Raw genomic sequence first — 72,089 nt, forward strand, 5'->3', positions numbered from 1 at the left:
TTCAGGAATAAATTATAATTTTAACTGTGATTGTTTTGGATTGCAAATAAGTGTGTTTTACTGACTTTTAAATAGAGAGAAATTATTACTATTAAGGAGATTTTTTATTTCTACTGGCAAAGAATTCCAAACTTGAGGTCCTGAGCATAAAATACTATTTCTGAAAAGAACTGTCCTGAACTGTGGAGAGATAAGATTTATATTGTTCCTGCGCGTATTATGCACTGTATTAATAACTTGAAAAGGATGAGTTCCATGCATCAGTGCGAGGTTTTTATAAATAAATAATAGTAGAAAATAACAATGAATGTTTTTAAAATTAAGAAATCTATGTGTGGAAAATACGTTATGTGTGGAATCAAACTTGTTCATGTAAAACATACACCTAAATATCTTATTTTGAGAAACCTGAAGATTTTTAAGAAAGGAAGGCCACGTACACGCCCACACAGATACACAATAAATGAGATGCGGGTAACAAAGTGTATAATAAATACTGATAAGTGCTTCTTGTGTAAGGCTATTTCTTATTCGATACAGTATGCCACATATCCTAGATAGTTTATTTGCAACAGAATTAATTTGGTATTTCCAATTGATATTTTGATCTATGAAAACGCCCAAAAACTTAGTATAAGAAACTCGTTCAAGTACTTTTCCTTCAAGTGTTATAGGTGGCATGTTAGTAGTGACTGATCGGTTTTGAAAGATAATGTATTTTGTTTTAGTGATATTTAACCTTAACTTATTATGTTTAAGCCACATATTAATTGAATTGAGCTCATTATTAATGTTTATATGCAAACTATTTATATTTTTATCATCTAATAGTAAATTAGTGTCGTCAGCATAAATGGTATACTTAAATTTATTACTAGCATTGACAATATCATTAATATAGATGAGAAAAGTATAGGTCCTAGGATAGATCCTTGCGGTACACCCATTTTGATAGGCTTGAAAGAAGAATATTTAGAATTACAGTAAACAGCTTGAAATCGATTTGTTAAATAATTTTTGAATAATTCTAAAGGAACTCCCCGAATCCCAAAATTACTAAGTTTACTTAATAGAATTTTATGACATAGCGAATCAAAAGCCTTAGAAAGATCTAAAAAAAATCCAACTAAATAATGTTTCTTTTCCAGATATTTATACACATTATTGGTAAACTGAAATATGGCCGACTCAGTAGAGCGCCCTGGTCTAAAACCATGCTGACAATTCGAAAATAAATTATTTTTCTCAATGAAATTTACAAGACGAGTGCATATCACTTTTTCAAAGACTTTACTGAACACAGGAAGAACTGATATAGGTCTGTAGTTATTGACATCATCTCTATTATCTGACTTAAACAATGGAATAATTTTAGCTTTCTTAAGTTCGTCCGGAAAAACTCCTTTCTTTAATGTGAGGTTAACTATGTGTGTTAATGGCAAGGAAATTATGCTGGCAGTTTGTCTTACGACCAAGGGAGAAATTTCATCAAAACCAGATGATGTACCTTTTAATGTCTTAAGAAAGTTTTCAATTTCTATCTGTGTAGCTGGTGATAAGTATACCGAGTAATTAGGTGAGTTGTGTAAATATGTCATATATTCATCCCCTACTATATCATGATCTAGCCCCAGCCTTCAAAAATGGTCATTAAATGTTTCAGAAATGTCAGTACAATGTGGCTTTAATTCAATAACTGTATGTTTAGCACCTGTGCATCTACCAAGAATAGTATTAATGGATCTCAGTGTTGTTTTGGATTACCTTGGCTATTAAGTAACTGCTCTTGGTTATACTTCTTCTTGGCTAATTTTAAAAGTGACGTTAATTTATTTCTATATATTCTATAAGGCTCCTTAAACGTTAAAGGCCATTTATGAGCTAGTTTTTCAAGTCGATGTTTTTCTCTAATACTATTCTTAAGAGCTAGAGTAATGTGTGGACTACGTTCCTTTTAAAACTAAATTTAATTTTTCTTTCCGGAAAACACTTATCAAAACATGTTTTAAATTTACTGTAAAATAAGTTGTAGGCCTCGTTAGCACATATACAATTTAATGTGTCACTCCAATTAGTTTGTGAGAGACTATTACTAAATTTTTCAAGGGAGTCCTGATTAAATATTCTTTTAGTTACGTAAGTGGGAGAAGGATGACGATATTTATCACATTTAAATACAGAGATTACTGGGTAGTGGTCACTGATATCTGTCTTTAATATATAATTGGCAGTATTACTTTCAATCTGAGATGACCAAACATGATCAATTAACGTGGATGAAGTTGAAGTTACTCGAGTAGGCAAGGTAGTTAGAGGAAATAAAGAATAGCTGTACATTATATTAATTAAATCCTGCACATTGTCATTATTACATTGTAACAAATCTATGTTTAAGTCTCCAAACACAAAAACCTCCTTGTAATTTTTATCTTTAATTAGGGATAAGATTTCATTAAGTGAATTGTGAAAATTATTTATACTGCTTTGAGGTGGTCTGTAAATACAAAGAAATAAATAGGTATTAGCATTACATATTGCTTCGATTCCCAAACATTCCATAAAAGGTTCCAATTTAGAAAATTCATTGATCACAGAAGATTTGTACTTACTAGAGATATAAATGGCCACTCCCCCACCAAACCTGTTTCTGTTATTAGTGAACATTTCATATTCCGGTAGTCTGTACAGTGGAGAAATATCTACATCTAAGCGGGTTTCTGTTAATCCTATGACATCCTATGTGTGTGTGTGTGTGTGTGTGTGTGTGAGGGGGGAGGGGGAAGCAAAGTGATTCTCTCTCTCTCTCTCTCTCTCTCTCTCTCTCTCTCTCTCTCTCTCTCTCTCTCTCTCTCTCTCTCTCTCTCTCTCTCTCTCTCTCTCTCTCTCTCTCTCTCATCCCCACCCTCCCTCCTTCTTCTCCCTCCCCTACTCTCTTTCCCACCCAGCTCTCTCTTTCTCTCCCTCTTCCCCTCCTCTATCTCTCTCCCATCCACCCCTCTCTCTCTCTCCCTCTCATCCTCCCCTCCCTTCTCTCTCTCACCAGCCACAGACACACTCCCCGGCGTCTCACGAACACATAAGCTTAACCTTCCCGCCCGTAAAACACAGCCACGCGCAGCCTCGCCAGAACTACATATTAAAACATTGCAAAAATTACCTCCAAAACTCCCGGGCGAGCATTAATCAGCCAACCCCGATGACTTCCCGCAAGGTTTTGATAGAAATTCGCCCATAAACGTCCATGCCTCGCTCGCCTCGCGCCGCATTGCTCGCCAAATTAAGTGAACACGGAAAAAAGTGGTGATTTAAGAGAAGCACTTTTTACTCATTCAGCGATTTATAAGTTTATTTTTTATTACAGTTACCCCCACCCACCCCCTTTCCACCTGTATAATAAAGGTACTCGCAGGAAGATACATGGGCAGTAATCCATTGCGCATTTTTGTATTCTTTTCATTTGTTTTTGTTATTTTTAAGGAAAGACCTACGATTTTGTTTGTGCCCAGGTTGTGTTTTCCTGATCCTTCTTCTTTATCGTAAAATAAATGTAAGGGATGTACTTCGTTATATATGTCAATAAAAAAAATGTCGTTATGAAAGAATTAAATACTATAAAACACTGCATTCTGTAACATGATCTACTCGTCAAGAAAACAAAAGAAAAATAGGCAAAAACTATCACGTAAAAAGGAGGTAATAAAAACGAAAGCCAACACGAGATTACAAATATCATTTTTTGAAAGGAAACAAATGAAAATAAGGTCTTCAAAAAAATACGGCTCTTCAAAAAAAAATAATTCAATAATAAACTAAAGCAAAATATTACCAAGAAAACGAAAAAAAAAATGAAAAGAACAAAACTAGAAAAGAAAACTAAAAAGGATGCCGAGGAAAGGATAAAAAAAACACGAAATCTTTTAGTTAACCCGGCAGCTGCGGGGATCATGTTTCTTAATGGTCCCTCTAAGCGAAAAAAATGAGAAAAAAATCATCACTCACACAAACCATTACATAATATATATCAATGCATTTGTGCTCAGTTTATGCATAATCAAATTTTGAGGTTTATATCATGGCAAAAATTTGGCCCGTCGCTGGTACACGATAAAGCCACAAATTTGGCCCGTCGCTGGTACACGATAAAGCCACAAATTTGGCCCGTCGCTGGTACACGATAAAGCCACAAATTTGGCCCGTCGCTGGTACACGATAAAGCCACAAGTTTGGCCCGTCGCTGCTACCGGGTTAAGAACAACTTCTAAAAACTCGGCTCTCGAATCGTCCCCTATCGGTCTCCTCCTCCCCCTTGCAAAGGTCCCAACGCCAACCCGCCAAGCGACAGATAAGCGGACTAAGAAGGCGATCGCAGGCCACAGAAAAGGCCACTCCAACCCTTGATTTATCTGGATCCGACGCAGTTGATAAAGGGCCGCTAGAACCGTATCGCATGGTGAACGCCATTACCCTGACGAATGGCTCATACCCTGCCAGTCTGCCCTGCTTGCCACCCTACCCCTGCCAATCTGCCCCTGCTACCCTGCCACTGCCCCCTGCCACCCTACCCCTGCCAATCTGCCCTGCCACCCCTGCCCTGCCACCCTGCCCCTGCCACCCAACCCCAGCCAATCTGCCCTACACCCTGCCACCCCATCTGCCCCTGCCACCCCTGCCCCTGCCACCCTGCCCCTGCCACCATACCCCTGCCACCCCCCCCTGCCACCATACCCCTGCCCCCCTACCCCTGCCAATCTGCCCCTGCCAATCTGCCCCTGCCAATCTGCCCCGGCCAACCAGCCCCTGCCCCCCTACCCCGGCCACCCGTCCCATGCCCACCCCGGGTGCTTGTGGCACAAGGTACGGCACACCTCACGAGCCATGGCAAGGTACTCGAAAAAACTCTTGAGCTGCGGTCGCAATATAAGCCCTCCTGTGTTGTCTTGAGGACGCAAAAAATATTATCGTGTGCTGTCTTAAGGTGAAAAAAAAAAAAAAAAAAAAAGCTCTCCTCTGTAGTTTAAGGTCGAAATAAAGGCTTTCTTGTGTTGTCCTAAGGTCGCATAAAAGCTCTTGCGTTGTCTTAAGGTCGCAAAAAATAATCATTCTCTTGTCTTAAGATCATAAAAAAAAGCTCTCTTGCGTTGTCTTAATCAAGGTCGAAAATAAATACAAAAACAAGTAACACCAAGGAAAGGACAACACTAACACATAACTTGATGAAAGAAGAAAAATACAAAAAAAAAAAAAACACAAGTATAACCAAGGAAAGGTCAAGGTCTTAAGGTTGAAAAAAAAAGCCCTTGTCACAAAAATAGATCAGTCTTAAACACATTAAGTAATGGAAACAAATAAGCGGGGATCATCTAAAATATACAGGATATTCGTCTACAATCATGACAATAGGAATTCAATAATGACAAAGGCAGTTACAGAGGCAGCGGTCTGGAGGAAACAAAACCAATTAACTGATTAGCCACAAAGTCTGACTCGCTTTGAAGCTACGATCTAATAATAAATGCACGTATGATATCATTTACAATAATCACAAAGGTTGATGTCGTTAAGTAAAAGCTTCGATGAATAAAAGTAGGTAATGCTATTGATAATGAAATAAACAATGCTAAATAAACCAATAAGATAAATGATAGTGAAATAAACGATGCTAAATAAACAAAAAATAAAGTAAAATGAAAATGATACGATGAATGACGCAGAAATACACTAAATACTGAAATGATTGCCACTTTTAAGCAACAAATGTCAAAAGTGAAAAAAATCCTTCAACCCCGCGCAGGTTTCTCAGTAACAAAATGACACAAAAACGACATCAAAAGAAGCATTAAAGAAAACATTCCCGCCCAGCGACGCGCCGCTTCGAGGACACAAAACGGATAGCTCCTCAAAGCGTCTTCGTGACATCAACGTGAATATGTTTTTTTTTTCCTTTTCATCATCGGGCGCTTCATAACGAACCCCAGGAAGAGATTAAGACTACAGAGAAGGTAATGAACGGACGAGAATAATGTCAGTGACGGATTAAAAGGGAAACCAAAGCCGGGATCTGTTCTGTAATGATCTCGCAGTTACTCGGATTATCATATTTTTGCATAATTTAAGTGATTACCCCATCAGACTAATTATTAACTGCTACTGCACAACTTTAACCTCTCCCCCCCTTCATTCACTAACCCTCTCCTCCTCCTCCTCCTCCTCCTCTTCTTCTTCCTCCTCTTCCTCTCCCTCCCTTCATTCAAAAAGACTCGAATATTTATTGTGTCTCACATTATCACTATTATCAGCAACGCCTCATTGGGCCAGTTTCACAGTTCCCCATGATGGGTTAGTAAGCTCCCAAACCAATTCCAGAGCCATCGAAATTTCCTTGTATAGTGTCTAGTGTTTGTATTTAAGTTCACAAATTTGATGAAACTATACAGGAAAAGTCTTGTGTATTTAGCGTGGCATCGAAGACCTCACCATTTTCGATTGTATGGGATTCTATAGTTTGGTTCGGGCTGTTACGAAGACGCTGTGTTGGACTGTGAAATCGGCTCATTTTCAGCCACTACAAGTCCAGGGCGGCACAAGCCTCTACCAGCGTCCTGCAGCTCTTAGTCTAATGATAGTGTTCCATTCTCCTCCGGCAAATGACCTAATTTAGTTTCTTCTCCTGGTTCTCTGTCTGCCCTGAATCCTCCTGCCATTCCTGGGTTCCTACTTTGGTTCTTCGTCTGTTTTCACTTCTGTGCATAATACGACCTGTACAAGTCTACTTTTAGTCTTAATTGACATTTGAATATCTTTAATCACTCTGCCGCTTAATCCATGAAGCTCTTTTTCTGTCCCTCTACAGTTATAGATAATGCCTGGATTTACATTATTTCCCTTTTTCTCTTTTTTACTGATTTCAAATAGGATAAAAACATCAAACGCCTCCAGTAAAAACTCTAAACACCGTCAGTCACTAATAGAATCCGTCTTGTAATAGGAAACTAAATATTAAACGAGAAAGATTTATATTAACAAAGATCTTTCTCCCTCTATCTGTGTGTGTGTGTGTGTGTGTGTGTGTGTGTGTGTGTGTGTGTGTGTGTGTGTGTGTGTGTTTGGACTGGAATCTTCCAAACATTTACCTTCCTTCGCCTTTGCAAATTCTTTCTTCCAGCATATTTGTGTCTTCTTTACGGCCACATAAATAATTTCTTCTGGCTTCCGCTCTCTCTCTCTCTCTCTCTCTCTCTCTCTCTCTCTCTCTCTCTCTCTCTCTCTCTCTCTCTCTCTCTCTCTCTCTCTCTCTCTCTCTCTCTCTCTCTCTCTCTCTCTCTCTCTCTCATTGCATACATCTTTACGCAGCCATTTCCTACAACTTTGCAATGTCGGCTAAATTTCCACAAAGATAGATGACTGAGAGAATGCATTTGTTCGTAGAAGGAAGAGGAAGAAGAAAAGGGGGAAAAGGAGGAGGAGGAGGAGAAGGAAGAGGAGAAGGGGAAGAGGAGGAGGAGGAGGTAAGACGAATATAAAACACAGAAACTGAAAAGAATGGAAGGTCATGAGGCCAAGGACAACAGAAAAAGGAGGAGGAGGAGGAGGAGGAGGAGGAGGAGGAGGAGAGGGAAATGGAAGGGTGAGGGAAGGAGAGCAAAGGGAGAAGTGAGAAGGTTAACATTTTTCGGAAAGAGAAATATCAGGGACCCGAACCTGAGCGAGTCGCGTTTCATTCCCGTTGACGTTTCATCACTGTTTCATCCTCTTCGGCTTCCCTTCCTTCCCCTCCGCTTCCATTTCCCTCCCCCTTCCTTCCCCTTCTCCCTCTGTCACCCTGTTCCCTCCCCCTCTCCCTTCTTCCTTTACCACCCTCTCCTTCCTCAATCTCTTTTCTGGCCTCTCTTTTTTCATTTCCTTTGCCTTTCCTTCTCCCACTCACTCCCCTTCTCTCTCTCCTCCTTCTCATCTCATCTCCTTCTTTCTCCTCCTTTCACTTCTCTCCAGTTCCTTATTCATTTTGTCCCTTTTCGCAGTTTCTTTCCTCTATATTTCGTCATCTTAGACATTCCACTTTCTCTGTTTCCTTGATTTCCAACATTCTTCTCTTCCTCCTCTATTTCTTCTTCTCCCTCCTCTCCCTCCTCCTCTTCCTCCTGCCTCTGACCTCCTCTCCCTATTTCATAAGTCTAACCCCGCTTCCCTGTTTCATATTCTCTGGTCCGTCTTCCGTCTTTTATTATTTCTCTCTCTCTCTCTCTCTCTCTCTCTCTCTCTCTCTCTCTCTCTCTCTCTCTCTCTCTCATTTTGACTTGCTCTCTCTCTCTCTCTCCACTTGCCCTACCTTCCTCTCTCTCTCTCTCTCTCTCTCTCTCTCTCTCTCTCTCTCTCTCTCTCTCTCTCTCGGAAGGCTCCTCAACGAAGCAGTGCGTGTCATCCGAACAAAAAACGAGTCACGGCCACGTCCCTCCACCCCGCCCGTGTAAATAGACGCCGTGCATCACAACAAACCTGTAAATTTGGATCCCGCAAGTACCACCACCTCTACATCAGCCTCTAGATAACCTAAAAAATCCAATTTTCAATGCGTAGCCCTAAACCGTGATCCCTGAAGTACCACCACCTCTATTACCAAGCCTCTAGATAACTTAAAATCCAGTTTCATTCAATCAATAGCTCTAAAACAAATTTGATGAACTGAGATGTCTTGCTTTAACAGAAAATTTTGACATAATTGCTATAACCGAAATATTTATCGACACCACAAATATTGATTTAAGTTCCGAATACAACATAGATGGCTACAGACTCTTCAACAAAGATCGTGTAAACCGTAGAGGCGGTGGCGTCGCCCTTTATGTCAAAAGCTATTTGCAACCCACTGACAAAACAGTAACGTTGAACATTTGTGCGTGCGAGTAAACATTGCAAAAGTCAACTTAAATATATCTGTCACCTACAGACCTCCCGGGCAATCACTCGATGACGACCTTGAAATGTACAGCGTCTTAAGGCAGTCACTTAATAACAGCGACTCACTGATATTAGGAGACTTTAACCTCCCCCATATCGACTGGGCGACACTGTCAGGTACAGAAGGAGGAGGAGGAGGAGGAGGAGGAAACACGGAAGACCCGGCAATGGAAGGACTGATGGCGCATAACGAGGCTGCCTGCTTGAGTGATTTAATTAACTTAGTCGTCAGGGGCTTCAATACCTTGCAGAAAAGATTTAAACATCCACTTAACGTACGTGCGAGAATGTTTAATTAATTCCTCCTGTTGCCTTGAAGTGACGGCCAACGCGATCTTTAAACCCGTTGCTCGTTTTGCGCTGACTACTTTTGGCACTAACTAACTAAGTCTATATACACCAAGTCAAGTCATACGCAGGTTTGTAGGAGGAGACGGCAGAGACGTGGTTTATGCGTGACACTGCTTGGAGCCAAACGAGAGAATGTAGAAACAGGGACTTAAAGAAAACGAAGAAAGACGGACTTATTTAAATCAATCACTTCAACATGCCCTTCCTCACACCCCACGCCGCCGTTTGAAAAAGATCAATCGGGTTCTAATGGGTGTTTTTTTAGGTTCATGGTACAGAAGAAGGGTCAGACTACCACCAGGGTCATAAAACTACCCCTGGAAATGCCCCAAACTCCTACGAGCGGCCTTGTCAAATAAGTGTGCTTGGGAGGCGAAATGTTTATGAATATGACCCAGAGAGCCGTGAAACAAACCAGGGAGACGGGGAGACAATAAGAGCAGGCAAACAAGGGAAGGAGAGGGTGATGGGAGGGAGGAGGTTTGGGCGGGAGGATGAGAGTAACTGGGGTAATGAGTGGGTGGTTGGGGGGTTTGGTGCGGGGAGTTGGTTGTTGGTGGCGGGGAAGGGGCAGTGGGTGGGTTGTGATGGGTAGGGGAGGAGATACGAGTCCGGGGAAGGAGGGAAACAGGCAGGTGGAGAAGAGAGGGGAGGTGGGGGAGAATACTGGGGAGAAGGATTTGAACAGTTAATTTGATCCACTAATTCGTAACATTTTCACTTGCCGAGAGAGAGAGAGAGAGAGAGAGAGAGAGAGAGAGAGAGAGAGAGAGAGAGAGAATCGTTTTTTGTTTTTTTTACCGTATCAAGCTAGCGTATATTTCATTGGAAGGAAGGACCGAGAGAGAGAGAGAGAGAGAGAGAGAGAGAGAATCATTTTTTTTTTTTTTTTTTACCTTATCAAATTAGCGTAATATTTCAATGAAGGAAGAAGAATGATAACATGTTAGGCAACGTCAGCAACCACGCGTCAATGAAGGGGAAGGAAAATACAAGTAAATATAAATAATTCAAAGACATACAAAGCCTTGCCTTACCCCCTTCCGTCTCTGCCTCCTCCATTCCCTCTCTACCACCCCCTCCTCCCTTCCCTTCCCTCTCCACCCCACCCCGCCTCCCTCCTCCCTCACCTATCAGCCCTATCCCTTCCCCTCCCCTCCTTCCCTCCCTCCCTCACTCCTTCCTGGCCACTCTTCATTACTCGCTCCCTCCCACCATCCACGGTCCCTATGCTCACTAATTCCGTAGCAGTATTTAAGGGTGATAACACACACACACACACACACACACACACACACACACACCGCCCAGTCCACGCGCGCGCAGAACGACAGCAACATCACCGGGGAAACTGATGACGTCACGGGTTGCCGGCTAACCAATCACCGCAGCGGAACCTCCTTGCACCATATTACTCAACGTTTCACCTTTCATGCACTACCGCGGTGGTTAACTTGCAACATCAGTATTTAAAGGAACTATGGTCACAGGACACGAGGGGGGGCTAGGGAGGGCACGGGAGAGGGAGGGGGCTGTCTCCTTTGTTGTAAAAAAAATTAAAAAAATAAAGTAGGGCACATGCACTCCCCCGCCGGTTTCCACTATCTGTATTGTATAAAATGAGCCTTTTGCCGCGTTCCAACTCTCAAGAACACCACAGCATGACTCCCTGGCACTGGCACTCACCTTCATCGTAGCGACGGGGCCTCCTCCACCCTCTCAATGACCGCAACACGATACACGCAACGCCGTCGGGCACACACAATCACCTCGAAATGCACGCCTCGCCACCGCCGCCGGGCACACACAATCATCTCATAATACACGCCTCGCCACCGCCGCCGGGCACACACAATTGCCTCATAAAACACGCCTCGCCACCGCCGCCGGGCACACACAATCACCTCATAATACACGCCTCGCCACCGCCGCCGGGCACACACAATCACCTCATAAAACACGCCTCGCCACCGCCGCCGGGCACACACAATCACCTCATAATACACGCCTCGCCACCGCCGCCGGGCACACAATCACCTCATAATACACGCCTCGCCACCGCCACCGGGCACACAATCACCTCATAATACACGCCTCGCCACCGCCGCCGGGCACACACAATCACCTCATAAAACACGCCTCGCCACCGCCGCCGGGCACACACAATCACCTCATAAAACACGCCTCGCCACCGCCGCCGGGCACACACAATCACCTCATAAAACACACCTCGCCACCGCCGCCGGGCACACACAATCACCTCATAAAACACGCCTCGCCACCGCCGCCGGGCACACACAATCACCTCATAAAACACGCCTCGCCACCGCCGCCGGGCACACACGCGCACAAGGTCACATACACATCCCGCCGCTTGGCCGACGCGCGCCGCCCTGAGATGCACGAGGATCTCTCTACGTCACAGATTCTCCGCCGTTTTCCCACAGTGGTCAGCCGTCAGCGTTGTCGAGATGTAATTTTTGACACGCCACGCCCGGGAATTGCTTGCCACACAAGTATTGCTGGTGTATTTTTATTTTCCTACAATACTGCTTTCATATTCAGTTCAAGAATTTGCTAGAAACAATTCCTGACATTCTCTTTCTGACGCTAGGGAGCCCTCAGCAGCGTTGCCAGATTGCCTTACTCAGCCTCTTCTTTATACCGACTTCCGTTCCAAAAACTGTCCCCTACACCCAAATAACGAGACTCATTTATAGTTATCGTTACAATCGTTAATTCCTGATGTCTTTTGGGGATCGTCAAGTGTCAAAAATCAGTAAGCACGATGCTCTAAGTACAGCAATCTGGCAACGGTGACCCTCAGTGCTCACCGTCTGAATGTTTCGCAATGAACAGTTCGACCGCGTGAAGCAGCGAGTCGCTCCACCCCTCGCTCGTCACTCCCTCATGATGCCACGCCGTAGGCTGATACACAATGTAGGTACAAGTATATCAGAGGCATTATGATTTTATACTCACTTCGATGCTATCAGCTCGCGTACGTGAGTGGGTTACAGGTTAGAGAGGCTGCGAGATGCTGAGCACTCACCCCCCCCCCCCCCTTCCCCGGAGCACACACCCTTGTTTGCATGTTATGGGTGTTGCTGCGCGGTACAGAGATGAAACGTTGGAAAGTTTCTTTTAGTCGGCGCAACATCTGTGCACATGTCATATGCCGGAGAGAGACAGGAGGGGGAAGGAATTAGACCCAAGTAGACGGGACTAATACCTGGTACCCATTCACTGCTGGGTGGACTGGGGCGTAGGGTATCGGAAATGCCGCCTAAGTTTTTCCACTCCGCCGCACTTTCTCTCTCTCTCTCTCTCTCTCTCTCTCGACCCTGACGCTCTGCAGTTAATTTCCCTCCAGCCACTTCACCCTCGAGCAAACCGCGGATGAGAGGAAGCTGGGGCAGTCGTAGTAACAGTAGTAGTAGTAGTAATAGTAGTAGAAGTCATATTTGCTTAGGGTGGCAATAAGAGGAGAAATGGGAATGGGTAGATGGCTTGTGACTGTGTTTCTCTCTCGCTTGTATTTCTCTCTCCCTTGTATTCTCTCCCTTGTATTCTTTGTATTCTCCCTTCGTATTCCCTACCTTGTCTTCTCCCTTTGTATTATTTCTTGTACTCGCATTGTAACCCCTTTTTCTTCGTTTATTCTCCCTTCTCTTCTTTGTCTCCCTCCCTTGCATTCTCCTTTTATTTTCCCTTATATTCGCCCTTCTATTCTCCCTTCTATTCTCTATTCTCCCTTTTATTCTCCTTCTTATCCTCCCTTGTCCTCTCCCTTCGCCCGTTCGTCACCGGCAATTTAATATCAGACTTGGGTAACGAGGGATTTGTGTCTTCCTTTATATCCACATGTGTCTCCTTGGGCCCTGCACCTAACTCATCCTTCCCTCCCTCCCTCCCTCCCTCCCTTCTGCTGCACCTCCTTCGCGACCTCCTTTCCTCCTGTTCGTCCGTTCTCCGTTCGTTCTGTTCGTTCTCAAGTTAAATGTCTTCTTCGTTGTCTTCGTCCTTGTGTGTTGTAATGTTACCTCTGTTTGCCTCTTTGATTTCACCCATTCTTCTTCTTTCCTTGTCTATTTTCAATCTCTTCTCTCTACTATCCACTTCCTCTCCTCCCTTCCTACCACCTCCTTTTCCCTTTGATTTCCCCTTCGCTTCGTCCTTTTGTTCTTCCATTTTCTCCTCTCCTTTTCCCATTCCTTCTCTTTCTTCCTCTTTTTCTTCCAGTTCTTCATCCTTTTCTTCCCTTTTTCTTTTCCTCCAGTTCCTTTTTCTTTACTTCCTCTTTCTTATTTTATTCATTTTCCTGACCTTCCACTTCCACCCTTCCACCCACTTTTTTTTTTTTTTTTTACCTACGGGACCTCTTCTTCTTCCACTACCTCCTCTTTATCTATCTACTTCTTCTTACTCTTCTCTTTTTCTACTGAGTTCCTTCCCTTGCCATCTCTCTATCTACATCTACCTTCTTTTATCTATCCATCCTCTCCCTATATCCCTTTCTACCCATCTATTCCTCCCCCCCCTCCATTCCACCCCCACCACCACCACCATCATCATTAACAATCACCACTACCTCTCTCTCTCTCTCTCTTCTCTCTCTCCACTACTGTCAACACTTCTACCACGAATTCCTCCACTCTCTCCATTTCTCCAAGTCCTTCTATCATTGGAGGAGGAGGAGGAGGAGGAGGAGGAGGAGAAGGAGGAGGAGGACAGTTAGACAAAGGGAATCTGCTTCGTCTTCTCCTCATTGTTCCCTTTACATATCCAGAAGGGAGGAGGAGAAGGAGGAGGAAGATGAAGAGGAGGAGAAGGAGGAGGAAGAGGAAGAGGAGGATGGAGGTAAAGAAAAAGAAGAGGAGAAAGAGAAGGAAAGGGGTTAGGAATTGGAAGAAAAGGAGACAGAGGAAGTGAAGAAAAAAGGGGAAAAAAGGAGGAAAAGGGTCAGGAAAATTAATAAAATGACAAAGAGGAAGTAAAGAAGGAACTGGAGGAAAAGAAAAGGATGAAAAACTGGAAGAAAAAAAGGAAGAAAACTAATCACACTCATTTTTCCTTTGTGTGCTTGTTGTATTTTAAGATGTTTATTACCCTACCACTCTGGCCCTACATTTCTCTTGTTCATTTCTCTGGTCCTTCTTCTCCTCTTTCATCACTTTCATCTTCATTATCACTCTCCCGGCGTTTGAGGTGTCTGGGGGCTGATGAACAGGTATCTTATAGCGTCCTCACTCCTCCCTCTCTACCTGCCTCGCCTCCTGTAATAATAATGAGGCTAAGAGTGGACTTGGACATCTTTATTATCCTGGAAGTGTTTGGTCAGCGGGGAACCCTTTACCTCCTGAAAAAAATATTTTTTCAAATTTAGTTTTAACCTTCATAGTATTATTCTATTGAATGTAAAAATGATCAGAATGGCCCCTAAAGTGAAAATAATATACCGAATGCTGAGATATATATGGTGACCATATGGTTACCTAAGGAGAAAATGGATACAAAAAACTCCATATTCCGTAAACACTGCTTTATTGGCAACAAAAAACAAACCATTTTCTGACGTATACTTAAAGATAACATAAACGAAAATTGTCTCTTCTACGAAAATGACATTCCAAATTGTTGGAACTACTGAAACTAACATACATTCACATGTGTATCTTATTTACGCTTGTGGTAAGAAGCAAAACATGGAATACATAATCCGACATCACATTTGCAACACTCTGTACGCACTACAGATTTACAGTTCTCACCCATGCACTTCCTTCTTGCATGACCCTGAAGTGGTTGTACAAAGTGTCCCAAGTTGTCATATCTCATTTCTTCAACACCAGGTACAAAAAGCTTCCTTCTCCCGGGGGCTTTTGGCTCTACTTTATACATGAATAAGTAGGCCATGGCTACCTCTCGCCTAAACATCAACTGGTCAATGTTTGTTCCTCTGCTTCGAGCTATTTGCCAAGCATTGTGAATAGCAGCATCTACCATCCATGTGAAAAGACACCACCACCACTTTTTTCCTCGAATACCAATGCGATACGCATTGATATTCTGATCCATCCTATCCGTCCCACCCATGTTGCTGTTGTAAACCTGAACAGCTTTAGGAATATCTATTTGTACATGCTTATTGTCTTTCTTTGACCACCTTTTCGCTTTTCCTGTAGGATTTTCACCATGGAGTGTAGAACATACAGTTACGACTGCATTATCTTTCCATCTTGTTACTTTTATTTCCTTTGAATGTACTTTTCCTGACACCGATGAAACAGCTCCCCTTTCTTTCTTATCTATTTGAGCAACACTGGGTAGAGGGCAGGTTTTATCTAACCTATTACTTTTAATGGTTCCTGTTCCATCATAGCCTCTCTTGGCTAACTCTGCTAACAGTGGAACAGTAGTGAAAAAGTTGTCAAAAAAGAAATGGTATGGCAGAACTTTTGCACTATCACTGTACCCCCCAATGAGATGCATAACAGTAGAGGCAGCTTTTCCAAGGTCACTTTCCATGTTTTCATCCCCTTTGTAAGTCTTGCCTTGGTATGGATCAAAGGCATGCAGGTAGCCAGAGGTAGTGTTTTGGCACCATATTTTATAGCCAAAACGAATAGGTTTGTTGCGAATGGACTGTTTACACCCATGTTTCCCAAAATATTTCACCATTGCCTCATCATGTGATATACACTGTGAAGGGATGAAGTGTTCCATAAATTTCTCTTGGAGATGAGTGATCAGAGGGCGTAGTTTGGTGTATTTATAATTTTTGTCTTGATCGGTACTGGCGTTGAAATGAAGGCATTTCTTGATGGAATCAAATCTGTCCCGACGCATTGCATCACATATAGCTTTGTTGTGTAGATCAGGGTCATATGACCAATACATAGATTGGCTAGGCAATGAGTTGTAGCCAGAAACTATCAAAATGGCAGAAAAACCTTTAGTTCATTTATGGATACACATATATCAGGCCAATTTTTCATCAAACAGTATTTTGTCACTTGTTCTTTCATGTGTGCAAGGATTTCTTCGTCAAAGAAGAGCTCAAAAAGTTCTACAAAGTTAAAGTCTCTATACTTAGTGCAATTTACTTCAGGGAAAAAACCTGCTTGAGCCGCTGTTCCCTTATTCTTCCCCCACTTTATCTTTGCAGAAGTCTCTGACACTTTACGCTTCTTCCTTGTAGGTTTCTTTCTTGTTTCATTCTGTTCTACAAGAGATTCTTCATCTTCCTCTTCTTCTTCATCTTCTTCACGACGAGAAGCTCGGAATTCAGCAGGGGCTAATAATTGGTTTCCGGATAGGCTTTCTGGGTGAAAGACGGTGCCTTCATCCTCGGGACCAGAATCTTCATCAGTCAGGTTGCTTACATCTGGGGGCTCGATGTACAAGTCTTTGACATCATCCAACTCTTCTAAAAGATCTAAGGCTTCATTGACAGTCAGAATTTTTTTTCTGAAACATAAAAAAAAAAACATATATCAATAATGATGTAACTGAAATCACACAGACTCATGAACAACAATAATTGTGCACACGTACTCCTAAGGTAACCATATGGTATCCAAAAATGACAAGTTCAATATCTACAACAATAATGAAAAATTTCAAGTGGCACTTTGGTACTAAATCACTCATATATATCCTTATAATATGCCAGAAAAGAATTGCATTTGAAAAAGGCAATCACTATTTTCAAGGCTCACCTTTTTGCAGCAGACATTGTAACCCAAACCAAAATGAATATAGTTGTCTTCAAAAGCGTCCACACCCTATGACTGCAGATCTGAAACTGAGTTCACCGCATTATATGTAAGAGGGGTGTCTCACACTCACGTTGAAACCTGTTTGAGCCTGTTTCCTGTAAAGGTGCTGTTGCCAGCGTGGAGAAAAAATGGGCTTATTTTTAGTAACCATTTGGTCATCTTAGGAGATAAAGGGTTAACTGTGCGCCATTCCTCCGAGGAGTGCGTGGCCTAACACATTGCTGCTATTTCGCTATGGCACGCTGAGAATTTTTTCTTCTCTCTTTTATTTTCCTCTTCCACATTCCAATGAGTGTCGAAAGAGGCTACGACGCATCCTGGTAGTTAACACAGACACATGATAAATTCCGTATGTGATATCATCTCGTGGAAGTCATCTTACTCATCGCCCTTCTCTTTAACGCTACGAAACATGGGCAGGGAGGAGGCTGATTTATGAACGTGCTAATCAGGATGGAAGCTGTTTTGACCCACCTAAAAACCGCGCGGTGGACGATTGGATATTGGAGAGAGACAGAAACGTATGCTGGTTAACCACACCACACCACGGAACGAAGGTCGCCGACACATCTTATATAATCAGAAGGGAGTTGTACAGACCCATCCCCCCACTGAGCGAAGGTTAGGATACAGCAGGAGAAGCGAGAAGGGATTTTTTTCTTAACTAAGCGTCACGACACAACCATTAGCTTAGCAAATCGCAACATCTCTATAAAAACAAAACTCTGACAGGAACACGAGCCGCCATTAATCACACAAGGTCGAGATAGCGTTCCCTTCTTTTTAATATAGAGACGATACGTAACTTGAATTCGTCTTAGGAGGCACAAGGACGATGGTGTTGGTGTTGCTAGTAGTGGTGGTGGCTATGGTGGTGGTGGTGGTGGTGATGGTGGTGGTGGCTATGGTGGTGGTGGTGGTGGTGGTGGTAGGCCTGGATAATGGTGGTTGTTTTGATTGTTATGGTGATGGGGATGGCGGCTGTTGTGAATAATGTTGTTTTTGTTGTTGTTTGTTTACAGCAAGGGAGGCAGCTGAAGGGCTAAAGACAAACAATATATAAATAAAAAGGCCTCTATATGCTGCCCCGAAAAAAAAAAAAAGAGGCCAGGAGAGTCAAGTGATGGTGGTTGTAAAGTGTAATTGTGGTGATGGTGTGAAGCGAGGAAGTGTGAGAGAGTCTGGTCAACTTCAATAACCCCTCTGTTAACTGGTCTGCACTATCTGCCGACAGGGAAGGAACTAGACTATTAAATTTTGCGCAAGATACATTTCTTTATCAAACAGTTACCGCGCCGACGCGAGGAAATAACATTCTGGATTTAGTCTTCACGACCGACAGCCACCTCATAACCGCGTGTGAGGTAGGCGAGCCATTTGCAACCAGTGACCACAACATAATCAGATGCGTTTTAAATATTGAAACAAAAGCACGAGCAAACTCACTCTTAATACCTAATTATAGTAAAGCAAATTTTATGGACCTAAAAAGAGAATTGGCTTCAGTAAATTGGATTCATTTGCTCAACAACGTCAGCGTTCAAGAAATGTATAATCGTTTTACTGCACAAATCACAGCGAGTGTAAATAAATTCATTCCACTCAAGCCACGAAGGACTGATAATAAAAAACCGTTGTGGATGAATAATTACCTACAAAAAATCATCGTCGAAAAAAGAAAACTGTATAAGCAATATAAGCTGTCACATAATTCACAGGATCATACTAATTACATCAATGTCAAGAGAGAGTGCGAAAGGAAAATCAGAAAACAGAAACGCGAAAATGAGATGAAAATATCACTTGATCCCAAGAAAAATCCAAGGTTATTTTTCAGTTACATGAAACAAAAAAACTTAAAAATAATATCGGCCCACTACTTTTAAATGGCAATACGATTAGTGATGATAAAGGCATGGCGTCGGTCCTAAATTCAACCTTTAGTAGCGTGTTTACAAAAGAGAACATGACATCGATTCCAGCCCCGAAGAAAATTTTCAAGGCCCTGAAGAACATAAGCTTGCATTGACCGAAATTGATATCAGCGAAGTGCGTGCGTACCTGCAGAAAATAGATCCAAATAAATCTCCGGGCCCCGATAATTTATATCCTCGCGTGTTGAGAGAATGTAGTCAACAGCTAGAATTACCCATAACATTAATATTCAACAAGTCATTAGCACAGGCCAGTGTGCCTCTCGAGTTGAAAAAAGCCAATATTACCCCAATCTTTAAAAAAGGAGATAAAAAAAACAAGCCAGTAATTATCGTCCGATCAGCCTTACGTCTGTCCTAATTAAACTCTTCGAAAAAATGATCAGGGATAAAATGATCACTTTCCTTGAATCAAATGATTTGATAACTGATAGTCAGCACGGATTTCGTAGTAATCGGTCTTGCCTTACCAACCTATTAACTTTTTTCAACGATGTTTATACATGTTGGGGCGCCCGAAGCCCATATGACGTAATTTACCTAGATTTTCAGAAAGCGTTTGATAAAGTTCCTCACGTTAGACTTATTTCTAAACTGCGTTCCCACGGTATTAACGACCAACTATGTGCGTGGATTCATGACTGGCTCACCGACAGAGAACAGCGTGTAGTTCTTAATGGTGAAGCATCGGATTGGCAGCCCGTCACCAGTGGCGTGCCCCAAGGTTCGGTCCTGGGGCCAACACTATTCATTATTTACGTGAACGACTTAGAAACTGATATTCTATCAAAAGTAGCCAAATTCGCCGACGACACCAAATTAGGAGGTACGGTAATGAACAATGAAAGTTGCGAAAAGATTCAATCAGACTTAATAAGACTTGCCGACTGGAGCGAAAAATGGCAAATGAGTTTTAACGTAGATAAATGTAACGTAATGCCCATAGGTGAAAAAAATCCTAACTTTAAATATCAGATTCAAGGACATGAGCTCAGCGAGGTAAAACAAGGAAAAGATCTTGGTGTCATTATCAGTAACACTCTTAAAATGAGTGATCAATATTCTGCTGGGAGTAAAAAAGCCAATATGATGTTAGGATTAATATCAAGAAACTTTGATTATAAATCACCCGAACTTATGAAGAGATTATATTTAGCATTTGTAAGACCACACCTAGAATACACCGTTCAGTTCTGGTCACCGAACTTTATCAAAGATCAAGTTTTGCTAGAAAAGATACAGCGACGAGCAACCAAACAAATTCCAGCGCTCCGAAAATTGCCATATGACGAGCGTTTAAAGCGTTTAGATATGTTTTCCCTAAAAAAGCGAAGGATGAGAGGGGACTTAATTGAAGTGTTCAAAATCCTTAATGGATTCGACAACATTAAACCAGATAGTCTATTTCAGAGAGACACCAACACAATAACACGCAGCAACGGTATGAAGTTAAAGGGAAATCGATGTAACACATTGGTGCGCAAAAGTTTTTTCAATAATAGAGCCGTCGATCACTGGAATAGACTCCCACCATCAGTAGTTAGCGCACAGAGTATCAATAGCTTCAAGTCTTCATTGGATAAGTACTTCAAAGATATAAGATTGTACTGACCCTTCTTCGCATGTTTTCAGACAGATTGCAGCAAGACGTCAACCTAAATTCATATTATTCTCCCCCACAACCTAGATTGCAAGTAGCGTAAGTTAACAATAGAGTAAAGCAACAGTTAATGTCCGCATGACAGGTGGAGTGAGGTGTGGATGCAGTAAGGTGACAGGTTACTGGTGCCGTGCCTAGTACCGCCGGTAAAACGAGGATCAAGCCTCCACCTGTGCCCCTGAAACTACACCTCACCCATCGTGAGTATTAGGGGGGATCCTGAGGCTGCCCTGTGCAGGCCACTCGTCCTCTTCCATTCTCCTTGTGTTTCTGTGTTCTTATGTTCTTATGAAATGAGGTCATTTTCCCCCACAGCTTAGGTTACCAGTAGTGTAAGTTAAGGGTAGTAATTTCCTCTTATTTCTCTCTTTACTGTAAAATTTCCATCTCCCTCTCCTCCTTAAAGGTACATGGTGTTCTCTTCTAACTATTTCCTGCCGGCACGTTGCCGGAGGGAGAGGTGGGTGGGGAGGACCCTTCATCTTTTCTGTCCTGTCCTACCACACGTAGATTACTAGTAGTAGCGGTAGTAAACAGACACCCTCGCCATAGACCGATAGGTCTTCTGGTGTCTGTTCCTCCTATGTATTCCTATGTATTAGTGGCTGCCGTGATGTATGTCTCTTGCTATCTTCATCCTAGCTTTCAATCCAAGCTGGATGCTGCATCTATGTATGCCAAGATGTCACTTCCTCTCGTGCCCATGACCTTGATCCTACAGAATTTTCCACCATTTGTCTAAGACTTCTGTCATACTCCATATGAGGACAGAAAAGACCCTTGTATGTGGACAGCATGTGTGAGGGGGAATAGAACTGGTGAAAACGATACAAATGCATAACCTCGAAGACACTGATTTAGCAAAAGAGGAAATAAGTTTTCAGTTAATGTTTTGAGTTAAGGATAGACAGAATATTTAGTGTAGAGGAAGGGGACCGCTGAGTGTGGTCGAAGACTAGGGAATAGACGATGGAATTTGTTGAGTTGATAGGCGGAGAAATTGACTTTTTCCTCAGAGAGGGAGATAAAATAGTCGTACAGAATACAAGTGCTGATAGGCTTAGGGGAAGACAGTGGCAGGATTACCACAGCATAGATAGATCAGCTTGAAAGGAAACACGAGATAAAAACAGAGGGATAGAATTCCGAACATCTGTTCCCTATTCTATGACAACACTCGGCTGTCCACTTAAACAATAAACATATTTGGTCTATCCTCAACTCATAATTTCATCTCACCTCTTCCTAAATCAACTTCTTTGAAGTTGTGTGTTCTGTATTAGTCTTTCAGTTTTTTACCCCTCACAAATGATATCCAGGGGCCTTGTCTGTCCTCGTATGGAGAGCGCATTTCATATAGGAGGGGCTTCACTCACATAGCTGTTTTGGACTCTATGGAGTCAAACCTAAACTCTCTTCTTCTATAGCAAACTCTGCTGCAATGTTGTCCCTCTGTCTTCTACAGACATTTTCATGATGATTGCCCTTCTAAGCTTGCTAACTGCATGCCTCCACCTCTGCTGTGGTCCCTCTTCACATAACGTTCTACTCGTCTCTATACTATCCTAATTCCTTATGCAGGTTAACTCCAGGGCAGCCTTCCTTCATCTATTTCCTCCAGCCTATCGAGACGCTTCTCCATTTGAAATCAACCACTCTCTTCTGGCCTCTCATTTTTTACTCATGTTGGAACAGAGAGGCAGTGGCTGAATGGTTAGTGTGCAGGTCCTGCGTTCACCATGTTCTGGACAATGCGGGTTCAAATCTTCTGCTACCACCTGGGATTTTTCAGTCATTGCCAAGTGGCATAAGGCTACCCACGTGCTGTCCTGAAGATCACCTATCAACCCCAACTCTAGAGGAACTGTCCAAGTGAATCAAGAATGAGCTCCGGCGGGCAGCATGAGCCAAGAAGAAATGGTGCTGCTATAAACACTTGCCTGCGCCATGACGGGCTTGGGTCGACCACCAGTCCCCTGAAGAAAACCTACCAACGCTATAGGCCAGTGTAAAGAAAAAAAAAACTTGGCTCGGTGTTTGTCAGCTCTTTTGGGCAACAGTGCCAGATGTTTGACTGACAACTGGATTGTCCTTACACTGTGAACTACACATCTCTATCCAGATTGGTACAGGTGCTTATTGGAGGGTTGCAACACCTGGCCACACCTGAAAGAAAGTAACACCAATATTAGAATAGCCTTTCACCCTCGACATGCTGCAATGTCAATAAAAACTTTAATTCAGGGGTCGGCAACCTTTGGCACGCGTGCCAGACTCGGCACGCAGAGTGCTTGCCTATGGCACGCCACGTGATTCGAAGAAGCAAAGAAAAAGCTAAAAAACAGAATAATGAGAGAGAGAGAGAGAGAGAGAGAGAGAGAGAGAGAGAGAGAGAGAGAGAGAGAGAGAGAGAGAGAGAGAGAGAGAGAGTACATCCTTACTTTTATCACAGTTTAAGTTTTCGAACGATTTTAAATCATTCTTTCCTATGATACATTGAATTAAAACGAAAATGTTTCGTACCCGCGATGAGGAATACGTGAGTACAACGAGATGTAAACGAGTACGAGACACGTTGCCGCTGCTGACGCATCAGTCACGCAGCGGCAACGTTGCTATTTCTGCTTCAGTAACTATTTAGCCGCCGTGAGTGACACTCTTTCTAGTTACTGTCGCCATGGCTACTGCGAAAAAAGTCAAGCTTGATGTCCGATCATTTCAGTCATCATGGACAAATGACTTTGGATTTATTCAGCAGAATGATCGTGCTGTGTGTGCTCTCTGCTGCGAGAATGTCGTGTGCCGCACATCGAGTGTTAAAAGACACTTTGAAACAAGACACGAGAAGACTTTCAAGGACAGTACAGACAAGGCTGCAGCGATTAAGAAAGCAGTATCGCGCTATGAGAAACAAAGTAATGTGTTTAAGTGTTAACAAAAACAATGCAACTGAGGCCAGTTACAAACAAGCTCTGTGTATTTCCAAGCATGGAAAGCCTTTTACTGATGGAGATTTTATAAAAGCAGCTTTCCTAGAGTGCTCTGAGGTGTTATTTGATGGCATATCAAACAAACACATGATCATCTCAAGGATAAAAGACATGACTGTCTCAGCTAGGACCGTGGAGAGACGTATTTCTGAAATGGCTGCTAATGTAAGTGAGCAACAAACTGTTGCTTTAACAACTACACCTGTGTTCAGTGTGGCCCTGGATGAAAGCGTGGATATAAATGACATTCCTGCTTGGCTGTTTTTGCCAGGTATAGTGACACAGAGATACACGAGGAGCTGTGCTGTCTTAAACCTATGTGTGGCCCTACCAAGGGAGAGGACATACTGAAGACATTCACTGATCATTTTGAGGACAGAGGGGTTTACATAAGAAAGATTTTTGCAGTTACAACGGATGGTGCCCCTGCCATGGTAGGAAAAAACAAGGGTTTTACTAAGATGGTTGAGGATAAAATTGGACACCCCATTCTGAAATTGCACTGCATAATTCATCAAGAAAATTTATGTGCCAAGATCTGGAGCTCGGATCTCAACAAAGTGATGCTACTGTTACCAAAGTAGTGAATTTTCTTGTTGCACACTCTTCTCTTACGCACAGGCAGTTTCAAGCTTTCCTTGAAGAGGCGGACAGTGCTTACAAAGATATACCCTTGCACAGCAGTGTTAGGTGGTTAAGCTGTGGGAAGGTATTGGAGAGGTTTGTGGAATGCTTTGATGAAATGAAGATTTTTTTTTATCAGAAAAAGGCCAAGACTATCCTGAGCTGGAGGACAGAGACTGGACTGTGAAACTTATGTTTCTCTCAGACATCACCAAACATCTAAACGACCTCAATCTTATCTTGCAAGGTGCAGGAAAAACAGTGATGGATTTGTATGATATTTGGAAGGCATTTGTTGCAAAGCTTGCAGTTTACTCATCAGATATCAAAACTGGTTCTTTCCGTTACTTCAAAAACTTGAAGAACTTGTCTGCAATTCATCCTGTCAACACTACTGATCTTCAGGTGTACATGCAAGAATTAAAGTCTGAGTCCTCAATCAGATTTCAAGATTTCCAACACACTGGCCCAGTGTTTTCGTTTTTAATCAGACCAGACACCTTTAAAGACAGTGAGTTGGACGAGTCTCTCTTTGAGTGGATGGAAACTGAGGAGTTGGAAATGCAGTTGATTGACCTTCAGGCCTCATCATTGTGGTCAGCTAAATTTAAAGATCTTCGAGAAATATTGGAGACTAGTACGAATGATCATGCAGCCTCCATATTAAGTTCCTGGACCTCACTGCCTGATAAATTAAATTGCATGAAGAAGGTAGCTTTTGCATTGCTATGAGCATTTGGATCTACATATCAATGTGAGCAGATATTTTCACACATGAGGCGCATCCTCAACCCCCATCGCAGCAAGCTTACAACGGATCATTCTGACGGTTGTGTGAAGCTCAAGGTGTCCAGATACTCACCTGAAATTTCAACTTTGGCCAAAGGGAAGCAAGGGCAAGGATCGCATTAATATTGTGAGTATAAATTTAAAATAAAAAAAATAATATATTTTTAGTTACAAGGAATGCTAATTGCTACAAAAAGGTAACATTTATGTTATACATGTGCAGGAAAATACACTTTACTTTAGTTATAATGGTCACTACATACTCTATGAGTCTATGTCTATGATTATGATCTCAATTTCCATAGGACATACGCTTTATAATGTGGGAAAAAATAACACCTGGCACGCAAGGTAGTAAAAGAAAAGGCATTAATTAGACTTGGCACTCTATGTTCAAAAGGCTGCCGACCCCTGCTTTAATTTAATTGTTACAAAGGTTTTACTAATGCATTTGTTATTCATTAATATACTGATGGGATAATTAATCTTGTTTTATTTTATAATTGTTCCAGTTCTCCAGAGCCACTGACCTTTTTTTTTTTTTTAATCTTAGACCTACTCATATATTCCTTACCAATTTTTGTCACATAAGTAGCAACACTCCACTATCCCTATGCTCAGGGAAATGGCTTATTAAATCAATTTGTATAATCAGAATTTCTAATTAATGTGACTGGAGGAAATATAAGAAAAGCAAATGGCAAACTGACTAATGTTCCTGGAAAAGTACCCATGATCAGTGGCAGTAAACAAATGAAACAGAAAACCTGATGGAGTACAAAGATTAGGAAGAAAACTACGTAGATGACAGAGCTGGGATAACTGAGCTTAAAATTGTTTGATATCTAATCTAAATTTAACATGGACAAGCTGGAAGAACAGCAGAAACATGAACACAACCAGTAGACTGGGCATTGGCAGATACCAGTTGTTTGCTCTTGTGAATGTCACGAATAATATGGAAGAGGTAGTTACGTACGTAAAGAATTTACCTACATGGAATTGTACAACAATCAGGGTGGCCAAGAGGAAGGTGGAGAGTATGTGTTGCTGTATTTGGAAAGTCCCAGTGTAACTGTAGATAAGTAAATAAAGAAAACGAAATGTGGAGGAGTAAATCATGATGAGAAGCCTTTGAAAAGACCTTATAATTAGTTCAGAAATTCCTATACTTGAGTTTAATAAAGTAGCTCAAGTATATACAAAATGCTTTCAGAATCAGAATTCCCAAAGCCTGAATAAATGTTGGTGGGCAGGAACACATTCACATAAAGGCTGTGTACCATGCGGGTTACCCAAAGTCTACTTCCCACGGTCTCCTGAATGTGTGTGCCTGTGTTAAAAACTCAGCCCACCTAGCTGTTCATCCTCCCTTTCAGGATGCTTGATAAATGGAAACCTGGGGAAGGTAAACTCTGGTTTTCATCATATTCATTCTCTAACCAATCATCAGGTTCTGTGTTGTTCCTCCACAACTACTGTTGCTATAGTCTTACTGAATTATTTTGAAAAAAAATATCAAGGAGATTACACAGTTTGAAAGTATTCAGGTCTGAAGACAAATATGAAGAAAACTAATGACCCTCCTTCAAAGCCTGTATGCCGTCAGTATTACTAGGAATACAGTCACCAGGAGTGACATGCAGTAATACTTGTATTTATAATAGTTTCACTAACAAAAATACACTCAAAAAGCCCTTGTTTGGGAACTATGACAAACTGCAACTTATTGTTTTTAAGTTACCATTTGCAAAGGTTAAGGAGTCAAATATTATTAGTTATTGCCCTCTGACTGGTCCGTCTAATACTTAATGGCCCATATAATTATAAATGATCAGACGGGATGGCCCAGGCTAGGCACATCTGTGGTGCTGGGAACAATTATTAAGGTTGCGTCACCACACTAATAAATTTGATAACATTGTCGTGTTCAAAATTCGAGCCAATTAACTTACGGTGCAACTGTGCCAAATTTGACCTGTCCAGCCCACTCCTGAGTCCTGACCCCCGGATTGCCACTCAAGTGTCGGTCCCTGGCAACAAGTACCTAACCATCTCGTTACTATCCTCTGGGAATAAACATGCATTGTACGGGATAGAAGGCCAGCAGTGCATGTCTATGTGTCATATGCCAAGACCCAAACAGGTAAACAGCAATCACGATGCTAACTTTGGTCCGTGTCGCAGTAAAGATTCCACTGTTCCAAAATGTCCCTGCCTAGACACACAACCCAGCTGGCCTATTCATAAGAACGAAATGCAGCCCATGATCAGGATCACTGATAACCCAGGGCAATGACTAGTTAACTACCTCCCTCGATACACCTTCATAATGGCTGCTCAGCATTTCATGCAAATAAAGATAATGAACAATAAGCAAAATATATACTAGGGTAAAAATCTTATTCTTTGTGTAATTAGATTTATATATTAATATTTTCACCTGGTTAGGTCTACCTCTTTATCAGTCTACCTACCTATAGAAAATCCACTTCCATACGTTTGTGTGTGTGTGTGTGTGTGTGTGTGTGTGTGTGTGTGTGTGTTAAGCAGTGACAATCACTAACCTGCAACTGCTGGATCATTCAGTCCAGCCTGGCTGTCGTTCAGACATCCCGGGGAGTGTCTGTTCAGCCGCTCGTCTGCTGGGGGTATATAAAAAAGTATATACCTGTGTGATATACCTATGTGGAGAAAAGGAATAGCCTATATGCTAGACAATCCTTCCAGGCTGTGTTATTGTATAAAAAACATTTATTCTAGAAAGGTTTTCTTTTATGGTGTTTTTCACACACCATTTATAAATGAAAAGCATATTCAGGAAATAAAATATACTGACAAGGAAAGGGTAACAGCGTGGCAACAAATCGACTCACTGGGGCCTCGCCCGCTGCACCCCGACATCTGAACCAAGGAGGCTTGCCTACCCTTGATATAAACCGTTCACTGACGCACCGCTGAGCTCACACACACACATCGATGTACGGGACACGACTGTCTGTTAGTGTCCAGGGAATGTCTTAAACTCACCCATATGTCTGCATCCCTAATTAATTAAGTCTCGTTGTGGTGTTTTTTGCTTTATTTTTGAGCACATATCGGCAGCAAAATGATGGAAGAGGTGCCACTCACCCATGCGGTCAGCAAATTATGATGGGCCGGGAGGGAGGACTACAGTTTAACGCAAAGCCAGGCACATTACCTCGCCAGTGCATCTGCAAGACTGTGGTCTGTTAACTGCAAGGATACTACATAGTCCCCATGCTTGGATGTAGAGCCTTCTAGAATTCTTGATTACCAGACATCTAGCAACTACCCACGAACCGAAGCTTCAACCACCGGTTCAGTTTCCCGTTCGCCGCACGGCATCTCGCGTAGTGACTTGTCTGGGTGTTGTTATTAGGCTCTCAGTCGCCTGGAGAGGTGCCACAACACAGCAAATGATCGTACTGGATCTCTCAGTGTGTGTTCAGAAGAGGAAACAAAGGCTGCTTGAATATGGAAATTAGGCCTCTGCGAGGTTCCTTCCTTATCGCCCTTGTACCGGTGTGTGTGTAGGGGGGGGGTAAGGACTGAATGGAGGATGTTGCCGTCTGACGATCATTAGAATGTTAATCTATTAACATTGTGCCAAGAAAGAGATTGACAAATATCCTAATATACAAAGTTCAAATATTAAAGTCGAACTATAGTGAACGGAGAAGATATTTTCGAGAATAAGGCTTGTCAGCGTGAAGCGTGATGTTTTCTTATTAACATATAGACTACCTATTAAGTAAACTACTGGATTCATTCATATTATTTAACGGTTAATAACACCATCCGGCGTGCCTCGTTCCGCTGATTTACTGATTGAATAGTCAACATTCATTACTGTTGGCTTGTTACGTATTTGGTTGGAACAGTTGCCATGACAACATAACGTCATATATAGACTGTGTGTGTGTGTGTGTGTGTGTGTGTGTGTGTGTGTGTGTGTGTGTGTGTGTGTGTGTGTGTGTGTGTGCCACGCACGCCAAACAAGCCTGATTGAGAATGACACGTGTAGAAAAGGTTAAAAATTCGGACACTTGAATCTTAGTCATGCGTACTTTTTCAATCTGTGCTAACATTGTCAAATCTTATCAAAAACATCTAAATACAAATATAATTATTCAAACATATTAGCGTCCACCTGAACTCGATTAGCATTGAATATTCTATCAACAAAGATCAAGTGCTGCGTGACTGTCACGGTGACTGCACAGGATGCTTCATAATGAAAAAACCTGCTCGGGACTCACCTGCTGGAAGCTGAAGGGCATGACGCGGGTGTCGGAGGAGCCGCCGCCCCGCCTGGAGCCGCGGTGCCGCCTCGCCGCTCGTCTCGTCGGGAATGAAGATTTACTTCCTCGTGAAGCGGTGCTCCAGGCCTGGGTCGAGCACCGATTCGAAAGTGTTAGTTGAACCCATAAAGAAAATTAGCAAGCTGTTTCTATTTTTAACTTTAATACCCATCTTAGGTCCTCCCCTCCCATACACATACTCGTACATAAAAATGCCCTCCTGTGTGTTCAGACGATCCTAGAATTATTGAGTAAGCGGCAAGGAGCACCTGATAGCTATGAGTATAAGAGAGAGAGAGAGAGAGAGAGAGAGAGAGAGAGAGAGAGAGAGAGAGAGAGAGAGAGAGAGAGAGAGAGAGAGAGAGAGAGAGAATTATCCGTATTTGGCAAAATAACATTATCTCAGGGCGCCTCCAAGCACACACACACACACACACACACACACACACACACACAGTCATATCCATGCGCCCTGAGGGAAGGGTGAGGGGGCCCCCATTCCGCTTCTTAATTGTGCGGCGGGTATAGTTACTTATAATTATAGTTAAATGGTTAGTTTAATAGATAGTTCAATAGTTAGTTTGTTAGATCGTTAGATGGTTAATTACTAGAAGTTAGTTAGATAGGTAGTTAAATCAGTACACTAGATTCAAGGGAGTATACGCTACAGCTGAGCCTGGCCGCGGTGCTCATCTCCTCATTGGCTTCTGGGCTTGTGGTATATATATAAACCACAGTTTACCTTCTCCAGGTTTCTCCAGGTATGTACTCATTTGTCGACCAGCCAGAAAAAGAGGGCAAACAGCAGGCTGGGCTGGGCGTCGATTACTTAGGCCGGGATTCGAACCCAGGCCCTCAGATTAGTAGTCAAGCATTTTAACCAATTCACCACGAGGGCACCGATCACAGCTTTATTACAAGTGCATTACTGCATAAGAAAGATGTATATATATATATATATATATATATATATATATATATATATATATATATATATATATATATATATATATATATATATATATATATATATATATATATATATATATATATATATATATATATATATATATATATATATATATATATATATATATATATATATATATATATATATATATATATATATATATATATATATATATATATATATATATATATATATATATATATATATATATATATATATATATATATATATGTTGGTTTTATGAGCATCACAGCAAGGTTTGTAGTTTCCAAGTTATCTCAGCTCGCCAGAGGAAAAATAAATCCCCTATATACGAAAGGGTTAGGGACTGAAAAAACCTTTCGTTTATCGATTTTTCGTATATCGAAGCCATTTCCCCCATAGGATTGTTAATAAATAGGGGGGTTAGGGACCAGCGCCAGCAAAAAAAAAAAAAAGTTAAATATAACTATGCTTAAAAGCAATTTACTACTCACAATACAATGAAACGCAAGGCTCATAAATAATTAAAAACAATTACCATTTCCTGTTCCTTTACTGTTATAGAAATGCATTACATATGTTAGGACAATCCCCTCTAACTCTTCACTACAACTCATCACTTAACATTGCCAATGTTTACTTCCTGCTGTGAAAGGCCAGTTTCGACTCGTGCCCGAAACACGTGCCAAACAGTACACCACCGAACCACTCCAAGCCCCCCCCCACCCCCTCCATCACCCTCACGTTTCCTCACGCTGGCTGGGATGTGTTTCGGATTCGAGTCGAAGCAAGGGGTTCACAAACTGGCAACGCTAAGTGATGAGCGTTGAAGTGGAGGGGACTGGACATGGACACTTGCTGCCTAATCACTGCTTGGTGGTGCTGCTGCTGATGGCTGTGGGGCTAAAGCTGGCTTGAAATAAGCTGTGATTCTCTGCTGCTTCTTTTCCATTTGCTTGGACCTCAAGAGCTCCTCGTAGCACCGTATGGCTCCTTTTACAGAGCTACGCACTAAAACTCCTGTCCATATCAGGGTCAATTTGGAGCAAGAAGTCATTTGCTTCGTAGTAGAGCTCCAAAGCCTTTGTAGTTGCGTGATCGTCAGAGGAGGGACGGGAGACTCGGGTCGGCAGCATCGGTCCTGGTCTCCTCGAGTTCCAAGAGGTCTTGCGTTGTTAGCTCCTGGTCGTGAGAATTGAGGAGCTGCGTCTTCCTCTGTGACCTCCTTTCCGTCTCCGAGGGCAGCTTCGTTGGCCAAGGCAGCAATCTCCTTGCTGAGGGCGGCAGTGTCGGGCACAGCAAAGCCAGTGAAGTTATGCACAGCCTGTGGCCATAGTTTCCTCCACACGGCATTCATGGTTACAGGAGTGATCTCCTGCCACGCCTCGCCAATCATCTCGACGGCCTTTTTGATATCGAAGGTCTTCCAGTAAGCCTGAGGACCATCGATAATGCCGTCTCTGTGAGCAACGCTCAGCGCATGCATTGCTCGTCTGGTGTAATAACTCTTGAATGTCGAAATCAACCCCTGATCACATGGCTGAATGAGCGATGTGGTGTTCGGGGGCAGAAAGCACACCTGTACGTTAGCACACCAATCGACCATCGCGGGTGTGTGTGCTGGTGCGTTGTCCAAGAGAAGCAACGCCTTGTTCGCCAGGTTGTTTGCGGAGGTGTAGCGGGAGACGAAAGGAGAGAAGTAGTTGTAGATATAGTCGTGAAAAATGCTGGTTGTAACCCATGCCTTCTTGGAGGACTTCCAGTAAACAGGTAGTGATGGCTTAGAAGTGTTTTTCAGTGCCCGAGGGTTCTCATGGCTATAAACTAGAAGAGGCTTCAGCTTGACATCACCCTCAGCATTTCCACCAAGCGCCAACGTAAGGCGGTCCTTTGCCGCCTTAAATCCAGGTGCCGTCCTCTCCTTGGTGAATATGTAGGTGCTGTGCTATTGCAACAAGCGAGGGGGAAAAAAATAAGGACATGACGGACGCAGCAACACCACTGTACATATATTTAAAAAATAATAATTTCTAAAGACAAACAATAAATACACATTACAGAAAGTCACGGCAACACCACTGTACTTATATTTTAAAATAATATTAAAGACAAACAAATATATAAATACTAAACTATACAGTGTCACATGAACGCCGTTGTTGATTTTATTTAAGTTTTGGTACGTACGTGTGTGGCACCACAGCAACCGTCTCAACCCAACCTCCCATTTTACCATTCATTTGCCAAAACCACCACTCACATTTTATCAAACACACTTCTTTCACCTTGCAATACTACCGTAGGAAATAATGCATATCTTTTGAGTAAGGATAAATAATGGGACTACTGTCTCTATTTTGCAGTCTCGTCAGATGGGATAGTGGGGACATGGAGTGTGTGTGTGTGTGTGTGTGTTTGTTAAACGGCTCGTTTCACCTTAATTGACGAGTGATAGATATTCCACAAACTTGAGCAATCGTTTCTGCCACGGAATAATAATTTGTATCTGTAGTCCTGGTAATACTAACTGTAGTACTTTTTAGTTGTTATTTGAAAGACATTTTACAGGATGATGGAAGTGCGACTGGCATTTGATTCAGACAATGGGACTATGCAGACCTGGGTGTGATATCGTGATTACGAGTGGAGCAATGATCGATGTGATGTAGGGGGAAGTGGAGGGTAGGCGAATGAATGGGAACGAAGCAGCGAGGGTTTAAAGGGGTGCGGCGGTGCCACATTCCATTCTGCTGATCAGCTGATCGCACGGTTGGACATTTGATTCAGACAATGGGACTATGCAGGCCTGGGTGTGATAACGTGATTACGAGCGGTGCGATGGTGTGATGTAAGGGGAGTGAAGGGTAGGCTAATGAATGGGAACGAAGCAGAGAGGCTTTAAATGGGTGTGACGGTGCCACATTCCATTCTGCTGATCAGCTGATCGCACGATTGTCGCGCCATTATTGCTGGAGACTCAACTTATATATTTTCAAGTAATTTTAAAGACAAGCGTACAATAAGAACAAAACACAAAGTCACGGTAACACCACTGTACATATATTCTTTAAATAATTTTATAGACAAACAATACGTGTAAATACTAAACAATACAGAATGTAACAGGAACATCACTGTACAGCTGGCAACACTCCCGCCGGTCCACCCACTGTTGCCAAGACTGGCCGAGATAGTAACCCCGAAACACTAGCAGTGAGCTTCGCTCGAAGCATTCATTGATGGGAGGGAAAGTTGAAGCTCACTGCTAGTGTTTCGAGGTTGCTATCTCGGCCAGCCTTGACCACAATAAACAAACAATAAGCAAACAATACAGAGAGTCACGGCAACACCACTGTGGTACATATATTTTTAAATAATTTTAAAGACAAACAATAAATACATGTACTAAACAATAGCGAAAGTCACGGGAACACCACTGTATTTTAGGTAAGTCCTAATATGATGGATGCAACACCACTGTACATATAATTTTAAAACAGGGATTTCCAACCTTTTCAGCACAAGAGCCCCCATTAGGTAATGACTGCATTCACGATGTCCCCGTCCCCCCTCTGAAACATACTCCTACGGGCCCGTAAGAGGGTGCGCCCACCAGGTTGGGAAACACTGTTTTAATAGGCAAACAATAAATACTAAACCATACAGAAAGCCACGACAACTCCACTGCTGATTTTTGTTAAATTTTAACACAACGGACGCAGCAACACCACTATTTTTTTCATAATACGTTTCAAGACAAAAAATAACTAAAATAACAGTGAAGCTCAATTTTTGGTACTCACCTTGCCGGCATCTTCTTCCAGTAGAGGCCAGTTTCATCAATGTTGAACACTTGCTTTGGGGAGAAGTCACCATCCTCAATCACCTTCAAGAACTGGGCAGGGAAGGCTTCAGCAGCCTCTTTATCAGCGCTGGCGGCCTCTCCCTGAAGCCGTACGTTGCTGAGACCGGCCCTCTTGCAAGCAGTCAAACCACCCTCGACTGGCCTTAAACTCCTCCAGCTCCTTGGACTGACTGGCGAACCTGACGAAGGTCAGGCTGGTCCGGGTCGTCCACGGCCTCCTCGTCCTCAGGCTGCATGCTTCCCCACAGGGCGCGTGCCCGTTCATTAATCAGAGAAAGCGAACTAGGTATTTTCTTTGCACTGCAGTCGTCTATCCAGGCCACCAGCAACTGCTCCATCTTCTCCAGTCTGACGCTCCTGACTCTGGTGATCCTGCAGGCTGAAGGAAATTCTGCAGCAGTTGTCACCATCTTCTTGTAAATGGCCTTTTTCTTTGTCACTGTCCCCACCGTGGAAGGTGCAAGACCCATGGCGCGCCCGATGTCACTGACACCCTGGCCTTCCTCATGGCGTTTGATGATCTCTAGCTTCTTCTCAAGGGTCAGGATCTTGTGCTGCTTTTTCTTTGGAGGCTGCTCAGAGGAGGATGAAGTGACTGGGCGCTTGGGAGCCATGATGGAGGCAGATAAAAAACACGAGTGAGCGAGTGTGCGTGAGGCTGTTGACGGCGCGCGGCGACCGATATAGACATCGGGTACGAAACAGTGGGCGCGGAAACTGTCGTACTTTTCGTATATGCGAAGCATGTCTTTCGTGAACCGAAAATTGTCCTATATTTTTCACTTTCGTATATCCGAATTTTCGTACATCGAGCTTTCGTATATCGGGGATTTCCCGTAACAGTCGTAGAAAACTGGTTGCCCCGTCCGTCATGCCCGTGAAGCTGCAACCTGTGGTTTGTGACGCAATTATGAGGCCACATCTAAGTGTAAATACAGTTGTTTGCCGAATATCAGCCTTTTGTATGACATATCGAAACAATGAATGTATGTATTTGTCATATAATGAAATTCGAAATATAGCAAAGATCTCACTTCATCCCTGAAATGACGAGGACCATGGAAATATTGCAGCAGTCGGACGGACGGACGGACGGATACACACACACACACACACACACACACACACACACACACACACACACACACACACACACACAGGGCAGTAGATGTGTTTCTAAAGTCGGGATGTGTTTAGAATATATTAGTCGGTCTGTCAGAAATGTCGCTCCACCGGCGGTCACTCGTGGTGACAGCAAAAGACGTTATCTAAGGGAGTCACAAAGGGATATCACAAGAGTATTAATAAAAGATCTAGATATACCATTTTCATGTAAATATTGTAAAAAATATATGTAAAAGCTCTTCTTTCTGCCTTGCAGTTTGTGCAGAGACTGTTTAGGCTCCGTCATGGCAAAGCGTTGATGTGCAAATATTCTCACAGCACTTGATAAATCTCAAGACAGATCACTGATTACGAATATCCAAATTGTTTATATAGCTCGTAAAAGTGTTAGTCAGACTACTCGCAACTGGTGTTCCGTCAACAGCTGCCTCAGGAGTAAGCGTTGTGTTGGCCGCCGCTACATGGAGGGCGTGTGTTGGTTTATGCTTCGCTGCCAGGTCAGAGGAGACACCAGCACCTAATGTCATCTGACAAAAACACAGACCCGTGCAGATCAAATAGGGAAGTACAAGGCAGTCGTTCTTGTTGAGGGTTGGCTGGTGTGGATCCTTAGCTGGACACCCACTGATGGTGCAGAAAGCCTATCACCTTTGTTCGTGTCTGCGCATCAGGGGAGAAGAGAGCATTGGTGGTGGCGTCCATGTTGTAAACACGCGGGCCACCTAGCACAGCGTTTCAGGCAATGCCATCCATTACGGAGTGTTTGTACGACGTCACCGCTCAGAGATGTCTCGCAGTCACTGAAGAACCTTGTCGACGCTGAACGAAACTATGTCCCTCGCGCCATCCAATGAAGAATCTCTGCCGGGAGAGCACAGCCTCGCCGCCTCCCGCTACGGACGGTCACTTGCAGTTGTTCTCCTCGGTGTCCTCCATGCAGGTGTGGCACTGCACGTAACAACACCAGTGAAACTTGCAGTGCCATGTGCGTGTGTACTGGTGAGTGTTGTACCCGCGGCCGCAGCACAGCAGGTCACAGCCACCTGGCCCTGACGATGAAGAGGAGCAGTGAAGGTCTGACCGATACTCTGTAACTCTAACTCTGTAACCATCACTTTGTAACGGTGCACTGTGCTGGGAATTTATAAAAAAAGCTCTGCTGGGTCACAATTATTGAGTCGCATTATGTCGAATTTTATTGCATACAGCCCCTAGAAGTTCGGCAGGAAACTAGCAACAACATTGATGATTACGCTAAAAGGTGTGGAGAAACAAACACTGTAAAATGCAAGTAAATTTTGAGGTCGCAGTATATTACCTGACGAAGTTCTGTTGCATTTGCGACCCACGGTGCCCAGCGAGCCCACCGCGGGATTCATCTGGCAGTAGTTGGGACTCCTTTCCAAGTACACGAGATGAAACTTGCGGGGCCGTCGATCTCTTCTCCTGACCCTCTCCAGACGCAGGTGAGGCGTGGATCTTCTCCGGCCCTGAGCAATAAGGAGAATCACTTTTGCAACGAAAAATTCGTTGCTGTTCCACCTCACCACTGGCGACATAAGTGGCTTCCTGTAATGCTATCAGTATCAATGTATGTAGGTGGGAGAGTATTATTATTATTATTATTATTATTATTATTATTATTATTATTATTATTACTATTATTAATATTATTATTATTATTATTATTATTATTATTATTATTGTTATTACTATTATTATTATTATTATTATTACTATTATTATTATTATTATTATTATTATTATTATTATTATTATTACTATTATCATTATTATTATTATTATTATTATTATTAGTGTTACGCCAAGGCTTAGCTTAGTTTAAATTGTAATTGGCGCCACGTGACGTAATGAGGGTTCCCTGCGGCCCCGTTGAGGGGGCGGGCTGGAGAGGGACGCCATGCGGCGAGGAAGAGTGGAGACGGAGAGAAGACAAAGGACGCGCTCGCCTGTGCTCTGTGCCTTAGGACTTAATCGCCTGTGATTTGTGCCTTGACTGCCTCCCCCTTGGACTTATAAGGATTGTACAACGTTCTATTGCTTAGTAAACCCCAAGAAAGTCCGCCCTGTATTTAATTGTGCCTCGCTGTGTGCTCTGTGGGTGTGTGCGAGTGTGTCCGCCGGAGTGTCTTTGTGTCTGCTGTCCGCAGCGTGGGAGCACTGTGTTTTCCATAGCGAGCCCAGTTTAAGTAATTGGGAGAGCACCTGTCTGCCTGTGTGAGGGGTAGACAAGTGGAGCACAACAGTGGTGTCAGGAGCGGGGTGGAAATTGTGCTGTGAGTGGACGGGCAGACAAAGAGTGACGCCTCGGGCACAATGGAGCTCGGCGAGCACGGTGCGGCTGGCGGAGCGAGTGGTGGGGGTAGTGGTGACCTTGAGGCTGATGAAGACGCTAAGCCTGGCCAGCTGGAGTTAATTGCCTCAATGTTGGCTGGCTTGAGGCAAGAAATAACGCTTCAAGGTCAAAAGCAGGCACAGCAGGCCGCACGCACAGACCAGCTGGCCCGTGAGCAGGCGCTCCTGAGGCACAGGCCAGCAGGCTTGAGGGGAGCAGGCCCGTGAGCAGGCGGAGCGCTCCGAGGCACAGGCCAGCAGGCTTGAAGAGCAGGCCCGTGAGCAGGCCGAGCGCTCCGAGGCACAGGCCAGCAGGCTTGAGGAGCAGGCCCGTGAGCAGGCCGAGCGCTCCGAGGCACAGGCCAGCAGGCTTGAGGAGGCACTACAAGCAAGTTTGGCTTCTGTGCGGCAGGAGGCACGGCAGTATACCGATCAGGCCTGCGAGGAGGTCCGGGGTGAGCTACAGAGGGGCCTAGAGGCACTGAGAGGTGAGGTGCAGGAGGTAAGGTTTGAGGCGAGGCAGGCTGCCGTGTGTGCTGCCCCAGAGGAAGTGCAGAGTGAGCCTTTGTGTGATTGGGGCAGTGTCAAGCCTCGCTGAGGCCACGCAGTGTTCTCTGAGCCTCCGGGCCTGGCGTGTCCGGCCGGGGTCACGGTCGGGGTTCAGCGGCTGGCGTGGGCTGCGGCGGGGCGCGAGCGGCGGCCCCGCCACTGTTGCCAAACAGCCCGCCACCCTCGCCTCCTCACCTAAACCCTACCCTGCCTCCTTTCTTGCCCCGAGTGCCTGCCTTCTACCCTGCTCGTTCGTTTCCTTCCCACGACCACCGCAGGCGTAAGCCGGCTGAGTATGACGGCAAGGTAGCTTGGGAGGCCTACGTTGCTCAGTTCGTCATGCTCGCAACAGCTCAAGGGTGGACTGAGGAAGAAAAGGCGCTGCAGCTGGCAACGACGCTGCGGGGGCCCGGCACTCGAGATTCTCAGCCACCTTCCAGCCACCAAGCAAGCTTCCTTTACCAGCCTGTCGGAAGCCTTGCAGCGCCGCTTTGGGCACAGTCACCAGGCTGAGGTGTACAGGGCTCAGCTGAAGAAGAGGGCGAGGCAGAAGGGCGAGACGCTGTCACAACTGGCGCAAGATGTGGAGGCCCTTGTGAGGCGGGCTTATCCGGCTGCTGGTGAAGACATGACGACCGTCCTCGCCCGTGACGCCTTCGTAGATGCTCTGCAGGACCACCAGCTGCAGATCTACGTAAAGCAAGCCCACCCTGGTGACCTGCAGGTGGCTTTGGCGAGGGCCATGGAGTTCGAGGCGTTTCTCAAGACGTCAAGCCGCCTCGCTGACACCGCCAAGCCTCGTAACGACGTGCGAGGCCGGAAGGCGAAGTTCGAGCGTAAGGCGGCGTCGAGGGAGACGAGCCCCGAGTTTGGTGGCCGTTGCTGGGGCTGCGGTGAGAAGGGCCACAGACGCGACCGGTGTCCGAGGGGGCGAAGGACGCGTTCCCTTGACCGGCCGAAGTCTGGGGACTTCCAGACTTGCTGCAAGGACTGCGGCAAGTCTGATCACCGCTCCAGCGCCTGCCCCAAGCCGAAGCAAGTGGCGCAGGCGGGAAACAACAGCGGGCTGGACAAGGGGGCGACTACCCAGCCTGCCAAGGTCGACACGCCCCCACTTGTGTAAGATGCCGCCATACCACTAGTTCGGTGCAGGTGGAGGGCAACGTAGACGGTAAGTCTTGCCGCCTGACAGTCGACACCGGGGCTGAAAAGACCCTGGTGCGCCCCGGTTGCTGGACGCTGAGCGGCTCCCAGACGCCCCGCAGAGATTGTGCGGCGTGACGGGCATTGCGTGGCACTCCAGGGGCCTGTAGTGGCTCGTGTCGGCGTGGGCGGCGCAGAAGAGCGGCTGCCAGTGTACGCCGCCGACCTGGATGAAGAGGGCTTGCTCGGTTTTGACTACCTGGTGCAGACTGGCGCATGTATCGACTTTGGACGGAAGCGGATGAGGTGCACGGACAAGAGGTGCCCTGGCTTCCGGAAGTCGGTTGTGCCGAGGTAGTGACGGCCGAGCGACTGCACCTTGCCCCCAGGACGGGCGACGAGTCCAGTGTCGACTGTCGAGGGTGATGCACGACGCGGAAGGCATAGTAGAACCCTCAGAAAACCTGCACCTGACTGACGGTGTGGCAGTCAGGAGGAGCCTCGTGGGAGCAGGGGAGGTTAGTGACGGTACTCGTTGCTAACTTCTCTGACGAGGCTCGGCGACTACCCGCTGGTGCCAGACTAGGCACATGTGAAGAGGTGGAGCGAACTGAACAGCCGTCGAAGAGTGCGTCTACGCCTGCGGAGGAGTGCTGCCTGACTTCGCGAAGACCTGGCGCTCAGGGGCTCCGCTAACCTGACGGAGTCGCAGGCGGAAGGGTGCGCCACACCTTGACGCAGTACTCAGACGTGTTCAGCCGGGGCGACTTGGACTTGGGCCGCACGTCGCTGGTGAAACACAGCATCAACACTGGAACCAGCGCGCCCATCAAGTGTCCCCTCGACGTATCGCACCTGCCCGACGAGAGGAGATGCAGCGCACCGTCAACGACCTGGCAAATCAGGGGGTGATCGAGAAGTCCGACAGTCCGTGGTCTTCGCGGTAGTCCTGGTTAAAGAAGGACGGCACACAACGCTTCTGTGTGGACTACCGGGCACTGAATGACGTGACTGTGAAGGATTCCTACCCCTGCCGAGGATCGACGACACCTTGGACGCGCTGGTAGGGGCGAGGTGGTTCTCCACGCTGGACCTGAAGTCGGGCTACCACCAGGTGGAGATGGCCGAAGAGGACAAGCCGAAGACAGCCTTTTCCTTCGGGCAGGGCTTGTGGCAGTTTAATGTCATGCCCTTCGGCCTCTGCAACGCCCTGGCTGTTTTGAACGTCTGATGGAGCGGGTGCTGGACGGCCTGCAGTGGAGGACGGCCCTCATCTACCTCGACGACGTCATCGTCTGCGGAGGCACCTTCGAGGAGGAGCTGGGGAGGCTGGAGGAGGTCCTGCAACGCCTGAGGAAGGCTAACCTCAAGCTCAGCCCCAGAAGTGCTCCTCTTCCAGTACGAGGTGCCGTTCCTGGGGCATGTCGTCAGCAAGGACGGCGTGCGCACAGACCCGCAGAAAGTGGCAGCAGTAGCAGACTGGCCTCGGCCCACTAACGTAGCTGAGGTCAGGAGCTGCTGGGTCTGTGCACCTACTACCGTCGCTTCGTGCAGGACTTCGCCCCCAACGCGGCGCCCCTACACCGCCTCACTCGTAATGGAGTGCCTTTCGCTTGGGACGAGGCGTGCCAGGCTGCGTGCGACGGCCAGAAGACTGCCCTGGGGGAGGCGCCGGTCCTGCCGTACCCCAACCCGAAGCTCCCTTACCTGCGTGACACCGACGCCAGTGCGGAGGGCATCGGGCTGTCTTGTCGCAGGTGAAGGATGGAAGGGAGCACGTGGTGGCCTACTACAGCGCCAAGTTCAGTAGGCCTGAACGCAGCTTCTGCGTGACCAGGAAGGAGCTGCTGGCAGTAGTAAAAGTCTCGAGCACTTCCAGCCGTACCTCTACGGCGCTGGGTTCACCGTCCGGACCGACCACGCTGCCCTGCAGTGGTTGAAAACACTGAAGGCGCCGGAGGGTCAGCTGGCGAGGTGGTTGGGAAGGCTCGAGCAGTTCAACTACCGGATTGTTCACCGCCCGGGTCGTGTGCACAGCAACGCCGATAGTTTGAGCCGGCGCCCGTGTGAGGCAGGTTGCTCTCACTGTGCTAGCAAGGACCCCGACCCTGTGACTCGACGCCCGTGTGAGGCAGGTAGCTCACATTCCGTCCCTGAAGGACCTGACGCCGTGAGTCAGAGCCCGTGTGAGGCAAGCTACTCACAACAGGCGCGTCTGGACCCTGACCCTGTTTGACGACGCATAACAGTGCCTGCCAACGCCACTGAAGGCAACGACCGGTGGCGTGAGGCACAGAGCGCAGACCCGCTCTTGCTCCTGTAGTGCGTTGGCTCAGGGCCAGCGGGGAGCGACCCCGGTGGGAGGAAGTGTCGGCGGAGAGTCCTGCCACTAAGTGCCTCGTCGACCAGTGGGAGACGCTGCGGTTGGACCGGTGGGGAGTGCTAGTAAAGCGCTGGGAGGTGTTAGGCGTGGGCAGAGACGCCTGGGTAGTGGTGGTACCCCGTGCAAAGCGTGCTGAGGTGTTACGGGAGTTGCACGCCGGTGTTACTAGTGGCCACTTGGGCGAGAAAAAGACCCTTAAACGTCTCCGCCAGCGCTTCTACTGGGTCGGTATGCGGAACGACGTTTCCGAGTGGTGTCGGGCCTGTGACGTTTGTAGTGCGAAAAAGGGCCCCACACGCCGGAATCGGGCTCCGCTTCAGTTGTACAGCGTGGGGGCGCCAATGGAGCGGGTTGCTGTAGATATTGCTGGCCCGCTGCCCATGACGCCCCGGGGCAATCGTTTCGTATGCGTCGTGATGGACTACTTCACGAAGTGGCCTGAGGCGTATGCGCTCCCGAACCACGAGGCTGAAACAGTGGCGAGTGTCCTAGTAAACGAGTGCTTCACCCGGTTCGGTGTGCCGTCAGAACTGCACTCAGACCAGGGCCGTGAGTTCGAGTCCCGTGTGTTCCGTGAGTGCTGCGACTTGCTGGGAGTGCGGAAGACCTGAACGACGCCACTCCACCCGCAGTCGGACGGGATGGTGGAGCGGTTCAACCGTACACTCGCACAGCAGTTGGCCGTATTGCGGGGCAAACCAGGAGGACTGGGACGTCGTTGCCCGCAATGCTGATGGCGTACCGGTCCGCTGTGCACGAGGCCACTGACTATACACCCGCACGTCTTATGTTTGGCCGCGAGCTCAGACTCCCCGTGGATCTGGCGACGGGCGGCCGCCGGACGTGGGCCTGCCGACTGTCACCTCTGGCTTCGCTGCCGCGCTGCAGGAGAACCTGGTCGAGGTCCATCACCAGGTGCGCGGCAAGCTCAGAGTGGCAGGCCAGGCGATGAAGGACTACTACGATCGCCGCATGCGGGACGTGAAGTATGCGGTGGGTGACAGAGTGTGGCTGTATAACCCTCGCCGGAAGAAAGGGTTATCACCGAAGCTGCAGAGTCCCTGGGAGGGGCCCTACACGGTGATTGCAGTCCTGTCCGCTGTCACCTACCGCATCAGGAGGCCGCAAACGCTCCTCTGTCGGCCACGTTGACCGGCTCTGGCGCTACCATGGGCCGGGCCGTTACTCCTGGGGTACTGGCGCTGAGGAGGACCCTGACTACCCCAGTAGTGACGAGGAGGACCGGGCAGAACTTGACCCGGTGGACGTCGAGGTCGCGGATGATGTGGAGGAGGAGGCAGGTGGAGACGCCGACCTGGAGGCCGGCTCTGCTGGTGACCTGGACCGGCCCGCTGCCTCTCCTTCGCCCTCACCTCCACCGCGACGACCAAGACGTGAGAGGAGGAGGCCAGGATGGCTTACAGATTTTGATACAGAATGATTTGTTTAGTTCCCCAGTTATGTTTTATTTGTTTTGTTAAGTTGGCGAGGCGGGTCGCCTGCGCTTAAGGGGGGGGTAGTGTTACGCCAAGGCTTAGCTTAGTTTAAATTGTAATTGGCGCCACGTGACGTAATGAGGGTTCCCTGCGGCCCCGTTGAGGGGGCGGGCTGGAGAGGGACGCCATGCGGCGAGGAAGAGTGGAGACGGAGAGAAGACAAAGGACGCGCTCGCCTGTGCTCTGTGCCTTAGGACTTAATCGCCTGTGATTTGTGCCTTGACTGCCTCCCCCTTGGACTTATAAGGATTGTACAACGTTCTATTGCTTAGTAAACCCCAAGAAAGTCCGCCCTGTATTTAATTGTGCCTCGCTGTGTGCTCTGTGGGTGTGTGCGAGTGTGTCCGCCGGAGTGTCTTTGTGTCTGCTGTCCGCAGCGTGGGAGCACTGTGTTTTCCATAGCGAGCCCAGTTTAAGTGATTGGGAGAGCACCTGTCTGCCTGTGTGAGGGGTAGACAAGTGGAGCACAACATTATTATTATTATTATTATTATTATTATTATTATTATTATTATTATTATTATTATTATTATTATTATTATTATTATTATTATTATTATTATTATTATTACTATTATTATTATTATTACTATTATTATTATTATTATTATTATTATTATTATTATTATTATTATTATTATTATTATTATTATTATTATTATTATTATTATTATTATTATTATTATTATTATTATTATTATTATTATTATTATTATTATTATTATTATTATTACTATTATTATTATTATTATTATTATTATTATTATTATTATTATTATTATTATTATTATTATTATTATTATTATTATTATTATTATTATTATTATTAATATTATTATTATTATTATTATTATTATTATTATTATTATTATTATTATTATTACTAGTAGTAGTAGTAGTAGTAGTAGTAGTAGTAGGAGAAGGAGGAGGAGGAGGAGGAAGAGGAGACATGGAAACATGGAAACATGGACGAGCAGGCAGCAGAAAGCCTATGACTCATTGCGGGACTGCCTACTTTCAGTGATTTAATCAATTCGTCAGCTCTAGGAGTGGCTTACGGGAAGGATTAAAGCACTTCTGGAGGAGGAGAAGGTGGAGGAGGAGGAGGAGGATACTGATAAGAAGAAGAAGATGAAGAGAAGATGAAGAGGGAGAGGAGGTGAATGAAAGGGGAAGGGGGTGGAGAATACCTTATGCACTGAGACGGACTTGGCCTTCCTGTACTTGTGGAAGAGGTGCTTCCCGATGAAGGTGAAGGGCGGGAGGGTCTTCCAGCAGGTCTTGACGGTGCAGGAGCCCGACACGCCGTGGCACTTGCACTCCGTCCTCATCCCGCTCCGCACCGCCTGGGGGCAAGACGCGGGTTAGTGCTTCACGCCAACATGGGGACACGGCACCCCCTTGGCACCCCTGGAGCTGCACTCCCCCCTTCCCCCACCGCCCCATAGAAAAGGAAGTGTTATCCATTTCGCGATGATTGTAGTAATGAAAAAAAATTATAGCAATAATGATAATAATAACAATAATGATAATAATAATAATAATAATAATAATAATAATAATAATACGTGTTATTATTATTATTATTATTATTATTATTATTATTATTATTATTACTGTTATTATTATTATCATTATCTTTATTAGCAGGTGTTGTTATTGGTGGTGGTGGTGATGGCGGTGATGGTTCTGCTGTCGCTGCTGTCCTTGCTTCTGCTACTCTTGTTATACTGATGGAGCAGCCGTCAGGACGAAAGGCAGCTATACAATCGTTCTATTCATAAGCGGGTGCATACGCTATAGCTGCGCGTGCTGTGGTGCTCATCTCTGTACCTTAGGCTTTTTGAGTCTGTGTTAAGTAAGAACCCAATACCCCGGGACACGGGCCAATGTGATATCCGGGATTGCCACAGTTTACTTTTCCCAGGTTTTCCCAGGTACCCATTTCTCTACCATCCCGAATGGGAGGATGAATTGCTGGGTGTGCTACATGCCGAATGCCCAGGCCAGGATTCGAATCCAGGCCCGCAGATTCGTAGCCAGGCGCGCTGACCACTGCTCCACGGATGCGCATATTATTCTTAGCAGCAATATTAATATGCTCAAAAGGAAAAGTATTAAGAAAATAGTGCTAGAAGAGAGATAACTAAAGTACCTTTAGTAACAATTATTACACTTCTAACAGCCGCATGTGCAAAGGAAAAAATTGGAGAACAGTGGGAGCAGGGACAAGTAGGGCAACAATATGCAAATTTTCTAAGCAAGAACAGTTTCTGGTGAGCATGCACGGAGCCGCCGCTGCCTTGTGGAGGCGGCGCCCCGGACACTAACCCTGCGTCCCGCCGGTTGTTGTGCAGGTTCATGAGGGCGCGGCCGTCCCCTTCCACCTCGCGGGCGTCCAGGAACTTCTTCGCGAACCTGACCCCGAACCTGCAAGCGGCTGGGAGGAGGAAGGAACAAGGGGCCGATGAGTATGGGGCTGCGTGCGTAACTTGTTGAATCTGTCTCATTATTGTGAGTGTTGGTATATCAGTATTTGGGTGTCCTGTGTATGAAAGTACGCTGTTTGGTGTACATGCACACGTAAGCTTGCTTCATTCTGAATGCCCCGCGTTTATCATCTTTCATATATGTTGTACTGGGGCATGCATTGACAGTAAGTCTGTGATATATATGTCCAGGAGAATGAAGAGTTCAAACAGGACATTCTTAACATGCACCTCTCACCTAATGTCGGCGCTGCAGCCGCCCCATTTCCACCCGGAAGAACTGTACCGCCCTCGCCTGCGGTCGTCACAGCCAAAGGTGGAGATGTTGCCACGGGAGCAGGCGGTCGTGACGCTGTGGGTGACTCCCGCGCTGGTCACCGCGTACGTGTAGGCGGCCTCGCGGCTCCCTGTGGATACCAGTGAGAGGATTGGTGAGGGAGAACAGGTGAGGGCCTTCAGAGGTGCACCATCGCTCACCGCACTGAACTGTTCCTATTTGTCAATAACTAACCTGACATCCATTAATATTTTTGTTTTTTAGAGGCATAGCTGTCATAATTCCCAAGAGATTAATACACAAGGAACTTTCCTTTGTTGAGAAAAAAAATGTCAAGGAAGCCTTCAGCCATCCAGGTAACCACACCAAGAAGTCATTGTATATTCTTTTCCGTAGACCAACACAACTGAGTTACGACAAATCAGATCATGTTCGCTGTTACTTATTTATGAATTCCTGAAAAAAACTAATTAACATCAAGACAATTATTTGATTCCAAGACATTCTTTGCGTGTAATGCGGCGTTCGGAAGAAGCGGGTGAAGGACTGCTGCCCCAGGCCACCGGTGCGGCAATAACCCAGCAATGCCACATTCAAGGGCGGCCTGTCTGCGTGTGTTTGCCTTTTTCGTCATAATCACCGGGCGGCCCCTCGATGGTGATGTCCCGAGGGCTGATGGCGGGAGCAGCAGCACTGAAGAGTTCTGTGGCGTTATGTTTAACGTCTTGCCTCCACGAGATTATATGCCGAAAATGACCCACAGTTTGCTGCCTGCACTTTATGTCAGGCATGTATGGCGTCGCAGAATCACAGAAGCCATGTGAGGTATTCTCGTCACAGATTTCATGCGGATACTTGCTGATGGGTCATTACAACGCCAGAAAACGGGCACACAGATAAAGAAACCCAACCGGTTCTGGCACCAGCGCTACGAGTGATTTATATACAAAATTGTAGGGGACGTGTGGCTGGTGGGGCTGAGGCCGGCCATTAAGGTGCAATGATGGCCACGCTGACCACACACTGGCTCCCTCCCCTCCCCTCAGAGATGGGTGTAGCCAGCGCTGGCGGAAGTCGAGAGTGAACTCAGAAAGACCCAGCATTTATATATTTTGCATCTTACGAATGCTGTAAAAGTTGTCTGATAATGTGAAAACATACACGAACTTTAGCGTTCATAATTAATGTGTTCAGTTAATGTGCATCTGCCACTGAAAGAGGAGCTGCGCCCCCAGCACAAACTACGCCACCGGGCGGATGGCAGGGCGGGTGTTTTCTTGTCCCTGGCCATACAGGCTTCGTGATGCGACAAATGATCTGGCTCAGTCCGGGGCCCCATCCTGCCCTGCTCAACTCACTCCCCTTGGTTTTTGTAAGATAATGTCCGCGGGCAGCGAGCCTCATTGGTGGCTTTTGTGCCAGATTCCCTCCGTTAGAAAAGGATCATCCAGGAGAATGTACCGTAACTGATTGTTAAGACTGGTGGCACAAAAGACTTTCTTCATTGACTGTCCACAACGCTTTCACAACGAGGGGGTGCAGGCCAGTCCCTGAATAGTGAACATGTCACGCAGTAAATCGGTCTGCAGATCATCTTCGAGAGGAGTTTTGAGCAAGTTGAAACTTATATGAACACGGACGCGTAGTTGGTAAACACTCATAAGAATCCTGCTCATCTTGTAGGAAGGTTTACGAGAAGAGTGTTGTTCAGTGAAGAAATATGGCAAGCTGACCATGTCCTGGGGGGATCTTACCAGGCTAATGGACCTTTGAATTGGGTTTTAGAGAACAAAAATGACAATCGGTACAAAACGAGGATTACATGCTATTACGTAAACAAATAGAGCTGAGGGCAAAGAAGGAGATAAGTAGGGGGAACAGGGGCTCAGGCAGGGAGCAGTGAAAGAGACGTGAAAAGGAACGGTGCGCACGTGTTGAGGGGACGAAGCAACCCTTGTGGGGCGCTGTGTGCTCACCCTTGCCCGGCGGCGGGAGAATAATGGGGACACGGTCGCTGAGAGCCTCTGGGAGCGGGGATGGCTTGCTGATATGTCGCAAGGGTTAATCCCATGCTCAAGTGCGGAGAAAGGTTACATATACCTTCCCCTCCACGACAGCTTAATGGTCAGGGATGCAATGCAGTACGTGCAGCTCGGGCTACTTTAAGAGGTTCATCTGGAGTTTTAGAAGCCCAGAAACATGAATGACTATATCGCCTTACTCTTATATTATGATTATTACATATGATCCTGAGCGACAGAGTACAAGTAACATCCTGACGAGTGAGAACGAGGGTGTTACTGTCACGGTGCTCGCTTCCATCTTTGTGTTAGTAAGTGCCATACAAGCTGCATAATATCAATCAATGTCTGAAATGTGTAGTTTAGAAAAGCATGGATGAAACCTCGCCAGCCATTATTAACTGACCCACAAGAACGATGTGGCCGAACGCGCTGCTGCTGGTAGACGCCAGGGAACAGTTCCACCGATGATGCTGGAACTGCCGCTGGCACTCTCGCAGGCCCGCCCTCGCACCTTCACTGATGGCCACCATGGCACGCGTACAGATGCGGCTCTGGCGGGGCGTGAGGCCGGGCACCCGCGAGCACAGCAGGTGGGCGCCCAGGACCCCCGCTGACGACACCGTCCTGGGGGAAAGGAAAGATGGGGTGAGGGGGAGGCAGATTAAGTATACGTTAGTGTAGGGACGACCTGCAATGCATCATGATGTGAAGCGCCACCACGCACGAACTTACGCCACACGACTCTACGCACTATGTCATTGTCCGAACCTTTTCAAACCATGTATGGGCTACCATGTACTTCCCCAGACCAGCCTTGCGTCCCGATACACCCTTGACAAAAACGAGTATGCAGACACTGACATTACTCGTCATCGTCTGGCGCATTGCTACCATCATCCCAACCTCCACATTGCCTGTTTCGGAATATCGACGTCGAGCACGTAGCAACTCACCATTACGGCGAAGATTGAGGGATACATCATACACGCACGTTGCATAACTAAGTCGGTTTCATTCTTTAGCCAGTTCAAAAGTAAGGGATGGACTACACTGCATACTATTTGTGCTGCTTCTCGAGAAAAATAGTAAACACTATTGTTTTCTTTAAAAAATATCTCAGCTTTAAAGGTCTACAAAGCTACGTGTGCCAGTCTTTCCTCTCCAGGGCCCAGGTGGCCCAGGGTCACTGGGGTCGCATGGAGAGGCTGCGGTGCCCAATCATGGGTATTAGGATGCCGGACAGATGACCGCCCAGGCTGCCGGCGAGTGGAGGTTGGACTTAATGACCAGGAAGTTTGGCCTATACTTAGCGGCCGTGAAGCTCTTTGATTGCCGGGGTGTTGCGCCATCCCTGCGTGTATCGCCGAGGAGGAATCTCCGCCACGATTAGCATAACAGAGAGTCGGTCAAGTGTAAACGCGCCACCTCAGCTGTCTGCTAGCGGCGGTGTACTCGTGTTTTGTATTGCTTTCTGGGGCCGAGTTCCTACAATACTTTTGTTCCCTAACATTAATGTCATCACAATGCTTCTGAAAACACTGTATTACATCACTTACTATTTCCATAAATAAATGGCCGCCATCAAGTATAGCAGAGTGGTAGGGCGACGCCTTGGATGCGCTGCGTCAGCCCTCACTCTTTACAATCCTTCTAGTTCATTTCTCACGTAGTTTTAATTAATTCCAGCCGAATGCTCACAGAACGTGCCTCGTGTGACACACTTGTTAGCTCACTGAACAGCGTCCCTCCTAACTAGCCTTGATATTTTCAGTGAGCCAATTCGTACGCGTGATGTCACTCGTCGCCGTGCAGGGCAGCTCACCGCCAGTGATTGTAAACACTTCCTGTCCAACCTTGAAACTGATATCTACATTCCGCGTTTCTTTAACAGTAGTTTATGCCACTTGATATTTTTGACACCAGTAATGACATACTTTTGGCAGTGTTGTAAAGTGTTTTCCTATTAAAATGGCTCTATTTTTAAGTGATTTGCTGTCGAGTTTACGAAGAAAAGTAAGGTGAATTGAAACCTGCGGCATAGCCAGAATCTTGACTTTAAAGCCCAACGATTGCAAAAAAGTAACAAAATAACTTACAGTTCCAGGTAAGATTAAGATGCAGGAAAAAGGATACAGGAATTATCAAGTTTCGAATCCTGCCGTGGCCGGTCGGCGTGCAACTCACCCAGCTGTTCATTCCACCTTTCGGGATGGTTGATCAATGGGCACCTGGGGAAACCTGGGGAAGCCAAACTGAGATACCTCGTATGTCACGCTGGCTCGTGTCCCGCGGTGATGGGTTCGTAACCACTACAGGCTCAAGGACCAATGCGACGGATATGTATACCGAGGCCGCTCAGCTACAGCGGATGTCCCCAAATATACCTTACTTCTATGTAGCCATTTATGCCTGATCTGTACCGAGATGTGTGAATTAATCCCGGAATACGTGCTCTCGCGGCGGTGAAAATCAACTTCAGAGCATAATGATATGTACGAGAAGTGTAAATACTCTTGCTGGGTGTTGTCTTCAGCCTCCCGGGTGTGACGTGAGCCGCGCATCGCAGGGATAGGAGATTGTCAGCTCGTCAGTGCATCTTAAGACTAAATGAATAAAAGTATCAGTGTATCTTTAACTTAGTAACTTACTGTCGAGAGAGAGAGAGAGAGAGAGAGATCTATCATCATGTACTACCACAAAACCCATTCCTCGTGATCATCCATGAATTTGTACTGAATTTCTGTTCTCCTATTGTGGGCAATCCTAGTCGCAGGGCGCCTCGTTTGTTTGTTCTCCGTCCAGGGATGGCCTGGCGTAGGGGGCGGGGCGGTTCAGGGGGAGGGGGGCTGGGAGGGTCGGCGGGGCAGGGCGAGAGTTGGTGTCGGAGGGAGGTGGAGCTTTGGGTGGACGATGGGTGGAAGTTATTAGTGGGAGTAAGTGGATGCTGTGGACGGGTAGACGTTGGTGAAGGGATGGAGGAAGGGAGAGACTGATAGTGGAAGATGTAAATAAACGTAGGGTGGAGGTTGTTGGTAGAGGGATGGATGGATCGGTGGAAGGTGGTGAAGTGAGAGTGATGGTCGAGAAGCCGTAGCGATCGCGTAAAAAAAAAAAAATAAACATGAAACCACTGTTATCCAAGAAATCTAGTCCTTGTTATGCCACGCTAGGGCTTCAGGAAAGGCATGCTCAGGTAAAATGTTTTCCGTACATTTCCAGGTAGGCACACGTCTAGGAAGCCAGGGGTACGGACACCCTCCGCTGCCTGAAGCTACAACTTCCATTAATTAAACTTCTCCTTTTTCAATATTTTTTTCTACTAAATGAAGTTCAGCAACTGATGAATAAAACATTTATTCAGTTACTGCGTCAGCGACTTGCACATCGTTTGGACATTAATTGGCTGGTCTGCTGGGCTGTCTGAGCAGCCATCCTCAGAAGCACCTCGTCGGTTCATTATTTCAAGCCATCATCGCTTCGCCTGGGCAGAAAAAAGGGCCTAGCAAACCACGGAGCCTTGGTGTGGAGGCAGCTGTCCACCTATACGCTTTATTATCGTCCGCCTCCTTCCACGTAGGTCATATCAGAAACCGATGTTACTGTTGTGATTTTAACCAATGCATAGGAACATTGATATAGTCCTGATGAAGTTTACATATTTCCTTTTAATATTATTTCATTATTATACTTAATTAAAATTTTCAACTTTCCAGTGGTGTCTTTTCTTATGAGAGCTAATTGGTCTGGTGCGTACAAATTGGTAAACATATCCCACTGCAAGACTCCACTGAACGCACACGACGCCCCAGCACTGCGTAGCGACAGACTATACGCATCAGATCGTCACTTCTACGTACAGACAACTAAACACCAAATGGCGGGAAGCACACAGCTCCTGGCATTGTCGGGAGGCTTTCAAATTGGTCAGGAAGATGATACTTGAAATAAAACGCGGTCGCAGTACGAAAAAATGAGCACTGATTTTCTGGACTCCTGCGGCAGGGGCGACGCGTCACCTGCCCCATACATGTGCTGGGGTGCCAGGGAGGGGCGGCGAGGCCCATAATATCTCACCGCTGAGGCGCCCCGCTGTGACCACCAAATACCTGGACAAATTGTTTCCAGTAGGCCTGTCGGGGGCGCAGTCGGTCATGGGCACAGGCGGTGGTATCTCTACGCCGGGGCTGGACGACGAGTAATTAGCTCATAATTGCTGCTGATAACGGTAACGAAGCAATTATGACGAGAGGCGTTACCTGCTAAGTGGTCTCTCGCGTACCTCTTGTGATATGATGATAGCACCCACACGCACGCACGCACAAGCCCGCACACGCGCACACACACACACACACACACACACCACAAAAAAAAAACGCTCCCTTGGTGTTGTGGTTAAATTCTCAGTCTGCCATCACAGTATATCGAGGTTCGAGCCTTTCTCAGGTCGAAAGCTGCTTCTGCTGACAAGGATTGGCTGCTGTCCCCTCCGGAGGAAGGGAGATGAAGGGACTGGTAGGCGAGGTCCCACGTATACTCAAAGGTCAGTTAAATGAGATCAAAGCTCTCTGGGAGGGTATCGATTGGTCTTCAAGAGTCCATCACGTGATCAGACCGTGAGTAAGTTAAACACACACACACACACACACACACACACACACACACACACACACACACACACACACACACACACCTTCTCCTCCTCCTACCGCACCAGCGCACTGCATTCCACCACCTCACCTCCCCCCCCGCCACCCCAGACCCCCATATCCCTTTCACATTGTACATTTTCCTTTTTTTTTTTTATTCCAAAAGTGTATGTGTAACGTGTATATTTTCAGTTTTACAGCTGCTATCATTTAATAAACCGTTTATTATTATTATTATATTATTACACATATACACACACACACACACACACACACACACACACACACACACACACACACACACACACACACACACACACACACACACAAATATAATACTTTTAATTTAGTGGGGTATAACAATGCTTTAGAATAAAAATGTTTTGGCATAAAACTAAAACGTTATATCTCTCTTAACAGAAACTGTTATTGGAACAATCAAATTCTACATAAATGCCTAAGCTGAAATTGTTTTCCAGACGGACTGGCAAGAGAAACGCCAAGGCATCTCCATAGCCACCCTGCCCTAAAATTATATCATTGAGACGGCCACACGGCGACGGCCGCCCTGTATCCCGCCGCCCTGACCCGTGGCCGCCGCCGCTCCTTGTCAGCACACGCCTCAGGCACGTCGGTGGAATGCCTGGTACTCAAGCATGTCCGGCCTGACCTGAATGCGGCAGAGAACACATACTGGTCATTCCGTAACACACTGGGATGCATTCATCAACGTCGTAGCATATAAAATTACCGGAAAAACACGCACCCACGTCGACAATTACACTCATTGGCATTATTTATGGCATAACTTTACACTCTAATGTAACTTTCAGTTCTAATTTGGGATTTTTACATAAACTGGAGTTAATGGAGCTGTAAGCTGCACTGTCAATGCCACGATATTCTTAGTATATTTACCTCTGTCATGCCTAAACTCCGGAGCATGGCCCGGCTGATGCGTGTTTGCTTACCTGACAACCGCCCTTTGTTCCGCCTACTGAAGGGTATCTCACAAACTCTGGCCGCCAGACTTATGAGAGGCAGCGCCAGTAATAGTACAGCACTGGAGACAACATGCGGAATTTTATGTCATACACGGAATGAAAACTATTTACCCAAGAAAAACTCATCACTAATATGCAAAAATATAGCTTCAGCACCACTGCGATGTACAGTAAGATGTAAAGACGTCCAATTTTGAAACTTTAATAACCATGTGCTAAGACAGAAGAATCGAATTGCCGATGAAAAACGAGTTTATTGCATTTTTTTTTACACTAGAGGAAACAACTCAAGGGCAAAAAAAGTAACAAATTCACATGTAAGTGTAAACATGATTAAGTGAATAACAAAGGAATACTTCTATGTGACAGAGAAAGATACGTCCAAAGAAATGTTCTTTAATTAGTGTTCTGGCGGTCTTATATGATGGTACACAACAGTGGAGGACGAATAGAAATTATTATTAGCATTATGGAGAAAATAAAGGCCGGCAGGAGTATCATGACGGAGTTGAGTTGACCACAAGATACTAGACACTAACGATAGGATATATTATGCATGAGTAAGTTACGTCATGCGCCAAAAAATTATAAGTACATAAATTAAGAGTCTGCAAGAGGCCAGTAAGCTTAAACAAGGCGACTCCTGTAAACCTAACCCCACGTAACCTAACTATCCAAGACAAAAACAACAACTTATATAGAAATGTTATAAAAAAGGAGAAAGAAGCCCCGTTAGACACACGATGAGAAACAATGAACTCATAATGTCCCCCAAGGAAAAGTGAAACAGACCAACAACAGGCAGGGATGAGTAACGGGAGGAGGGTCTCGCCACGACACGCCGAGAACGCAACTGAATGCCCAACAATGCCATGTGCCCCCCGGCCTGCCCTCGCCCGCCTGCACGCACACCACACACACACACACACACACACACACACACACACACACACACACACACACACACACAGACATTGAGAAGAAGAGGAAGCGAAGGAAATGCAGGTGAAAAAGGAGATAATGCCTTGTCAAGATGAAGAGACTAATAGTTATAATCTGTGGTGGAGTGTGCGGAAGCGAGGGGAAGAGAGAGAGGGTCAGAGATCACTAGAGGGCTGGAGGAGGAGAAAGAGAAGGAGGAGGAGGAGGAGGATATGGAGGAGGAATAGTAGGAGATGGAGAAATGGGAGAAGAAAGAAAGAAACGAGATGGAAAATGGTAGCGTGAGAAGGGAGCGTGCAAAGAGAGCAATGAAGAGGAGGTAGAGTGAGTTCAAAGGGCAGGGTTGAAGAGGAGGAAGAGGAGGAGGAGGAGGGTGGCAAGCAGGGCAAGGAGGAAGAGGAGGTGGTGGAGGAAGAGAAGGAGGGCAAGTAGAAGGAGAAGGAGGAGGAGGAGGTGGGGGAGAGCGCTGGCCATTTCAATAATGCAAGGAGGGTGTCGCTTGGTATTTAGCCGCTGCTGCGTCGGGAGTGTCAGCGGCCTGGGCAAAGGGGCGGCGTGTCTGTGCTGCGGCTGTGGAGAGGGCAAGGCTGTGTTTGCTGTGCCGCGGTGTTTAAGCTCGACTTCAACACAGCAATACTCTCCACAACGATGCATTTTTTCTTATTTTCTTGTTCTTCCTCAATTTTCTTCTTTGTCTCCTCGTTTTCCTCCTTCTCCTCCTCCTTATCTTCCAAAGCGTATTTTCTTTTTTTCATTGTTTTTTTTCGTTTTTTTCTGTTAAGTTCTTCCTCATCTTCTTGTTTTGGCTTTTTCATCTCGCTATTCATCCTTTTATTTTTATTTCCCTTCCGTTTCCTTATTTTCCATCTTCGTAGCTTGTAAACATGAGGAATGGATCGTCTGCAGGCAATATAAACAATGAAAGGAGGACAGGACGCTAAAGAAAAGAAGCAACAGTAATCGAACATATGTACCGTACGTGTATCTTCATTAGTTCGATTATCCTCATTAGAAAGCAGAGTTTTTAATAATGAGTCTTCCAATTACAGACAGTCTTCCAGGTACAGAGGTCATTCCTCTCTCTCTCTCTCTCTCTCTCTCTCTCTCTCTCTCTCTCTCTCTCTCTCTCTCTCTCTCTCTCTCTCTCTCTCTCTCTCTCTCTCTCTCTTGTTTCTTCTTTCAATTTCTCCTCCTCTTCCTCCTCTCCCTGGTGTTGAGCTTATTCATTACACAAGTTCATGAACACTCCCTAATCAAGCAGGAAACATGGAAACATGGAAACAAGCATAAGGAGGAGGCGGCGGTAGAGCTCTTTTTATGAATTTTCTGCTTCTTCTTGTTCCTCTTCTTCTTCTTCTTCTTCTTCTTCTTCTTCTTCTTCTTCTTCTTCTTCTTCTTCTTCTTCTTCTTCCTCCTCCTCCTCTTTCTCCTCCTCCTTGATAAGTAATAACAGACTTATAGAAATGGTTAAGGATTCGTTCCTCACTCAAGTTGTAACTCAACCGACAAGAGAAAACAATCTGCCGGATTTGGTATTAGTAAGCGGACCCGACCTCATTCGCGACTGTGAAAATGGTGAGAAAATTCATGGTTGCGATCACCACTAAATCCGTTTTAATGTCAACATATGTCACAAACTCGTAGACAATCTGTCAGTGATACCAGACTACAAAAAATCAAATTTCAACCTAGCCCGTGAGCTGCTTCCTCCTGCGACCTGGGACCAACAACCTCACCGACAATACAATCAACAACGTGTGGAACGACTTCAAAGATAAGCTTTTGGGAGTAGAGAAGGCTACAGTGCCTACGAAACCCAGGCGAGTAAATGGTGCCGTAGATCCACCGTGAATGTCCAGAGAATTAAAAAGGGCGGTAAACTTAATTTTTTTTTTTATAATCTAATGAAAGAGAATGACACTGCCGAAGCCCGCACACAGTACCACACCAGCCTAAAAGCTTGTCGCACCCTTATTAGAAGGTAATAAACGCAACTATGATGAACAAATAGCGCGCAACATCAAGACCAACTCAAAAAATTATTCACATACATCAGATCGAAAAACATATATCCAATACTGGTCCCCTGACAGACGAGACTGGATCAGTAACTCGGAACAGTAAACAAATGGCCACAATCCTCAACACTAACTTAGCATCCGTATTCACAGTCGAGGACATCGAAACCATTGCTGAGGGCCCTGGCCCGCGGAGAAGTGAAAAAGTATTTGGACAAACTCGACACGAACAAGTCAGCGGGGCCTGACAGTTTGTCCCCGCGGTCATTAAAAGAGCTTAAACAACAAATAATTCAATCACTCACTAATATGTTCAACCGGTCAGCTCAACTGAATAAGGTCCCGGAAGACTGGAAGATGGCGAACGTAACACAGATTTTCAAAAAGGAGACAAAAGTGTTGCATTAAACTACAGGCCCATAAGTTTGACATCAGTGGCAGGAGAAATACTCGAAAAGATCATTAGAGACAAACTTGTTAAGTTTCTAGAAGACAATCATGCAATCTCCGACACCCAGTAAGGCTTCAAAAACAAGCAACAGAAGCGCCGAAGTCTTCCTCAAACTATATTTAGCATTAGTTAGACCTCATCTTGACTATGCGGTTCAGTTTTGGTCACCTTACTATAGAATGGATATCAAAATGTTAGAATCAGTGCAGAGGAGGATGACTAAGATGATTCAGGGGTTGAGAAACTTGCCATACGAGGAAGACTCAAACAGTTAAACTTGCATTCTCTAGAAAGGCGAAGGGTGCGTGGAGACATGATCGAGGTTTATATATGGATGAAGGGCTTTAATAAGGAGATATTCATAAGGTTTTGTTGGTAAGAGAACAGGGTAGGACACGAAGTAATGGGTTTAAACTGGATAAATTCGGATTTAACAGGGACATAGGCAAAATTGGTTTACCAACAGGGTTGTGGATGAGTGGAATAGGCTTAGCAGTCATGTGGTGAGTGCCAATACAATTGTCACATTCAAAAATAGATTAGATAAATTCATGGACAGCGATACTAGGTGGGGTTAGATACACGGGAGTTTAGGGTCAAAGGAACTGCCTTGTATAGGCCTACCGGCCTCTTGCAGATTCAACGTTCTTATGTTCTTATGTTATCTGACTGGCGAGATGTCAAAAGCGGTGTTCCACAGGGGTCGATGTTGGGACCTGTTCTGTTTTTAGTGTACGTAAATGACATTGACGAGGGGCTATCGTGTAAAATATCGAAATTTGCCGACGACACAAACATAGCCAGCAGAGTCACTACGACAACGGATAAAGAACACTTCCAAGCTGATCTCGATCGTTTGAGCAGTCCCAGTAGCTAAATTATATTGTTTGTTATTGGGTTGTTTATTTATTTATTTATTATGTTGTTTTAATTTGTTTTATTTTGTTTTGTTTTTGTTTTGTCTTGTTTTGCTTTGTTTACTTTGTTTTTCTCTTTTCTTTTCCTTTTCTCTTGATGTTTTCTTTTCTTTTCTCTTGATGTTTTCTTTTCTTTTCTTTCTGTTGGTGTTGCTGGCTGTGGATGAGCCTCCTCCTCCCCAGAAGACTCACCCGTCACCCGCCTTGCGGCCCCAGGGGCCGAAAGCTCGATGACTTTTTAGTTATTTTCTTGATATTGTAATTTCATTTTCTTTTCTCGATGATTTAATTTCCTTTCTCTATCCTCTATCTTGACTGTGTGGGTTAGCCTCCTTCTCCCCAGAGGAGATTCACCCGTCACCCACCCTGCGGCCCCAGGGGCCGAAAGGTGGATGACTTTTCTGTTTTCCTTTTCTTGATGTTTCTATCATCCTTTCTGGTGTTCCTGGGTCTGAACGAGCCGCTTTCCTCCCAGAAGAGACTCGCCCATAATTTTGTGATGTTGGTTTGGGCCGAAAGGTGGATGATTCTTTTCATTTCCATTTTCATTTTTCTAGTGTTACTTCTCTGCATTTTCCTTCTGGTGTTACTTCACATTTCTTCTTCTTGTGTTATTTCTCTTCAAATTCCTTCTTCTTGTGTTACTCTTTTCAAATTCCTTCTTCTGTCTAACTCTTTTCAATACCTTCTTCTGTGTAACTCTTTTCAATACCTTCTTCTGTGTAACTCTTTTCAATACCTTCTTCTGTGTAACTCTTTTCAATACCTTCTTCTGTGTAACTCTTTTCAATACCTTCTTCTGTGTTACTCTTTTCAATACCTTCTTCTGTGTAACTCTTTTCAATACCTTCTTCTGTGTTACTCTTTTCAATACCTTCTTCTGTGTTACTCTTTTCAATACCTTCTTCTGTGTAACTCTTTTCAATACCTTCTTCTGTGTTACTCTTTTCAATACCTTCTTCTGTGTTACTCTTTTCAATACCTTCTTCTGTGTTACTCTTTTCAATACCTTCTTCTGTGTAACTCTTTTCAATACCTTCTTCTGTGTTACTCTTTTCAATACCTTCTTCTGTGTTACTCTTTTCAATACCTTCTTCTGTGTTACTCTTTTCAATACCTTCTTCTGTGTTACTCTTTTCAATACCTTCTGTGTAACTCTTTTCAATACCTTCTTCTGTGTTACTCTTTTCAATACCTTCTTCTGTGTAACTCTTTTCAATACCTTCTTCTGTGTAACTCTTTTCAATACCTTCTTCTGTGTTACTCTTTTCAATACCTTCTTCTGTGTAACTCTTTTCAATACCTTCTTCTGTGTTACTCTTTTCAATACCTTCTTCTGTGTTACTCTTTTCAATACCTTCTTCTGTGTAACTCTTTTCAATACCTTCTTCTGTGTTACTCTTTTCAATACCTTCTTCTGTGTTACTCTTTTCAATACCTTCTTCTGTGTTACTCTTTTCAAATTCCCTCTTCTTGTGTTACTCTTTTCAAATTCCTTCTTCTTGTGTTACTCTTTTCAACTTCCTTCTTCTTGTGTTACTTCATATGCCTTCTTCTAGTGTTACTTCTCTTCATTTTCCTTCTTCTGGTGTTCCCTTCTTTCCCCTCCTTCTCTCGGTGTTTCCATGTCGTCTTTTCCTGGTTTTGTATGTTGGAACGCGTTAGTCTCCTTCTCCCCAGAGAAGACCCGCCATACCAACATACAAGACGCTTTAAACAAAGCAAAACAAGACAATTTTTTTTGGATTTTTTGTTTTTGTATTTTTTTTGTGTATTTTTCGTTTTTTATCGTAGTTGGCATGACACTTGCCTTGCTTAGGGGAATTGTACCTCCCCATGCGTCGAACCTTCCATTGGAACGTGTCATTAACGCGTCGTCTGGCTAATAAGAGGTCAGTAACTGCATGTCTTGCTGCCACTTCACGCCCCCCCAACCCCCGGACCCTCGGGATCTCCGACACCTCCGTGGACGCTCCGGGGGAGCCGAGGCGCCCTGCCGGAGCCCTGAGCCCTGCGACGCTCGCCAGGAAGGCCTTGGGCCCCCTGACGCTCCCCAGCCCCGCGAGGCGAGGAGGGTGGATAGCAAGATGAGCCTCTTAAAATTCCAGACGGGATTAATTCAAATCAATCGAAAATACAGTGAAGGCGCCGGAGACCGTTTTTGTTGGATCAAGGATGGCAGGACGAAGGCCAAAGGAAGGTGACAGAGGAAGGGAGGAATAAAGGGGGGAAGGTGACAGGAGGAAGGGAGGATGGAGAAAATGACAGGACGAAGGAAGGAACGAGGGAAGGAAGGAAGGAAGGAAAGCAACAACGAGGGAAGGAAGGAAGGAAAGCAACAACGAGGGAAGGAAGGAAGGAAAGCAACAACGAGGGAAGGAAGGAAGGAAGGAAGGAAGGAACGAGGAAAGGAAGGAAAGTGATGTGACGAAAGTGGGAAGTTGACAGGGCGAAGGAAGGAGACTGAACCGCCAAGATTCTGCCCGGGATTGGCGCGAATGGCGAGGCCCCGAACTGACGGACTTGGCGACTATATTATAGTGTTGCTGCCTCGGCCTGTTCCGTTACTTTACTTCCCTGATTTGCTCACCACGGCCTTCGCCTTTGCTGTCCTTCATCTTCCACCTTTGATTAGATAGTTAGTGTAGCTTATCACAAACAGCCTCGTAATGACCAGCAGGCCTGCTGTTGTTTGTTCTCACTTTGTGTTTCTTTGTTCCTGCTCCTCCTCCTTTAAAAAGAAGAAAAAAAACAGACCTCGTGGTTGCCTTATATGAGGACTGTGAGAGAATAAAGTTACCTCCTCCTCCACCTTCACCTCCTCCTTCTCCTTCTCCACCTCCACTTCCACCTTCACCTCCTCCTCCTTCTCCTTCTCCACCTCCACTTCCACCTCCTCCTCTCTCTCGTTTCTCCACAAACCTCATAGTTTCAAAAATATTAACAGAAACACATCAAAACACTATACATATTACTTAATCTTGAGAGAGAGAGAGAGAGAGAGAGAGAGAGAGAGAGAGAGAGAGAGAGAGAGAGAGAGAGAGAGAGAGTAAAGTAGGAATCGATTAATGAGTTGGGTTTGTAAACGCATTAGAACGGGACTAATTGTCAATAATATCGCGATCACAGGATTATGGGGATTAAGGGAGTGACGATTATGGGATTAAGGGGTGAGTGGCTGGGAGGGAGGGAGGTTGGGAGGTGAGAGAGGATTGAGGAGACCGGGAACGGGACAGAGAGAGAGGGAGAGCAGTGGAGAACGAGGTGAAGGAAATAACACGGATACACAAGGATATGAGGGGACTATTAACCCTGTAGCCGCAGGGATCATGTTTCTTAATGGTCCTTCTAAGCGAGAAAAATGAGAAAAAAAATCATCACTCACACAAATCATTTCATAATATATATCAAAGCGTTTTGTGATCGGTTTATGCATCATCTATTTTTGGGGGTTTATATCATGGCACAAATTTGGCCCGTCGCTGCTACACGGTAAAGCCACAAATTTGGCCCGAGGGGCCATATTATAGCTTCCTTGCCAATTGCAAAATGAACGGAGAACAAAGCTCACAAAATATAACTGTTTTTATCGGGTCAAGTGTAGCGAGGGTATCGGTAAAAAGACACTGATAAAATGTTGTCAAGAAATCCTTGCATCTGTCTCATGGGCTGGACCTTGGCTACCGCTACCTTCCCTCCCCCTCTCTCACCCGCTTCCTCTCTACCAGGGAATAATGGCCCGGGGCAACCCGAGGTCCACAGGGGGTCACCCGGCGACCTTGACCATAGACATGACAACGTCGCTGGGTAGCACACGGTTGAATTCATTTCCATACATAAATCATCGTTACTATCCTAAAATTCGATACATTCACAACATAATATAGACTTGTTTTACCATATACAAAAATTTAAAGACTATGTCAAATACTAAACAACCGACATATAAAATGGTATGCCTTGTTGTGGTTGAAGCGACAATGCTGCCGGGTAGGGAATTCCCGCACCTGCTCCACCCAAAGTATCGTGATATTTGCATCAGACTTAGTACCTCGAACCCAATCCCATTATCCCCATGTACTACCTGAGCCCAGAACTCTGCTTCCTGTCACTGAACCACACCATGATCCATCTACCTTCAAACCCGTGGGCTTTAATTGTTGTCAAAGTTATTGGTGAGGTTCTTTGTCGAATGCTTTACTAAAATTAAGATATGCAATATCATAACTGTCGTCCTTACGTATTTGACACTTTTTGTAAAAAGAAAAAACAATAAAGTCAGACAAGATCTAGCCTTGATCAATGAACCCAAGGTGGGGACCATTGATCAGGCTGTTCTCTAGGAGTCTAGGTGGTCACGGATATTTTCATCTATAATAGACTCGAATGTTTTTACTGCCACCGACGTTAAACTAATTGCAGCCGACATTAGACCATTGATAGAAAGAACGGAATGGGAAAAAAAATAAAAGGAGGCATAAAGAGGGAGTGAGGAGGTAAGAGGAAGGAAGGGAGACTAATTGTCTAAAGGAAGTGCAAGATAGAGACAGAGAAACATATCGATAACTAAATGGAAGGACAAAGCGATCATTAATTATAAGAAGAAATTATGAAAAAGACGAAGAAAAAGAAGAAGAACAAGAACAAGAACAGAAACAACAACAACAACAACAAAAGAACATAAGAACGTAAGGAGTCTGCAAGAGGCCGGTTGGCCGATACAAGGCAGTTCCTGTAAGTCTAACCGCACCTAACCTCACTATCCATGAATTTATCCAAACTCTTCTTCAATGCATCTATGGTATTGGCACCCACAACATGACTCCCAAGCCTGCTCCACTCATCCACCACTTTACTGGTAAACCAATTCTTGCCTGTGTCTTTGTTGAATCTGAATTTAACTAGCTTAAAACCGTTGCTACGTGTTCTACCTTGCTCTTTTACAACCAAAACCCTATTTACATCCCTTTTATTAAAGTCCTTCACCCATTTATAAACCTCGATCAAGTCACCTCGTAGCCTTCGCCTTCCTAGAGCGTATAAATTTAAATGCTTCAGTTTATTTTCATAAGGCAAGTTTCTCACCCCTTGAATCATTTTTGTCATCATCCTCTGTACAGATTCTAACTACTTGATATCCACTCTACAGTAAGATGACCAGAACTGAACCGCATAATCGAAATGACGTCTAATTAATGCTATGTAGAGTTTGAGGATGACTTCAGCGCTCCTATTGCTTACGCTCCTCGAGATGAAACCCAGTACCCTATTTGCACGATTCTTAGCTTGAATGCACTGAGCTCCAGGACGGAGGTCAGTGCTCACTAAGACTCCTAAATCCCTCTCACACCCAGACCTACTCAGCGGAGTGTCATTTAAGGAGTATATAATTGTGTGAGGGGTTATTCCTACCTACACTCAGAATACTGCACTTCCCGACATTGGATTCCATCTGCCACTTCCCCGCCCAATCATATAGTCTGTCTAGCTCATCCTGAAGAACGCTAGCGTCCTGGAAGAAGAAGAAGAAGAAAAGACAAAGAAGAAAAGACAAAGAAGAAGAAGTATGAGGAAAATAATAATAATGACAACAAAATCAACGAGGAGAGTAAGAAGAAAAATAATACCTAACAACAACTAAAGCAAAAACATAAATAAAATAAAATAAAATAAAACAGTAATCGAAAACTCCGTATTATATGTTAACTCCCTTCGTTTTCCATAATTAATATGAGCTGAAGATTATTTTTTTCCAATACCGCTACTACGTGTAAATATATAAATCACTTCAAATTAACTTCTCATCTTTTGTCTCGCTCACCACGAAAATGCACACCAGCTGACATCCTCAAGGCCTTGTGTCCATTATAAATCTACGGACTCATCACCGATACTTTTATTTTCTTAGATTTAAAAAGTAAAATAAAAAGTAAATAACGTTGAGAAACTTGCACGAATTCTGTACCGAGGCAACACCCTCTTACTTGTAGAGACGAGAAAAAGCAGGACACAAAAAACAGCAACAACAGGTGATGTGATAATGGAGGGAGTGGATTACGTAAAAATGCGTAAGCTCTTGCTAGGCAGATTATTCGTTAAAAGCTGATCCTGTTTTCAAAGTGCGCGTCGTGAAATATTTACACACACACACACACACACACACACACACACACACACACACACCACATTAGGTTTAACAAGTGGTTCTCTAGTTTCAAAGCCACGGGAAGAGTAAACAAGAGTAAGAAAGTCATAAAGATTAGTTAACAAGTGGTTCTCTATTTTTAAACCCCAGGGAAGAGTAAACAAGAATAAGACTGTTCTAATAATAAGTTAAGAAGTGTGTATCTATATTATCAAACTCACGGGAAGATCAAACAAGTGCAAGACTGTTCTAATGAAAAGGTAACAATTGATTCTCAAGCTTCAGATCGACGTGCCTAGTAAACCCTTGCTTATAAACCATCCACGAACACGCCAGTTCCTGGATTTCGTTAGGGGGCATCAGGGGTTAGGTTAGGTTAGGTTAGGTTAGGGAACACACACACACACACACACACACACACACAAGCAGTAGCACCATTGCCATTAAAGGTTGTGATATTTTCGTTTCGTCAGCGAATGCCACGCCCTGGATTGTTCTGCGGTGAGGTGATGCTTCTGAGAGGGGTGGTGGGGGGGAGGGGGGGTCGGAATGGTGGTGGGCAGTGGGGTGATGGTGGGGGGTTGATGGGTGGTGGTGCTGGTGGTGGGGATTGATGGGTGGTGGTGGGGGTGGTGGGGATGGTGGAGGAGAGAGTCGAAGGTCTTGTCTTGGTTGGCTTCTCCGTCATTCACTTTTTGGGAAGTGTATTTCGTGTATAATAATTACTTGCCCGTGTATTTATTTAGGGTTGTATGACAGCTGGTTAGTGATTTATTTTATTATTTTTCTTTTACAGCAAAGGACACAGCACAGGGGCACAACAAAAGGAAACAATAAAAAAGCCCGCTACTCGCTGCTCCTGTAAGAATCGGAAGAGGTGGCCGAAAGAGCATGTTACCTTATGGTTACAGAGAGCTAATGATTTTATAATGTCATCAGTCAGTCAGCGGAAGGCAATCGGACCGGGACAGCCTAATGAATGACGCTCCGCGGGGATCCGTGTTGGGTCCACTGCCATTCATTGTTTATAGGATTTTTATATATTCAGGGAAGTTGTGAGATGTAAATGTATTGAATATCTATAGATCTATCTACCTCTCTCTATCTATATCTATCTCTATCTGTCTATCTATCTATCTATCTCTATCTATCTATCTTCTTATCTATTTATTTATCTATCTATCTATCTATCTACATATATACATCTCTCTCTCTCTCTCTCTCTCTCTCTATATATATAATATATATATATATATATATATATATATATATATATATATATATATATATATATATATATATATATATATATATATATATATATATATATATATATATATATATATATATATATATATATATATATATATATAGATATATATATATCAACAGCAGATTTTGCACTATTCTCTTTATAGTTGTTTTTCTATTTCACGCACTGTATGGCGTGTCTTTTGGTTGTAGGTAATGGAGATCCATGTCTCAAGACGTCTTTTCGCCTATTCGGCCATCTTCAGGAGATGTTCTCTTTGCAGGTGTAGGAGAAGGGGAGTGAGCTGCTTCTTCTTTCTTCGAGGATTTGGTAGGCGGGGCGATATCGTGCCTCGCTGAGCCTGCACGTTAGTGTGCGCGGCTCTCAGCCAATCATAGCTTAGCTTGGCGCTTGCTGCCTCTTTGTCGGGAGTGACGTGTCAGGTTGATGCTGTATGTTTATTGCAGGTTTATGGGTGTAAATTAGCACTGCCTCGGTCATTTTGAGTCTCTTGTTATTTTCTCTTGTCAATATTATGGTGTTGTCCTCCATGTGTTTCCTCCTTAGGAAAAACGCTCACCAAGCGCATAGAACTGGAAATGCTACTCGAAGACATTCAAAAGCTCGAGAACGACAAGAGGGTAACAACATTATTTAGTTATAGAGTGCAATAAGAACAGCACCAAAAAGACAAGCATATAATTTAATAAAAAGAGATGACTAGAAATTATAAGGATCTATGAATAGATTAGTTAATTATTAATGGAATAAGAAAAGTACACAAAAAAAAAACAGGCACATAAATAATAAAAAGAGATACCTGGAAAAAAGGGGAAGGAATAGATTAGTTAGTTATAAATTGGAATAAGAAAAGAACCAAACAAGACAAGCATACAAAATACTAAAATGAAGTAAATAGGAAAAAATAAAGAGCAAAAAACAGATTAATTATTTATAGATTGGAATAAGCAAAGAACCAAAAAAGACAAGCATAGAAGTTAATAAAAGAAATACCTCGAAAATAAGGAACGAAGAATAGATTAGTTAGTTATAGATTGGAATAAGAACAGCACCAAAAAAGACAGGCATAGAAGTTAATAAAAAGAAATAAGTACAAAATATGGAAAGAAGAATAGATTAGTTAGTTATAAATTGAATAAGAAAAGCATTAAAGGACGAGCACAAAGGTTAATAAAAAGAAATAACTAGAAAAATAAGGAACGAAGAATAGATTAGTTAGTTAAAGATTGGAACAATAATAGTACCAAAAAGACAATCATACAAGTTAATAAAAGAAATACCTGGAGAAATAGGAAGAATAGATTGTTAGTTATAGATTGGAATAAGAAAATACCAAAAGACGAGCATAAAAGTTGATAAAAAGAAATAACTAGATATTATAAGTAACGAGGAATAGATTAGTTAGTTATAGATTGGAATAAGAAAAGAACCAAAAAGACAAGCATAGAAGATAATGAAAGAAATAACTAGAAAATATAAGAAAAAAACCCAGATTAGTTAGTTATAGATTGGAATAAGAAAAGTACCAAAAAGACGAGCATAGAAGTTAATAAAAAGAAGTAAATAGAAAAATATGGAAAGAAGAATATATTAGTTACTTATAAATTGGAATAAGAAAAGCACCAAAAAAGAAAAGCACAGAAGTTCATTAAAAGAAATAACTAGAAAATATTAGGATTTTTTTTTCGATTAGTTAGTTATAAATTGGAACAAGAAAAGCACTAAAAAGACATTCATAGAAGTTAATAATAAAAAAAACTAGAAAAATAAGGAACGCAGAATAGATTAGTTAGTTATAGACTGGAATAAGAAAAGCACAACAAATACAGCATACAAGTTAATAAAAAGAAATACCTGGCGTGTGTGTGTCTGAGCTACCAATGGTATGAATGGGTGAGGGGTGAGAGAGGAAGAGCCAGAAGAGGAAGAGGCTGAAGGTTTGAATGACTGAATGCACGTTGGTGGGAGAAGGCGCATGGAAGACGTGGAAGGAGGTGTGTGAGCTTGGCATGGCATGAATGGGCGAGGGAATGAGTGAAAGATGATTGCTACATGGCGTCAATGACAAAAGGGAGTGAAAGAGGGAGGCGATGAGAGTTTGAGGGACTGAATGCACATTGGAAAGATGAATAAGCAAGCTGGAAGACGTGGGAGGAGGAGGTGAAGGGTTTGACATGGTGAGAATGGTCACGTACCCCATGTGAGGGGACAAAAGAAGAATTATGCACGTCGGAGGAACTAAATATGAACGGAGAGACGTAGGGATTAAGAGGGAGATAAGAAAATAAGGTGGGGGTGTAAGAGGATGATTATATTGGAAAGACGACTAAGGGAGCTGGAAGGAAGGGCGGTCCAAGCGGTCCAAGCAGGTGGGAGGAATTGTGGATTGTATTGTGAGAAGTGACCACGTGAAAAGGAGAGAAAAAGTAAGATGAAAATGGAAAGGATAGGGAACTGAAAGGAGAGACAAGGAGGTGAATATGAAAGGTACAAAAGGGAAGAAAGGCAGGGATGAAAAAAATGAAATGCAAATGTTGAGAAAGGAAGATAAAAGACTAGAAAATTAGAAAACAAGGCGAGGAGGAGGTGAAGAAAGAGGGAGGATTAGATATAGAGAAAGGTACATGAGAAGAGAGAAGAGAGAAGAGAAAACGGGAAAAGGGAGGAATGATAATATTTATGTGGGAAGTGAGCAGTGAAGGAATGATAGGAAGATAAACAATAGGAGGAGCGTACGAGATAAAATGATACGCGCAAGAGAGGGGAAAGTAAAGGTGTTGTGCAACAGACAGGTGTATGGAAGGTAAACCACTAACAGGTAAATGTAAAGGTAATGGTAATTTTGTGCTCACACGGATGGTGTAAAGGAGTCTACCCGCTACTCTCTCTCCCATCATTCTCTCACTTAAATTCCCACTCCCCACTCCCACTCCCACTCCCACTCCCACTCCCACTCCCACCTCCCACTCCTCTCCTGGCTCCCCACTCCCACTCCCTCCCCCTCTCTCTCCACAGTACAATTATAACGTCATTAGTCTGTTACTGAATGGTACTTCAGAAAACAAACAACAGACACTAAATCAAAAGCCAAGTGGGATATAGTTAATGTTGGTGAGAATTTTACAGTCAGGTCTTCCCGACAGATAAATAGCAGTCATAATGGGGTTCATTGTCCCAAAGCGTGTGTGTGTGTGTGTGTGTGTGTGTGTGTGTGTGTGTGTGTGTGTGTGTGTGTGTGTGTGAGAAAAATAGGGACAGACATACAGACAGATAGGCAGACATATATACACTATAAAATCGTCTGTCTTCTATTTATATTTATTTTTCCTGTGATTCATTTTTCGATCCATTTCTAATTCATTTCCTCTTGTCATTTTCCTTTTTCCATATCCTTAACTTTTTCCCACTATCCAAGTTACTCCTTCATCCTCCTCCTCCCTCCTCCTCTTGCAAATACCATAAACCACTACTAACTACTAACTAACAATAACAAGGAATGATCAACTCCTTTTTCACCTTTCACGTTACTTTGGAAATGAGATTGAAGGCAGGAGAATATGATGCAGGTATTTTAACACCTGATCACTACAGCAACGTCGATTATTCTGCGCTTTTTTTCTGAGCTTATAAATCTGAATTCCTGAGGAGTAGTAAATAACAGTTAAGATGTTACAAAGGAGTATGAGGCAGGAAAGACAGTGGTAGGATTTTTTTTCAAAGTCATCCGCCACTGGAAAAAAACTACATCGTCCGTTATATCATGTTGCGCTTTACTCAATCAACTTTACTAGAACACTAAAACACAAGCTATATTAACATATCAACATCCATTTAGCTGTTCTTAGGCATTACGAGGGAATTATTGATCTTTTTACAGTGGATCTATTTTTAGTCTATCACCTATACCAGAAACACACACTGTTGACTAAACTAAGCCTTTCCACATGTATGTATAGCGTAATGATAAACGATAAGGAGAAGGAAAAGTTAAGAAAAATGAATAAAATAAGAAATCTATGAAAAAAATGGAAACAGATGATTTTTTTGGTCTGTCTGTCTGTCTGTTTGAAGTTTGTCTCTGTTTGTTTTGAAGGCACTAAAGAACCTGACGAACTCCCCTAACATAAAACAAAAACAAAAACAGGCATAGTGCCTTGTTATGGTAAGGATACTTGATTTATCTCTTCTGGTCTTCTGCAGCATGATTCCACGTTGCTTCTTCTTCCCTTCTCCCTCCTCCTCTCCTCCTCCTGTCTTGTCCGCCACACACACACATTCCTTTTCTTCCTTATTTGACATTCATCCGAGCGGGCGAGCGATCAGTGGGCAGCCCACTGAGACACGGAAATGCCTCTCTCTCTTTTTTTTTTTTTTTATTTAAACGTGTTCAGTACATTAGTACATGGCAGTATTATTTGTCTATGCTAAAGTTCCCTGACCGTTGGGGAGCTATTTAAAAGCTTCTGCCGATTATATTATACAATTATTATACAATATATTATACAATTATATATATACATATTTACGGTGGGTGTAGGAGTAGCCACTCTGTGGGAAGCAACCTTCATCTACTGAGTAGACAGTTGTGTCACATTCACATCAGCAGTGAGGTTGTTCCACCACACCACTGCTGCGATGGAGAAGGCACGCAGGTGGGTGCTGGAGCAGGCCCTTGGCACTTCCAGGAGGGAGGCGTTGCTCAGCATCGTTCTTGTGCTTCGCTCAGGCCTCCTCCATGTAGCCCTCTGGTCCATCAGGTGGGGCACTTGGCTCACTTGTGTCTTATGTAGCACCGTTAGGGCAGGGACTCTACGGCGGTGCTCCAGGCTGTCCTGCTGGTTCGTGGCTGGTCTTGCCCTTCCTTCGTGTGGGTGTTGTTGTTGGTGTTGTTGTCGCTGTGTCTCCCACTGGCTCGGTCGGTGGTGCTGGGTGCCGGTGATGAGGCGTTCAGCCCTCCTGCACCTTGTCTAGCAGGTTGAGGTGGCAGCGGGCGCTGGCCATCCAGGTGAGCGGTATACTCCATCACTGACGGACTTGTGCCTTATAGAGGGTGTTCAGGCCTTCAGCATCGAGGAGGTTCTTCATGGCGCAGGAGGTTCACCTTCTGGGAGGCTTTTTGCGCCACCCTTTCAAGGTGACGGTCAAACCGCAGCTGGGAGTCCACCTCCACGCCCAGGATGTCGACGCTGGACTGCAGAGGGATGGTGTCATTCCCGAATCTCAGTCTGCCGTGGAGTTGCCGCGCGTCCTCCTGAGAACGTGATATTACCATGGCCTGGGTTTTGTCAGCAAACCTGACTTGCCACCTCTTTCCCCAGGCCATTATGTCTGCCAACTGTCTGTTGACGAACTCTATCACGTCCTGGGCTTCTCCTCTTGTATGTTCTGGAGAGGGTGCAGTCGTCGGCGTAAGCGCTTGCTGCCGGGATGGTTTGCAGGAGGTCGTTAAAGCATATGTTCCACAGAATAGGTCCAAGGACGGACCCCTGTGGAACGGAGGCCTCCACCGGGAAGCTGGTCGAGGTGCTTCCGTTGACTGCTACGTGGAGGCTCCTGCCTAACAGGTAGTTTGAGAGCAGGCGCAGCAGGTCCCCTGTGATGCCTAGTTGCTGTAGCTTCGCCGTCAGACTGCGGTGCCAAACGGAGTCGAACGCGCCAGCTATATCCAGGGCAATCACGAGAGAGGGTGGCTGTCATCAAGGGCGTCATGCCAGGACTTTGAGAGGAGAAGGAGGAGGTCTGAGGTAGAGCGGCCTTCCGAAACCAAACTGCTTCGGTGACTGCAGGTGGTTTTCTCGAGGAAGGATGTCAATTGCTCCCCTGATGATCCTCTCAAATATCTTGCTGATGATTGGGAGGAGTGATATTGGCCTGTAATTGCCTGGCTCGGACCTGGATTTTTTCTTGTGTACGGGTGTGACTCTGGCCTCCTTCCACTGTGCAGGCCACACCCCGCTCTGCAGGCATCGCCGGAAGATCTGGGCGAGGGGGCTGGTGTGCTCATCGGAGCATCGCCGCAGGTATGGACTCACGCTGTCAGGGCCTGGCGCCTTCCTGGTGCTGACGCCCTCAGATGTCTCCTGACAGCGTCCTCAGAGATTAGCACATTCTCTAGTCTTGAGGCGATGAGTTGGGGAGGGGGCGGCTGCCTGTCTGGCTCCTGGGTTGTCATCTTTTGACTGAAGTGACAGGCCAGCAGGTCAGCCTTTTTCCGGCTGGTGATGGCCAGGTCTCCGTCAGGTTTCCTCAGGGCGGATACGTTCCTGGGGTATGGCCTTGCTGTTCCTTCCACCAGCCCCCACCACTGTTTCGTCGGTTTGGTTAGAGGACAGCTTTCCTCCTGTCGGCGTCCCACCTTTCTTTTTGCCCACTTTGCTGTCCTCGTCATATTTTTGCACGCTCTTCTGTGTTGGGCCTTATTTTCCTGCGTGGGGTGTCTTTTATATCTTGTCCAAGCCTTGTATTTCCTTTCGGCTGCAATACGGCACCTGTACCTGAACCAAGGCTGGTCTTTTGGGCTGGATGAGTAGGTGGTGGGGACGTGTTGCTGCTGGACGGTGTTGAGGACAGTGGTGAGGGCGGAGACGTCATGCTGTGGGTCACCGTTCAAGGACTGTGCCCCATGC

General features: G+C 44.9%; 1 protein-coding gene and 1 pseudogene across 1 annotated transcript; both read right to left on the minus strand.

The window, feature by feature from the left end:
- Nucleotides 1-26,937: 26,937 nt before the first annotated feature.
- On the minus strand, nt 26,938-34,840 carry LOC126994232 (tigger transposable element-derived protein 1-like). Its single transcript, XM_050853514.1, has 4 exons — nt 34,406-34,840; nt 34,165-34,337; nt 31,456-32,301; nt 26,938-26,947 (listed from the first exon to the last, which is right to left on the minus strand). Exons 1-4 carry the CDS (start codon nt 34,838-34,840, stop codon nt 26,938-26,940), a joined length of 1,464 nt encoding a protein of 487 aa, XP_050709471.1.
- A 564-nt stretch (nt 34,841-35,404) lies between these two features.
- Nucleotides 35,405-50,628, minus strand: LOC126994233 (protein Wnt-7b-like; annotated as a pseudogene).
- Between the last annotated feature and the right edge of the window lie 21,461 nt (nt 50,629-72,089).

Source organism: Eriocheir sinensis, unplaced genomic scaffold (assembly GCF_024679095.1).
Source record: "Eriocheir sinensis breed Jianghai 21 unplaced genomic scaffold, ASM2467909v1 Scaffold751, whole genome shotgun sequence".
Classification (NCBI taxonomy): domain Eukaryota; kingdom Metazoa; phylum Arthropoda; class Malacostraca; order Decapoda; family Varunidae; genus Eriocheir; species Eriocheir sinensis.

Coding starts and splice junctions, on each gene's coding strand:
- LOC126994232 (XM_050853514.1), bottom strand. CDS start 34,840: ATGGCTCCCAAGCGCCCAGTCACTTCATCCTCCTCTGAGCAGCCTCCA. Junction 34,338..34,405: donor ACCAGCCTGACCTTCGTCAG/GTTCGCCAGTCA, acceptor ACTGCTTGCAAG/AGGGCCGGTCTCAGCAACGT. Junction 32,302..34,164: donor TGGAAGAAGATGCCGGCAAG/GTGAGTACCAAA, acceptor GCAATAGCACAG/CACCTACATATTCACCAAGG.